This window comes from Aythya marila (assembly GCF_965140915.1).
Source record: "Aythya marila genome assembly, chromosome: 2".
NCBI classification, from domain to species: Eukaryota; Metazoa; Chordata; class Aves; order Anseriformes; family Anatidae; genus Aythya; species Aythya marila.
The window spans coordinates 45568886-45627679 of NC_139043.1; the positions used below are offsets into that span (position 1 = coordinate 45568886).

The 58794-nt window shown below is 39.6% G+C and overlaps 1 protein-coding gene across 2 annotated transcripts; it reads left to right on the top strand.

The window, feature by feature from the left end:
- The first annotated feature begins 4633 nt into the window (after window positions 1–4633).
- DNAJC13 (DnaJ heat shock protein family (Hsp40) member C13) lies at window positions 4634–57929 on the top strand. 2 transcript variants are annotated; one of them, XM_082753522.1, is made up of 57 exons: window positions 4634–4783; window positions 11048–11128; window positions 15526–15601; window positions 16103–16252; window positions 16596–16637; window positions 17734–17934; window positions 19101–19307; window positions 19403–19498; window positions 19642–19733; window positions 20503–20669; window positions 20766–20845; window positions 20920–21089; window positions 21933–22032; window positions 22269–22376; window positions 22927–23082; window positions 23961–24017; window positions 25340–25461; window positions 26606–26681; window positions 27686–27781; window positions 27925–28068; window positions 29287–29301; window positions 29958–30040; window positions 31191–31344; window positions 33490–33593; window positions 33668–33827; window positions 34830–34892; window positions 35241–35342; window positions 35479–35583; window positions 36298–36500; window positions 36927–37011; window positions 37183–37337; window positions 37893–37938; window positions 38153–38307; window positions 38929–39130; window positions 39854–39969; window positions 40816–40894; window positions 41457–41592; window positions 42703–42887; window positions 43482–43556; window positions 43709–43828; window positions 44656–44835; window positions 45595–45762; window positions 46334–46447; window positions 46780–46896; window positions 47437–47614; window positions 48682–48773; window positions 49104–49203; window positions 49566–49640; window positions 49773–49885; window positions 50310–50479; window positions 50822–50864; window positions 51623–51796; window positions 52609–52788; window positions 53051–53191; window positions 53662–53805; window positions 54268–54367; window positions 57457–57929. In XM_082753522.1, the coding sequence occupies exons 2-57, from the start codon at window positions 11061–11063 to the stop codon at window positions 57552–57554; spliced, it is 6738 nt and encodes a 2245-aa protein (XP_082609648.1). In that variant the 5' UTR covers window positions 4634–4783; window positions 11048–11060; the 3' UTR covers window positions 57555–57929. The 2 variants fall into 2 exon arrangements, with proteins under 2 accessions (XP_082609648.1, XP_082609649.1); XM_082753523.1 differs by lacking the exon at window positions 29287–29301.
- The last annotated feature ends 865 nt before the right edge of the window (window positions 57930–58794 follow it).

The window sequence follows — 58794 nt, forward strand, 5'->3', positions numbered from 1 at the left end:
ATTCCCTACAGGAAGACTGCCACCAAATGCCAAGATTATAATGCAAAATCCAAGTGAACAACTTAGACAAACTGTACAGAAAAGCCACTACAAGTCCCCCAGATCCCACAGAAAAGCTTGGAAGAACCTGAAGAGAAAAGGCACCACCAATCCCCCAATAATCCATATCAAAATCCACAGGAATATTTTAGGGAAAAACATACAAAAAAAATGAACCCCAAAAGCTACAAAGCCAAAACCAAAAGAAATACTTAAAGAAACACACAATACTTAAAGAAAAGCCACAAGCAAGCCCCTTAAAATGCAAAGCAAAATCCAATAGAACAACTCAAAAAATATTACAGATTAGTAACCACCAAGCACCAAAAATAAAGATCAAATGCAAAAACCCAGGGAAGAATTTAAGAGATTTCCTGACAGAAAAAGCCACCACCAAATCCCCAAAATTCAAATGCATAATCTGAGGGAATAAATTACAGAAAGCCCGACAGAAAAGCCACCACAAGTCCATCAAGTTCCACTGCAAAATCCAGCAGAAGAGCATAGAATAAATCTCAAGAGAAAAGGCAACACAAATACCCCCAAAATTCAATGCCAAATCCAACAGAAAGACTTAAAGAAAAATCTACAGAATAGCAAACACAAATACCGCCCTCCCCCCCAAATCCTCTACAATATCCAATATTAAACAAAACCCTACAGATAACAAACACTAAACACCAAAAGAAACCAACGCAAATTTAAGGGAAGAATTCAGGGATACGCTATAGAAAAGCCAAAGCCAAACCCCAAATATCCAACACAAAATCCATGGGAATAACCAAGAGAAAAAAAAAAAAAAAAAGCCATCACCAAATATCACAAACTCCAAAGCCAAATTCAGGGGACCATCTTGGAAAAAAATCCTACAGAAAAGCTACCAACAAACCCCAAATATTCCACTGCAAAATCCAACAGAATAGCTTATAAAAAAAATCAAGACAAATCAACAAAGTTTCTCCACAATCCTACGTCTAATCCAACAAAAAGACTTAACACTAGAGAAACGCCACCACCAAGCACCAAAATAAATAAATCTAAAGTCCAAGGAAAGAATTTAGGAAGTTCCCTACAGAAAAACCACCAAACCCCCAACATTACAATGCAAAACCCAAGGGAATAGCTTACAAAAAAACATACAGAAAATCCACCACCAAACCACTAAAACACAGTGCAAAACCCAGCAGAAAAAAGTGAGAGAAAACTGTACAGAAAAGCCACCAATAAACCCCAAATTCTACTCCAAATCCATCAGAAAAATGGGCAGAAATCTGTACAGAAAAGCCACCAATACACAAGAATCCCATGAAAAACCCACCAGAAACACTAGGAGAAGACCCTCTAAGAAAGCCACCACCAAACACCCTAAATCCACTGCAAAATCTAAATGAAAGTATTAAAGAAAACCCTACAGACAGCTACCACTAGACACAAAAAAAAAAAGCAAGGGAAGAATTCAGTGATACCCTACAGAAAAACCACCGAATACCCCAAAAATGCAATGCCAAATCCAACAGAAAAACTTCAAGAAAACTCTACATAACAGCTACTACTAAACCCACTGCAAAATCCAAAAGCAAATCTTGGCAAAAACCCTCCAGAAAAGACAACACCAGACACACACACACAAAAAAAAAAAAAAAAAAAAAAAAGTGAAAAATGGAAAATCTAAGGGAACAATATAAAGAAATCCCTTAAGAAAAGCAACCACAAAAACCCAGAAAATCCAACCCTTAAGCAAACAAAACTTACAGAAAACCAAACCGCCAAAATACAAAGAATTTCACGGGATAATGTAAGAGAAATCCTGACATAAACCCCCAAAATCCAGTGCAAAATTGAACAGAAGAATGGAGAGAAAACCCTACAGAAAAGCCACCTCCAGTCCCACAAATTTCACTGCGAAGTCCAACCGAGAAACTGGGAGAAAACCTTACAGAAAAGCCACCACCAAACAAAATATTCAAGGCCAAACCCAACAGAGGAACTGACAGAAAACCCTGCAGACAACCCTACTTTAAAGCCCCAAAAGTCCATTGTAAATTCAAAGGGAAAAACTTTGGGGAAGGCTACAGAAAAGCCACAAAAACCCCAAAACCCACTGCAAAATCAAACAGAAGAACTGACAGATAACCATACCGAAAAACCAAAACCAACCCCCTCAAAATGCAATGCAAAATCCAACCAAAAACTAAGAATACACCCTACAAGAAAGACGCAACCAAACCCCAATAATCCCATGGAAAAATCCAAGGGAAAAATATAAGAGAATAACGTATGAAAAGGCCACCATCAAGTTCCCCAAATGCACTGCAAACTCCAACAGAAGATCTTAAAGAAAGCCATACTGAAAAAACACCTCCAAAACACACAGAATTCAAATGTGTATTCTGAGGGAATAATTTACACCAACCTAATGCTGAGCTCTTCTCACCTGCCAGTAGCCACTTCATACCCTACCTCATGAGAAGTGGGACACAGAGGGCTCCCTCATCACAAGGGCCCTCTGAGGAGGTCTGCAGCAACCCTTATCTATTCTAGTCATGTCCTTCTCCCCTCTGGCTTACATTATAAACACCAGAGGCATTTCTCATCCTTCTCCTCTATACTTTGTGTCACAATTTCTTAGCAGGAGAGCCCCAGAAGTGGACAATAAGGAAACTGCAGTCCCACTATGAAGGCTGACAGGAACCTTCTCCTACCAGAGCAGACACTGGCTTGTACACACACACCAAGACTTTCCCCAACCACATCTACACAAGATACACTCTGCTCTAGCACATGTGATCAGTGGTCATTATGAGAAGCATGAGATAACCTGCTCTTTCTGTAACAGGAAAAGAACAGGCTCCTAAGATTCAAAGTTATATAAAATAAATACCAAGACTCAGCACTTACCGTTAACTTCCACCACCAGGATCCTGATACAGGGTGACTTCCAATACCGCACGCAGCTGCCAGAGGACAGCTCTGCAAAGTGCTTATCCCACCTAGGTACCACACTGTGCTGAAACCCTGCAGTATTTTGTACCCTAAGCATCACCATTGACATTGTCATCAGCTCCTTGCTTTCATATTGGAGGTGTGGTTTCAGAAATGTCCATTCTCGCTTTAAAACAAGGTACAGGAAGAGTCTTGGAGCCAGAGTTCAACAGAAGGAATCCAAGCCATGCTCAAGCAAACAAAAATCAGACTAAAAGTTAAGCTCACAACCTTTCGGAGGACTGAATGTGATGAATTAATAGGAGGAGTTGCTGACTTCCTCAGACCTTCCAAGGACAGCTAAGGGAAAAGCACTAGCTAGTTGCAACAGTCAAATAAAATGGGTTCATCTCCCACAAGAAAGGTGAATCAACAGCACTCTTTCCCCCAGAGCACTTTGTGTTAGAGAAGGGAGGAGATGCTCTAGCCTCTGGCACCTGGAGCTCGTAAAGCCTTATCCACCTGGGAGCAGAACCAGGCCTTAAAAAAGCCCCCAGAAAAAAGGTGCAGGGAAGGGGTGTGTGTGTGTGGCTTGGCTTCCTTGCTTATCAAGTTGGAGCCTCTAACAGCAAAATAAGAAGTACAGGGGCATAGCAGTACTCCCTCTGCTTTCCTCTCTCTGTGTGCTGCTTGGCTTTCTTAGTTGAAGCAAAGCTAGTAGGTACAACAAATTGCCTAATGTGACTTGGCTACCTGTGAGCTCTGGGGTACCAGGAGAAGACAAGTCCTTCTCAAAATGCTAGAAACAATGTGCCAGAAGGGAGGGATGGGTTAGGAACTTTCTAAGGAGACTTCAGTGAGGAGCACCCCATTTCTCTGCCCTAGAAGCCAACAGCATCCCACAACTGCTGCCTTAGGGGGACTTCAAAAGTGTCATCAAGCTGAGCACAGAGGCAAAGGGTTCAACACTCAGACAAACATACAAGGAAGTGTAGGGATGTGCAGTTGCAAGAAGTGTGTTATGAGGCAGAGCATCTTGCTACAGTGAGAAAGAAAAGCTAGGAGAGGCAGGGGAGCGCTGGCTGCCCCACTTCTGCCCCCGTGGGCAGCGATGGAGGCTGGAGCTGAGGGTGCTTGCTTCTCCCGTGTGCCTGGTGACAGGATGAGGGGGAATGGGCTAAAGTTGCTCCAGGGGAGGCTTAGGTGGGATATTAGGAAGAACTTCTTTACTGAAAGGGTTGTTGGGCATTGGAATGGGCTGCCCAGGGAAGTGGTGGAGTCACCATCTCTGGAGATCTTTAAAAGACGTTTAGATGTAGAGCTCAGGGATATGGTTTAGTGGAGGACTGGTTAGTGTTAGGTCAAAGGTTGGGCTCGGTGATCTCGGAGGTCTCTTCCAAGCTAGCTGAGTCTGTGATTCTGGGAAAGCGCGAACACAGCCCCATCTAACGGGCTCTTGGAAACGCTCCGTGCTCTCAGGGCGAGCCCTCAGGAGCCGGGCACTTGTGACAGCCGCCTCCCCCTGCTCCTGGCCGAGCAGGGCAGGGCTGGGGCAGGACGGAGCAAGAGGAGGAGGAGGAGGAGGAGGAGGAGGAGGAGGAGGAGCGGGCTCCATCAGCTGACCGCGTCCCGTGACGGGCCCCGGACTGACGGCGGCTGCGCCGGGAGGGCGGTCTCGGCGCCGGAGCTAAGATGGCGGCCTCCAGAGCCAGGCTCTGAGCGGGGCGGAGCGGAGCGGCTGCCGGGGCAGGGCGAGGGCTCGGCCCTTCACCCCTTCTCGCTGTCAAGCGCGGTGCTGGGGCAGCGCAGGCTCCCCGGCCAGGTAAATCCTAGCGGCGGGGGACGGGAGGGCGAGAAGAAGAAGAAGGAGGAGGAGGAGGAGGAGGAGGCGGCCGCCCTCCCTCCCTCCCTCCCTCCCTCTTTCCCCAGCCCCGGGCGGGGCCGTTGGGGCTGTGTGGGGCGGGGGAGGGGCAGCGAAGCCCCCTTGCCCCCCGTGAGGTGAGGAGCGGGGGTGCCCGCTGCTAAACGCGTCTGTTCCCGTGCCTTGGAGCAGGAGGAGGGAGGCTGAGCGTCCCTCCAGCCTCAGCCCGGCGATTCCTTGCCCCTCCGGTCCTGAGGCAGCTCCTGTAGCCGCGGGGCAGGTGTGTGCTCTCGCCTGGCTGAGCGCCGCTGTGGCCATGAAGGAGCCAGCCCTGCTCTTTCTTTCCACGGCCTCGGATCGAAGCGTTGTCGGTGTGAAACGCCCTGGAAAAAAGCATTTGCGAAGAGTGGGAGAGATCCGGAGGAGGCTTGCTTTTACAGAAATGAGATTTGTTTATCTTTCGAGCGGTAATAGTGTGCCTGCAGAGCACGAGCAGGATTAAATGTCCGTCTTGGGAAATCAGCTCTTCACGGTCTTAATTTTCTCTCAGTTCTTGAATTTCTTCCCTGGGTTGCTTTTCATTTACTTGTTCCTTTCTAAAATTTGGAACGAGTAGCCATACGAGATGGCTTTCTGTCTGCAGCTTTCAGGGCAGGTTCTGCTGTCAGGTGCTCCATGGCCAGCCCCGCGCTGGGGGGTGAGCTCAGCGCTGGGGAGATGTTGTCTCAGTGCCACAGTTCCAGCTTTTGTTTTGGTTTTGGTTTGTTTTCAGCTTCGTGATGTCGAGCTGTGGGAATGTTTCAGCGTGCTTCTTGGGAAAACGTAGGCAGATAAGTTTATTTGGAGTCTTCCCGTGAATGCAGCTACTCTCTGCTCTGTAACTGCTTTTGAAGTTAAGGTCATCTGAGATATATTTTACCTTTTCTTCTTTCCTTTTCCTCACAGAATAGATTGGTGGCGGTGTCTGAGAAGATAAAATTTGAGTAGACGGTTGCTTTGTTTCCTCTTAGTTTGTGCTGATTAAGAAATACTGCATTTCAGAAAATATTCAGTGTTTTAACCTTAAAGCCTTCATTTCAAAGAACTTTTGCTTCTGGCTGATTAAGAGCTGCCTCCTCAGGCTACTTGATTGTAGGGAGATTTATAGAGAAGGAGGAAGGCTGTCCAAGGGAGTGCTAGTTTCATCTTTGAACTCAGGTAGGAGTTGCTGTGGCTTAGTTCACAGTAACAAGCCCAGTATTATAAAAACAGCGCTTGGCTCTAGCCAGCTTCATTTTATAGATCTGCATCTTGGTCCAGTTCCTGACTGATATGGGCTGTCAAGTGCCAGAACACTTAATGGAAAAGAATCAGTAATTTCTGGCTATTACTGGCAGTTCTTCCACTTGAAACAAATTTCTGAGTGCTTGGAGACTCAGAGCTGAGTGTCTGTCCCCTTGTTGCATAGACTTTCCAGGAACTTTACCTTGCATTTTAGCCTTGCTGGAATAAATTTCTAAAATGATTTCATATGTATTACTTGCTCCTCTGGGTGTCATGTGATATTCATCACGGTTTCCAAACTCTCAGTTGTCCTGAGGGACTGAATCATTGCACTACTAGGTCTCAAGCGGTATGCTGGAGACTGGTTTTAAAGGTCAGATCTGTCTCAGAGTGAGCTAGTAACTTTTCTTTTAACCTGCATTTAGAGCTCAGTAAATGAAGCTTACTGACCCAATAAAACAATTCTTCGGCTGGCATTCAGCTGTGCTTTGATGTGTTGAATATTCAACTGTTCCACTTTTCAGTTTGCTTCTGAAAAGAGTGTTCTCAAGTCAAAAAATAAAAAATAAATAAATAAACCTTCATGATTATCCAGCCTTACTAATGATACTTAACATAGAACTGTATTCGGAAGAGATATGGCAAGGTGGCTGAACTGTGACTGAAAGGAACGCTTCTTTAAAATCCATCAGTGAGTAAACGCTTCTTCTCATACTCACCTGTTTGGCTCCTGGATCAGGTCAGTTCATTGATTCATCAGAAAGCCAGTATAGACAGAAAAGAGAAAACATGTAAGGAATAATCTGCTTACTCCCAAGGGAGTGGGAGCAGTCAGCTGGCGGATGGCCACCAGTGTTAGCACTGTTGTTTCTGGTAGTAGCACGGCTGGCATTCTCAGCCTGCTTGCATCCAGGATTAGCAAAGGCAGCGATGCTGCTGTGACTGTGGCAGACTGTGCTAATTATCTGTTAAGGATTTGTGTGGGTCTCATGTCCTTCTTATCTCGCAAGGAGGGCTGTGAGGCCCTGCGCAAGAGATGAACAAATCTCGGTTTTCAAAGCTAATTATGCTGTAGTACTTTAAGAGCAGAGTCTTTATAAGGGAAGAGTTTAATGTTTCTTCGAGAATCCGGCCGAAAGTGAAACTGCCAGTTAGCTGTCTAGGTTTAATCTACCTCTTTCACTGCTACGTTGGCTAAAACATTTCAGTGCAGAAGAACTGCATAAGTAATGCCTCCGAAATCTTCAGCAGATGTGTAAATGACAGGAGTTTGATGCTGGAACGTCTAGCTAAAAAATGTGTGTGTAGAACCACAGATAGACAGAACCTCATTCTGTCTCAGTGCCTTGCTTTTGCTTCTGTCCAATTGGTCCCTGTTTTTTATCCTCTTAGCATGTCTTCTCTCTCTCAGGCAAGTCACACTTGAGCTTTATGTATAATCTTATCAACGCTTCTACCCTCCAAGCATGATGGTGTAATAGAATAATCTTGTTTGAGGGCCCTGCAGTGCTACCTTAGCATTGGTGTTAAACCTTCATTTAGGAGAGAAATGGAAGTTTCCTAATAGCGTAGGGATAATGTAGCCAGGAAGAAAGCCAGCTGAATTCTGTACTAAACTTTGAACCCATGGCCAAACTCCTGACTTTATGCTTAAGCATCCCTTAGTTCGAGTAATTACAGCTATGCCTATCGCTTTGATGCCTGCAAAGTTACAGCTTCATTTCTAGCTCTGAAAGTATTTGTTTGAGATTGACTCGTCTTCTGTTTCCTGAAATAGACTCCGGTTTCCCAGATGGTAATTCTGTCTGAAGGATGTGAAATGCTGGAGAAGTGAAAACTACATGCAAGTTGAACGCAGCTTGTGTAATGCACCTATTCATGTAGCTTAAACTCAGAGGCAGGGGTGTCCTGGCAGCAGTTCAGTCCCTTTAATTTTAAGGGTTGCTATTTGTGGTACGTGCAGAACATGAAGATGCAGTTTCAACTCTTCCCCAAAAGCTGTTCCACTGCTACTTAGAGTGCTAAAAGAACCAGAAAGAAAAATATTGCTGAACTTCTGTATCGTGTATTGTAATTTGCTTTTTGGCTAATCAGGTATTGGGGGAATGAATTCGCTAGGCTCAGAAATGAAGTTCCAAGTAATGGATTACATTTTTCCTACAGGAACCTCAGGTTGTTTTGGCTATATCCCGCGTTCAACCTGCTCTCTTCCTTAAACAGATGAGCCATGTTTTTAAAATACTATTTTCAAAGTTATTATTGCCTTTAGTCCAGTAGGAATAGAACTGAACTAAGCATTTCATATTAAATTGAGAGCTACGTGTATGGGATAGCCGATAGCTGTGCTACAGTATGTTCAAAACAACTTTTGAATTTTTGATTTTTCTATTATTGGATGCCACAGGCACTAAATAATTAAAATTGGCGACTTAGTGTCTTGGATGCTGTTTAAAGTGAAATGCAGCATTCACTTTTAGAAAGTTGACTTGACAGAAAAATGGGATTATTTTAGATGCAGGGGGAAGAGGTGAAGATAACAGTAAGAATATTCTTCTTTTGGTGATTTAATATGGATAAGCGGGTTTCTATCACTTACACTGTCAATATGGCTAATCTTTATTCATAAAAACCTGATGTGCTTTGCAAAGGTAGTGGTTGTGCTATTTCAGGTACTAAAATCACCGTGTGTGACTAAAGGCAGGTAACTTTTGTGTTTCATGCATCTAAAAGGCTGACATTAAACTTGCCCTTACTGTGGAACCGTAGACAACTGCAAAATAACTGCTGAACTTTAACACAGCAGCTCAGAACACTAGGCTGTTGTTAGCCTTGTTCTCTGTTAAACAGCAGGAAAATATCTCAATTAATTCTTGTGCACTAAATCTTGGCATATTTTGCCTTTCTGCAGGGGAAAAAAAAAAAGGCTCCAATTGCTGTCCAGTAGCACAGTGAGTAAAGCCTCAAAGCTTAATGATTTTAATATTTTTAGTCTTAAAAAGTCAGGTGGATTTCTCACTTCCAGTACATGTACAATACTTCATGTATCGGTACCCTGAGTCTAGTTAGATGCTGGTGGCAGAATGAATAGAAGCTGCTGGTAGGAACTCACAAATGAGTTTTTCTCAGAGCAGAATAAAAGCTAGATGTTTGCCCTGCAAGTGTGGTAACACCTCTCCCTACTGTAAAGCAGGTGGTGTTCAGGTCTGGGAGACAACAGAGCCGTTTCAAGTAGGCTGGTGCTGGGAAAACTGTGGAGTTTACAGATAAATAGAATTTACAATCCCATGCTCAGTGGAGTTTTAAGTTTATATTCTACTTGCTGATACACCAGTCAGTGTCAAGAAAACAGGTTGAAAAGGGAGGTATGAAGCTTGTGGCTGGCACTTCCTTCTGAAAGCTAACAATAAAAACACAAGTGCTGTGTCTAAAGGATGCCATGATACAGCACGCTCTGTGTAGTTTGGACTAAGTGTACTGTTTTGATGCTATTCATGGAAAAAAATAATACAGCATAGTTCTTAAAACAGGAACAGTGCTGCTGAACGAACATCTTAACTTCTCCTGAAGCAGTGTTTAGAGAATTTAGCTTGCTATAGGTCAATTGGGTATTAACTCTGGAGAATTTGACTCAGATTGAGTCACTGAAATATGTGAATGCTGCTTTTGTCTCTTCCCAGGGGCAATACCACAAGTTCTCTTCACTAGCTGGTGGTGATGGTGCTGACTCTTCACCTGAGGGAAGGAATTTGCACGTTCATTTCAGTCAGGCTATCCATTCTTCACGTTCATGACTCCATAACTGCTACAGCCTTTGCTCAGAAAGAAAACAGCCTTAAGTTGTAGAGAGTAGAAATGAGCAGTGACCTAATGTTGCAGGTCAGCCATCTCAAAATGAGGAAGCTTCGTTTTGCTGAGCAAGTAGAATCATTTGAGTGCGGAAAGGTAGCTGGATTTGTACTCTGTTTCCTGCAGTACCATGACTGGGATTGAGTTACTTCAGCGTTGCTTCAAGCAAGCAACGGATGTGAATTCTTGCCTTTTTCTACAGTGTGATGTTTTGAGGATGCTGCTGTAGTAGTACCAGTCAGAGCAATCGAGCAGGGAATCGTGTTTTGACATGTTCAAAAATAAAACTAATGCTGTAGCAGTAAACTGAGAGTAATGATTTCTCTCTGAAGTGCCTGGCATGTGTAATAAAAGCAAAGTGAAGTAAAAGGAAGCCTGACTTCCCAAGTGTATGGCGTGCAGGAGTTGCAATCATAGAATGTGTTTAGCAGCTCCTAAAGTAATGATACAGTTAAGCAGTTGTAGGCAAGTTTCACCAAATTCCTCTGTGTTCAGGGAGTAGGCATTTATGTGTGAAATAAGCATGTCAAGATGTTAGTGGTGGAATTGCTTAAACTTTTACAGGACAGAAAGGGTACTTGGCTCTTTAATCACACTGTTTGGCTAATAAGTTTCTCAACTTCAAATTCCATTTCAGACTGGAAAATACACTGTTTTTTTTTTTTTTTTTTTTCCTCCAAGTTTCTCCTTACTGTTTAAAAAATGACAATAGAAATCTGGCTTAGTTTAGTTACAGATGTAAGATACTTTACTGGAATCATCTTGGTATTTAAGAACTGCCAGGAATTGAATGTTCTGGAGATGGCATAAAATGTGATTGAGTGTGCAAAAGTACAGGAAAAGTGTGGTTGTAATAAGGTAGCAAATGTCAGGGAGCAACTTATTGTGCCCTTATGCTGTTTAAAAAGCAACTGGTATAACAAGATCGAGGGGAAGCAATCCCTGTTCAACTCATCAAGCACTTAATTGATGTATTGTTTGCTAACAAGCATTCTTAATATCTATGTGGAATTGACAGAGCAGCAACTTGAGTGTCTTAAAGCACATTGATGACTAGTGAACTTTGGTTGTAAACGAAAATTGTGAGCATAAACAGGATGTCTTTCTTGTTTCCAGGTCTTTGCACAAAATGAATATAATAAGAGAAAACAGAGATCTTGCTTGTTTCTACACAACAAAACATTCATGGAGGGGAAAGTAAGTAATTTAACCTTTTTTTTTTTTTTTTTTTTCTACTAATGTTGTGTGTGATATTTCTCCTCTTTGTTATTGGATTTATCTATGTAGTTCCTGTATTCATAGGTAAAAACTGAACTAAAGGCTCCTGTTAACTCTGAACTGGCTGTATCTCAGCAGAATCAATCTGGATTTTAAATGTTGAGTCTCAGCCTGCCTTTGCACATGTTCCCATACTTCAGTGTAATACTTAACATGTTGTGTAATAGATTATCTGTTAAACTGCTAACTGAGACTATTTGAAGACTTCTGTTGCTAGAAATACACTTCATCCCAGTTGGGGGTCTCTTAGATCTAAAAATGAGTCTTCAGTGGTGCTTCTGTCTAAAAATGCTAAGGAACCTCTTAATAAAACTGCCCATTAAGCTCTCGTCTGGTTGCTGTTATACAATGTTTGGAGTCAGCTGTTAAGTGTACTTTTTGAAGCTGCAGAGGGATTTCTTTGGTATCCTTGCCCACCGTCCTTCTTGTGTACATAGTAGCTCTGTGGAACATCGAGATTTTCTGCTTGTTACCTGAACATCAGCCAGAGGAGGTATATTGTCTGCACCTCGAAAGGACAAGTTCTGTTTTGTTCTAATACCTGAGTGATGTCTGAATCTGTTTGGCCAGCTAGTTGAAAACGTTTTTTTTTAATTCTTGTGGGTTTCACCCAGCGGATAGCTAGACACCACGCAGTCATTTGCTTGTTCCCCCCACAGCAAGATGGGGGAGAGAATCAACAAAGGTAAAAGTGTGAGAAATTCTTGGTTTACTAAGACAGTTTAACAAGCAGGGGGAAGAAGAAAAAGTGATGCAGAACGCAACTGTTTACTGCCAGGCAACCAAGGCCCAGCCAGTCCCCAGGCAATGGCAGCACCCCTGGCCATCTCCCTTCAGTTTTATTGTTGAGCATGGTATCATGGTATGGGATAGGTATCCGTTTGGTCAGTTTGGGGCAGCTGTCCTGATTCTGTCCCATCCCAGGTTTTTGTGTGCTCTGGGCGTACTTGCTGGCAGGGCAGCATGAGAAGCAGAACAGCCTTGACTCAGTGTAAGCACCCTTCAGCAACAAACAAAACACTGGGGTGTTATCAATGTTATTTTCATCCTAAATCCAAAACACAGCACCATACCAGCTACAGCGTAGAAAACTAGCTCTATCCCAGCTGAAACCAGGGCGTAGCTTCTCATGATAATACTTCCTGAATTCTTCCTAAGAAAGAGCAGGAATATTGGGAAGAAGGATGGGATTGCATTGTGGCAGCTGCAAATCTTTCTCAATTGAGCTTTGAAGAATGGTGACATTGCTTCAGTGTCTAATCAGAGCTCTCTACCTTTCTGAAGCAAAAGCTAAAGTCCTGGATAGTCCAAAGTTCACAGTGGACTGAGCGGCTCTCTCAGGGTGAAATCTTTCTTCTTTCAAGACAGATCCTTGAGAGTGATTTGTAATAAATACTTATATTTACCTTGCTAGAATTCTGGTACTTGTGTAAATCAAGTCTTACCTGAGATCCACACGCTTGGATCCCTGTGGGAGTAAACTGTTCTCCTTTATTAACAACAAAACATTGTGTTGGGGTAGAACATTAGAATTTCTCCCTCTTAATCTTTTCATCCCTGCAGCAGAAAAGATATGGTCTTTTCCCATGACACTTCTGTGCATATCTGTAAATTTGGCATGCGTACAAATCAAGCCATTTAGTGTAAGAGCACACAGTGCTCAAAGTAGGGCTCTTGCGCAGTGCCTTCCATTAAAGATCCTGCTCCTACATGATGCAAGCTATTGAAGTTACAGTAAGATGATCTCAAACCTTGGTAGTGTCCTCGTAAGGAAGAAAACTCACTGCCCTTTCTTTTTTTTTTTTTTTTTTCTTACACATAACGAAAGGGGAAGAATTATCTAGTGAGTAGTTGCTGCTTGTTATGTTGCAGTAGCAGCTTGTATTTGAATGCTTAAATCCACTCTTCATAGTTGCAGACGTGGAATACTACTGTTCTGAGCACTGAAGTCACACAGTTCTCACAATGTTAACATCTCCTTTTATGCAATCTGTAACTAATTTTTGAGAAGTACTTTACTGCTCTGTATAGTGTCATCCATTGATAACATGGAAAAGAAAGAAAGCAGTAATTTAATACGTAGTGCTGAATGGGCCTGAATCACTGAGTATTCACAGGGTTTGGCACTTTGAATGGGAGCTGTTTGCATGGCAGTTGGAATATTTTCTAGCAGTACAGATGATGATGCTTGAGTTGATCTGTTGTTAGTGGTATGAAATAACTTATCAATCAGGATGAAGCTACCTTACGTAAATATAACTTCTGACTTCAACAGTGCTTCTGTGAAAGTAGTGAATAGGCAATAGTTAATAGGAAGAAAGGATATTTGCTTCAAAATGTTATTCTTAAAACAGCCTTGCTCTAGGCTGCACTGCAGAGTAGTTAGAGGGAATTAATGATGAAATCTTCCAAGCCTGGAGGTATAAATACCGGGTATTTTTATGTATTAATATTTATAGGTGAAGGTCTGGTCAAGGAGTGAGTTTAGGCTTTGTGTAGGAACTGACTTCTAAGTTGCCTCTGGTCAGGCAACAAGAATGAGCTCTTCTGAATTTCTCTAGGGAGAGGAAGTAAATGATAAATGGACAAATCTGTTTGTTTGTCACAGCACATGTTAGGAATGCTGGATAATAAATATGCTTCCTACATCTTGAAATATAGGCATGAGCCTGAGGGGGTGGGGAGGGAAGGAAGAAGCTGTCATGTTTGTTAGCTGGTCTTCAGACACATGCGATCACCTCAGATCTGTCTTCTGCCGCAAAGCACTGTGAAGCACTTAAGTTTAAGTGAGCAAATAAAACCTTAAACAGCGCTTTATTGCTTGTGATAAGTTTTTAAGAAGAGCATAAACAAGCTTTATTTGCAAATCCTGTAATAGACAGAAAACCTAAATTGTGCAACAAAAGCAGGAACAGTCAGATTTAGAGGATTTGATTGTATTTGAAGAACTGGAACATTCATTGACAGACTGAATATAGTAGAGTTATTAGCCAGGGTAACTTCAAATGTTCTGCTTCATCGCTATGACTTCTTTTGACCTGCTTCTTAAATGGTATCATAACATCCTAAATAAGAAAAATTCAACTATATGGGAAAACAAGTGGGTTTTTCAAATAGATAAATCTTTAAGGTGGCTGTTCAATACTTCAGGTTTTCTAAGCTTTGAACAAAATAAGCATTTGCTTGAATTGCTAGATGAACTCCTTTAGGCCAGCAGTGATTTGAACTCGCCAGTTTATTTGAAATAAAATTGCTGAAAATGGTAGGGAGTGAGGTTTGTGAGATGGACTGTGTCAAGCAGATACACTTGACCTTGCTAATATGAGAAAAGGAAGGATAGGTCAATTAACAGATCTTCAGAGCTACTCCTTCATTAACTGCAGTAATTTATCTGAAGGTCATGCAAGCTATTGCTTTTTTTGCAGCCCTAGTAGAAATCCTTAGCCTGATCTTATGCAGAAGTGATGGCTTGTGCTACAGACCTGGCAAGCAAGAGAGAAGAGGGGACTGTAGCACAAGAACACTGGGAAAGAGAGAAGAAAGGATCTGCTCCTCGATGCAGTGTCTAGTATGGCATAGATCCAGAGTAGTTAGCTGTTTCATTGATCCTACTCTGTTCTGGGTAAACCTCAGTTTACCAAGAACTAAATTAGCTGCTTTGATTCAATTTTAATATGGACAGCTAGCCAAAGTATTGTTATTTGGTTCAAGAAAGGTATCCATGCTCAGGTCCTGTTTCTTTGATCAGAGAACAGTTAATGGAATCAGCTCTGGTTTGGCTTGGCTTTCTCCATAGGACTACTTCTAGACAGAGCTATCCTAAAAGAAGTTTGTACGATCAGCAAAGCATTAGTAATAATTTGTTTCAAATTCTGATAACTTACGTTGCAAAACTTTGTTTCAGAAATTTGAAAGTAGTCTCTATATAAAGAGTTGGTTAAGGATGCCTTGCAGATCATGTCTAGGGAATGAAACCATGGTAAAGCTTCCCTTTTGGGTTTATATATACAAACTACTTGGCTTTAGCTCATGCTTCTTGTTTCTGATGTGCCTGAAATGCAAATGACTGTCTTGCTACAGCTGTTCTTTATGCACTATGACAGTCAATCATTAATGTGCTTGTACACTGATGTACAGTGACTAGCTGCGTATTGAGCTCTAGCTGCAGTGATCAGGAAATACGTTGAGTAGTGTTTAACTTGTATATCCCCTTTCTGGGTATATAGAACAGAATATCTTAGCATATTTTAAGGGTAAACCGAACTAACAATTTTACTTGATTTCTGGGTAAACTAACACACCCCTTTATATTCTAGGTATAAGAGAGTCTTTTCAGTCGGAACCCATGCCATCACTACATACAATCCCAACACTCTAGAAGTTACAAATCAGGTAAATACCCTTTTTGAACGTGGCTATTCAGAATTGATTTCTGGCTTCTGTTCGCTATTCAGAGCGAATGACGTCAGACTAGGTAGCTTCTAGTAGCCAAGAATGCCAAGATCTGAGTAGAACCAGAAGATACAGCAGCTTCTACAAAAACAAGCATAACAGAAAACTCTTGTTCCCTTCACTGAATCTACAAATAACCAACAGTTTTTGTACATTTAGGCAATTTGTCTTTATTAGGTGGTTAGTAATAGCTTGCTTTTTGATGTGCTGTTCTGAATGAACTGGGGTAAAGTTGATCACTGTAAGGCTTGGTCCCTCAAGGGAGGCGGGACACTTACTTACTTTGTAGAGTATCAAATAGGAATCTAAAGCTGTTGTGTAGCGTGCCAGCTCTTGTCTCATTACAGCAACTTTCTTGGTTATTATAGGTGTTAAGGGGTTTTGAGTAGAGATGTAGCTTTAAAATGACTGATTTTAATCTAATTACTTTCAATTGTCTAGTGGCCTTATGGAGACATCTGTAGTATTTCTCCTGTTGGAAAAGGACAAGGAACAGAATTCAGTCTAACTTTTCGCAAAGGAAGTGGAAAAAAGTCTGAAACCCTGAAGTTTTCCACAGAGCACAGAACAGAACTCCTTACAGAGGCACTAGTAAGTTTTTTTTGTCTTCAAACAAGCAATAAGTACTTCAAAATCATAAAGACTTGTAGTATACTATGCTTTCTTTCCTTACATTAAAAAGTAGAGAAGCAAGTTATCTTTTGAGCTCTTGTGTTGATCTAGTGTCTGCTGCAGCAACTGGTGTGTGTGATTCTCAGGTATTAAGTAAAGGTAAAAATACTGGATATATTAAACAAGCGAAATGGTGAGTCTTCAGTGAGGCTTAGTTCAAGTCACTTAAAACAGTGCTAGCCTATATTTAGATTTTCTGGATAGATGGGGCTATGATGTTTGTATTCATTCATGTTGGTTTTTTTGTTTTTTTTTTAAACAGAGGTTCAGGACAGACTTCTCGGAAGGAAAAATCACAGGACGGGTAAGTATCTGCCTTGTCTGGATCATGTACTATTTAATGAAATGATCTGAAGACTTCTACAGTGTTAAGTTATGTCTTAAGTTGAGTAGTGCTATGTGTGCTATTAACTCCTCTAAATTTGGATCTGAATTGTCTTTGAGAGAATTTGGAATTTCTTCAAAAGCAAGAATCCCATGAATGGTAGAGTACTTGAGTTCTCTTCACTTGCCCTTAGCTTCTTGCTGGTACATGTAATGAATATTATTCCTGAAATAAAGAGCTTTGCCACATGGAGCTCTTACTTGGAGGAAAGAAAGACATTAAGCTACGATTCACTATTCAATGTTTACAGTTTCCAGCATTTTACTTTTGAACTGCAAGTAGTTTTCTGCATAACATCTTGAATGCTTGGTGTGAGAACATTGTTTCGTGGGAGGATTTCTTTAGGTTAGATTAAAGACAAGACTGCTATTTAATGAATCTCAGTAATGTGGTAATAAGCAAGGCAGTACACAGAGCTGGACCTTGTACTTGTTTTTTACAAGCACAAGATACTTGAAGTGATATCTTCTGTAACTTGCATTGCACAGTAAATCCTCAGTGATGAGCAGATTAACTTTGCTGGAATATGGAGGTTCTTTTTGTCTTACTGCAGTTCACAAAGGACCTTAATTTTGCTGGCTTTAGTAAATCTCTATTTGTAATGGAGTATGAAGATAAAAAGCTTGCACTATAGTAGTAAGGTTTCCTTCAATGAATCTTAACTGGCTGAGTAACAGTGTCTTGTGCAACAGATATTTCTTTATATCTAACCACAGATGCACGTAGTCTGTGACTAGGCTGCTTTCTGGAGTAAAAGAAACTTGCTTCTTGGAATCCCTGTCTTGGAATTGCTGTCTTCCTTTCAAAATGTGGTGTTTAATTGTTGAGTATTGTGACTTCCTTGCCAGTAGGTAGCTACTTTCCTTTGATTCGTAGTGTTACCAATGTAGATAAGAGCACTGAGGGAAGTGGTATGACTTCTTGAACTTTACACCCATGCTGCCTACTAGATTGGAAAAGAATTGCTGTGTAGTAGAGGCATGTGCATGATGTCTAAAAGTAGCTCTCACTGCAGAGGTACAACTGTTACAAACATCACTGGAGTGATACGAGGAAACCTGTGATTCTAGAAGTGACTCCCGGAGGTGTGGACCAAATTGATCCTGCAACAAATAAAGTCCTGTGCTCCTATGACTATAGAAACATTGAAGGCTTTGTTGATATTGCTGGCTATCAGGGAGGCTTCTGTATCCTCTATGGAGGATTTAGTAGATTGGTAAGTATTAAAATATCTTGGGGTGGTGTTGGGATGTTTATAGCTGCATATTTGGTAATGAAACTTCAGTGTAATTTGAGCATAAAGTACGTGCACCTTCAGGATGCAGCTGTGGGTGCTTGGCTTGCAGGCAGGTTTTAAATCCTCTTTCTCATACTAATGAGAAACGAGTTAAAACATTTGAGAACAGTGTGTGCTTTTTCTAATTGCATGTAAAACTATGAAGTATAAAATATACTGTTTATATTTGGGTAGCAAACATACATTGAGCGTGGACATGGGATTTGCTGACAGTTCACAAAGTTATGAAAGTAGTAGGCAGTTATTACTAACCTAAGCAATGGAGAGAGATTACTCAGATTAATCAGTAGTGATGCTGTCTTTCTAGGTTTTGAGCTGATACTCAGCAACTTTGCTTGGGAAATGCTTGCTGCAGTGCAGTGTTGGTTTAAAAATTTTAAAAGGGTTTCTGTGTGCAAGCAGCTTAAATTGGTAACTTAAATATAGCTACTTCAGTCACTACAAGCAAACTGTGAGTAACTTCTCTAGTGTTTCCCTTGCTCTTGCACTGTGGCATGCTTTTCTCTGGCATAAAACTGTCAACATATGACATCCTTTAGAGCTGACCTAACCTCACCTAGCAAGGCTGGATAGCAGCCCTACAGATAACCACAGTGTGGTAGCCACATGAGCTCCCTCTGGTTCCTCATTCCTGCCAGGCTCTTCAGATTTAGTGCAGTCTTGTGGCTTTTTTTTTTTTTAAATGTTTAGAAACAGAAGTGCTGAGGTACTAACAGGCCAACTCCTGTTCTTATCCCTGCCATCAGAGAGGTTCCAAAGAGTGTTTATCAATATGGTGATAGGCGCTTTATATAGATAAAGGGCAGGCAGGTCATGCAGCCTTTACTTACTGGCATGCTAATATGTAGGAGGGAATCCTTTAGGAATTTTTTGAAAGGAAAATGTAAATCAGCTAATAGCCATTCTCATGTGTAATAAATACATTTTCTTTTTATACTGTGGATTTTGTAAAGGCAAGTCCAGCTTGCCCAACTGCTGGGAAGATTCTGTAATGTTAGGCAGGTGTATAAGGGAGGATTATTTCAGGAACCATGATTACTTGAGCTATGCCACATATTTCACTTGTCTCCTATCAAAATTTGCAGCACCTGTTTGCATCTGAGCAGAGGGAGGAAATTATCAAAAGTGCAATAGAGCATGCTGGCAACTTCATAGGCATCTCTCTGAGGATAAGGAAAGAATCCTTAGAATTTGAGCAATACTTGAATCTTCGCTTTGGAAAATACAGCAATGATGAATCCGTAACGTCTTTAGCAGAGTTCGTTGTTCAGAAAATAACACCTAGACACTTGGTAAGGATATCACACCTAACTTACTTAGTTCCTCTGAAGCGCTAGAAATTCTCTTTTCTAACATGCCTTTCCCTTTTCTAACATTTTTTCTTAAGGAACCTGTGAAAAGAATACTAGCTCTTACAGAAGCTTGCTTAGTTGAACGGGATCCAGCTACCTATAACATCGCAACTTTGAAACCTTTAGGCGAGGTAAGAGGCGAGCTTTTTTTTAAAAAAAGCTCTTCAAGCAGAAGCTCTAATAATAAGAATTTGATGTACATAAGATGGCCTTAGTTTATGGAGTAGAAAAATAACGTGGCTCTGTGAATGTGATCCTTATCTCTTCTTTTTAGGTATTTGCAATAGTATGTGACTGTGAAAATCCTCAGCTTTTTACCATTGAATTTATCAAAGGACAAATTCGGAAATACTCTTCAACGGAAAGGTAACTGGAACTCCTGGCGGTCGTGAGTTCAAATGAAAGTTGCCATTGTTGTGCTTCTAGTCTCAGCTTCCATAAACGGTGACCCTTGGAGGTGTTAACTTAAAGCCTTGCTATTCTAGTGGTCTGCCACTTACAAATCCAAGATGTGTTACAGCATCCAAATCTCTCCCCTTTATATTTACCTAAATTTAAAGTAAATCAGTCCTGAAGTTTTCTGATGACCACATAAAGGTGTTGGACAGTTAAATACAGCTTGTTTCTTCTAAGCAATCTTGCTCTATGTATGTTCTTGGTTAGGCTGTATAAATGAGAAACTGAAAGAAAGCATGGTGTAAGGAGTGTTGAAATGTGAAGGCTGCCAAGCCTTTGAGCTGTCCGTTTGACATGGTCTTAGTTGATTCTATTTAAAATGACCAACAGAATAGCCATCCTGCACTGTGGTTCTAATGCAGTGTAGTCCTGCTGAGGGAGGTTTTGCAGAAAGCACAGGGAAGAATTGACTTGTAACACGTGTAACACACAGATAATCTGGAATTGATCCTTTAAGTGAAAGGCTGCAGCTGTCTACATACTGTGTAAAACAGCTCTGTCCTTACAGTGAATAAAGGAACACTTGAAAATTAGATTTCTTCCAGAGGGGTAGCTGTTAGTCTTGGTAGAGATTGAGTATTGCTGCTGTTCATCTTGTGCTTGACTTCTTTTTTTGACTTTGTTCTTTGGCACCATTTTTTGATCAAAATTTTTTTGGCGTGTCTTTTTCCCAACCCAGAGATTCTCTCCTAGCTAGCTTGCTGGATGGAGTGAGAGCCTCTGGTAACAGAGATGTGTGTGTGAAAATGACCTCCACGCACAAAGGACAGCGTTGGGGATTGCTCAGTATGCCTGTCGATGAAGAAGTAGAGAGCCTTCATCTCAGGTTTTTGGCTGCTCCTCCAAGTAAGCTAATGCTTATTACAGGGTTTTATAGTGTTCTTTTAAACATCCAAATGCTTAGTCAGATGCTGTGTACTTAACTTTTATGTCTTCTTCCAGATGGGAACTTCGCAGATGCTGTGTTCAGGTTCAATGCTAACATTTCCTACAGCGGAGTACTACATGCAGTTACACAAGATGTAAGAATAAATCCCCTACTCACCCTCTGAAGATGTTGTTAACACACAAATATTAACTCATATTTCTTAACCAGGGTCTGTTCTCGGAAAACAAGGAGAAACTCATTAATAATGCCATAACAGCATTGCTCTCACAAGAAGGAGATGCTGCAGCATCTAATGCAGAGCTTGAAAGCCAATTCCAAGCAGTAAGAAGATTAGTGGCTTCAAAAGCAGGCTTCCTTGCCTTTACTCAGCTTCCAAAGTAAGTGAGAAGTCTCTTGAGCTCAGAAGCAGTAGGTGAAAACAATTCTTGAGCTTTTTATAGCTGATCTTTAAAACTGAGAATTTGGCCTAAGAAACACTTCTGAAAGGCTCTGTACAGCATTGCATCCAGTAGTATGAGCCTGTCATCAGGCTTTATTATATTTTAAGTATCCCAAGTTATCATCGGTATGTAAATGTGATGTTTTTCTTAACTATCCTCTCCCTTAAGAGTCAAATGCAGTTTAAAGATTTGTTTCCTAGTCAAAATATTTCTAAAATGCACCTTCAAGTGTCCTTGAAGTAGTCAGTTCCACAGTTCTTAAAGTATGTTGATTCCATTACTATCTTCAGTTCAACACAAGATAAAACTTGATGTGAGAAAGCTGAGTTGTACTCCTACAGTAAGTACAGGCTTCTGGGAGCTTGTCTGAACTGGCTAGCATAGGGAAACAGGACAAACTGCTCAACGTTCTTCTGCGTATGAAATTCTTCAGAACCAGTTTTGACTTTAGATGATGGGGCAGCTGAAAAGTAACATACATAGTCTGAGACCTTTATAGAGTTCCGTGTGTTTTTTGTGCAGGGTTCTGCACTACCACTGTCCTGTAACTGCACAAATATGCTTGGTTTTCGTGAATGTGCTCTCAGCATATTGTTAACGATGAAGTCTAACGCTAATGTGTTCTGCCAGAGAGTATCAAAGTTTTGTGAACTTCAGGGTTCTTGTTTGCCAAATGCAGTGGGAACAGGCCACTCTTCTATTACTGGACTTTTGTATTAAAACTAAGATCTCTTTTCTCTAAAACTGGTGGTTTTGCTTTTTTTTCCCCCCTTTCAAAAGGTTTCGAGAACGATTAGGAATGAAGGTTGTGAAAGCCCTCAAAAGGAACAATGATGGAGTAACCCATGCATCTATTGACATGCTTTGTGCTCTTATGTGTGTAAGTATTAAATTGTAGAAATGTGTGAACTGCAGACTAAAAGATGCAGAAATATGGACTGCACTTCAACTTGCAATGTACTCAAATATAAAATAACTTGTGCTACAGTGGTTTCCTGGTGAACTTGAAGCTGCTGTAGTATGAGTTTTTCTGGATTTAATGTGTGGCTTTAGGACTACAGCTGTTAAGAATTGAGGGTTGAAATGTGACTGTATTGTGAATACTTTTTTTTGTAGCCCATGCATGATGACTATGACTTGCGACAGGAGCAGCTGAACAAAGCTTCCCTTCTTTTTTCAAAGAAGTTTCTAGAAAACCTACTAGAGAAATTCAATTCCCATGTGGTAAGTCAGATTTTGAAAGATAGCTTTCATAAGTGTTTTTCCAAATTAATGCCAAAGCACTTTGAACATATTTAACTAATTGTCTTAGTCTCTGGAATCAAAATACAGAAAATATAGCTGTTTAACACTGAAACTTGTTCTAGATTGCTTTGGGTCTGGGCAGGTTAGAAATACAGCTGTCTATCATGAAGAAATTAGGTGTGTCATTAAACATGCAGACATAGTTAAAAGGAACATCCAATTTCCATATATAGCAGAGAGTAGCATGAACTGGTACGTAAGGGCTTAAAACTAGAAAAACAAAAAGCAATATGCTGATGTATGTGGCCATAAGTCTCTGGTGCGCTCTTGGAGCCAATACTGCATCGTTAGTCTGAGTCATAAGGCAGTGCTTTGGTATATTTTGAACTTGTATTTTCAGTTGTCAATTATTTCATGCTGTGACAAGGAGGAGCACCTTCAGCATCATGAGTGCTGAGTAAAATTTGCATGAATACTCTAGTTGGGGGAGAAACACTTTCTGTATAGCGTGTTTGTCTTCTAATTTCAGGATCATGGGACAGGTGCCCTAGTAATTAGTTCACTTCTGGACTTCCTGACATTTGCCCTATGTGCTCCATATAGTGAGACTACTGAAGGGCAGCAGTTTGACATGTTGTTAGAAATGGTGGCATCTAATGGAAGAACGCTATTTAAGCTCTTTCAGGTGAGACTTCAACTGTTATTTTTTCTTTTGATGTGCAAAATGACCAGTAACAGGATTGAAGTAATTCTTAACATAGATAATCTACTGATCTCAATTTCTTAGAGGGAACTCTAGTGTTAACGGCTTATAATGCCAAATATATATTATCAGAGGCCTTAAGTAGTCAGTGCATTGTAGTTTTTCTTGTTCTACTGAAGGATGAGTTTGCTTATTGTTTATCTGGCTAATGGACTTAATTCTTTTCCACCTTAATAAATTTTTTGGCCTGTTGCTTTAGCTTCAAGTTGGCTTGAGATGGTAATCCTGTAGTGAATGATATGCTGAATCATTGTAAAATAGAGAATCTAAGATGTTTTGGAAACACTTTAACATACAAGTTAAGTATTAAATCAGATTCAGCAGATGCACAGATCTTGCTCTCTGGAGAACCTGTCAGCTTAGTCTCTCTCTGAGTAACAGAGTTGGTTACAAGACTAACTCCACAGAATTTTCACAGGATTTTTTGCTAAAACACCTGCGCTTTCTTTTGGTTTAACCACCTCTACCCACACCCCAAAAGAAGTTTAAAGGAAAAAAATCAACCAAACACAAACAAAACAGCTAGCATGCTCTTCTACTTCTTGGTGTTGGCCTGTCACAGCTTCCCCAGCACTATTACAGCTTCTCTGGTACATTGTGCTGTTAGGTGCCAGGAAGCTCATCTAATAGTTGCATGAGAGATTCTTGTTTAAAAGTATAGGATAGGAGCACTTACTGGAACACGGGGCTAGCTTTCACAAAACTTTGATTAATTTTTGCCTGTAGTTGGAGTTAGAATGCATCGTACAGATCTGATCTTCAAATTTTACACCTCACTTTTTGTCAACTTTCTATTGTAGCACCCTTCCATGGCAATTGTGAAAGGAGCAGGTTTGGTGATGAAGGCAATAATAGAGGTGAGATTTCAGCAGTGTTACTTGGGATAGCATAATAAGTATGTATCAACTATTTTAGAAGTGTAATGTCAATATTGTCTTACCAGCAGTAGCTACTTCTGTTACATTAGTTTCTCTGGGGGGGAGGGAAGGTGAGGAACAGAACACTAGCTTAATTGTGAGTGTTTTAATATAGCAACTTGCTTTGTTTTGCACTTGAGGGTTTGGAAGGCATGTGAGTTGAGATGTTAGGTAGCGCCTTGCATGTTTTCATACTGCAGTCGAGGTTTGGCTGTTAATGTTGTATGTAGCTCAGTCACATACTTCAGAACCACTAGACTTGTCCTGCATGTGAAAAGAATCTCTCAAGGAGAAGAAGCCATGTTTCTTGGGACTTTACTGATACACTGCCAGTTGGAATGGGATTGGGATTTGCAGACAGCAGTGTTGCAGAGCAAGCTAGTGATGTCAGTTTCTGTTCTTGTTCTTCCTGCTTCAGTAAAGGATTTCGCTTTGATAGTTTCCATACCAGAGCTACATCATGATGCATGGGCCAAGTCCATACTTCTGGAGGGCTGCTCGTGATCATTGTAGGGTGACCTTGCTAACTGACTCTAGACACTTCCAGTGTTGAAATTCAGGTCTTAAGTTAGTGCCTCATTGTGTCACAATGGCTTATGCATCTGAATTGTACCTAGTGCTTTCTTGGAATGGAAGTGAATGAACACTTGAAATAGAGGTGCTATAAACCTGCAAGTTTCCACTCATATGTCAGATAATGTTAGCTAAAAGTTACTGTGCTGTCTACTATGACTCCTATTATTTGAACCATTGGATTTGGCTCAGTAAAAATGCAATGAAAGTTTGTTTTTAATTATTGATTGCAACCAACATATCTTGGACGAGTGACTCTTCTCCATGTCACTGTCTAAACCAAAGAGCACCAGTTATTATTTTTAGAAGTAGTTCCTATTGACCAAACTCAGGCAATAAACAATTACTTGTGGTTGTCATTTTTCAATCCTAACTTGCAATTGTAGTGTGGAAGTATTATAAATGTATGACCAATATCCTGATTGATGATGATGTGTAATGCATCTTACCCTATCAAGTTACTGTCCCCATAGATAATGACTACCAATTATCTAGTCCTTGGCTTTACTACAACTCCGATCACTTGCTGTTGAGAACTTGCAGTTAAAGCCCATTGTATTGTGGCTTCTGGCTTTTGGATATTAATTGACATAGCTGATGGTCTAGAAGGTCTCGGAACTGTAAGACTAAGATAAAAGCAGCTTAACTAAGATTCTTTCTCTAGTAATCATCTTGCCCTGTTTCCAAAGGAAGGAGACAAAGAGATTGCTACCAAAATGCAAGATCTTGCCCTCAGTGAAGGTGCCTTACCTCGTCACTTGCACACTGCTATGTTTACAATAAGCACAGATCAGAGGATGCTTACAAATAGGTATGTCAGTCTTGCTTGATATATTATGTTTAAAAAGTGTAAGTAATGGCTCAGTTAATACTGGAAATACTGGGAGCTCAGGGAAGAAAATTTGTAGTTCTTTAGGATGGTATCTTCTTCAGCAGCAGGTGTGTTTAAGTGGAGAAAACTTCATCTGAGACTGTAGCCAAAAGGGGAGTTGGCTCACAAAAGGCTCAAGTTGTTATTTCCTTGAAAATATTCAGAGAAAGAAAAAGCAAGTAGAATGTCTGGAACTTGCAAAAAGGCTCAATTTTATGATGTAACTGCATAAATCTTGGTGTGCACACCTCAGACATCTTGCATGCAGTTAGGGTCACCCATCTCATCTGAGAGAAGTCTAATTGTACAGAAATCATTCTATGGGCTCAACAGTGAGTAGAACTGGTGAGCTCTAAGGCTGGGCCTGAGGGCATGCTGAAGAGGATATGAGTAATGATTCAATTAATTCCCCCAATATAAGGTTATCGAGGCTATAGCTACACCGTCCTGAAGTGCTAAAGGATTTGCTAAAGCAACGTAACCAGTGAAACTTGGTGCCACTGTGTCATTCAGAAGAGAGCTAGCATGAAACCTTCCATCATACTAGTTCTGTTTGAAGCTACTTATGACTTGTTTTTAAGTGACGCTTTGGTTCAACACGTTAGAACCCCAGTGATGACTGTTGGCAGAAAGTGTTAGTTGGCGTAAAGGCAGGCTCCCAAAAGAGGCTTTCCTAACCAATAACTGGTATTAAGGTCTTCAAGTAGAGCAGTCAAGAGTCTAGAAAGCCATCAAGTTCTTAACCCTAGCTGTAACTTAAGATTAACTGGATAAACATACACTTCTAAATTAAATATTTAGTTTCTGCTCTATTGCTCAAGTGTTCTTTTGAGGTCTAGATCAACAAGCATGTGCTGCTACTGTTCCACTAACTTCACTAGAACGTTTTAAAGGCAACACTTTATGCTCAGCATGCTTTATACCTGAACTGGAACAATATATTGCTTTGTGCTCTTACACACTGAAGACCACAAAACTCTTGCTCATCTTCATTTCACCAGCATGGTAAGGGTTTAAACTCGGTGGTTTATAAAGCTGTATAAAATACTGACTTGTGGTTTGTTCATTTCAATGGCTTTTTCAGGCAGTTAAGTAGACATTTGGTTGGCCTCTGGACAGCTGAGAACAAAACTGCAATGAACCTGTTGAAACGTATTTTGGTGAGTAAAAATGGGATGTGAACTGGGGAAAGAGTGAAATCTGACTTCCTGCAGTACTAGAAAACTTGGGCTAGGCTATATAGTGGAAAGCATCCCCTTTCCCCTCCAAAGTGTGGAAGTCTAACCTGCAAGATCAGAAGTCTGGCATCTGCTGTTTAAAGGATATTGATGGCTAGTACAAAATATCTTAGGTTCTTAGAGTTCTACGACTCTCCAGTCACTCTTAAAAAGAGCGTACAACACAAAACTTAACATGTCTTTCTTTATTGAAAGAACAAAAATGCAGAAAACAAGGTAAACAGTCTTTAATGCTTGGTTCCCAAAAGAGTTAAGAAACAGTTTTCTTTTTATGCTTGCAGACATGTCCAACTTGGTTGCTTATAATGCTGTTAAATCTACATACTTGATGTTTCCTGTGTTCTTTCAGTCTTAGAGCTTTTTCTGAAAAGTTCTTCTAAGTTGCTTTAGTGAAAATAGGTTTTCAAATAGTGTTGTAAGGAATTACTAAATATAGAAAAATGCCACTTAAAATTCAAAGTTGCAGTTCCTCAATTCTTGGCAGAGCAGGCTGTCCTGATTTTAGCCACTGATTTCTAGAAGGCTTAGTCAAATAAGACTACTTTTCTCTAATGTCATGTATAGCACTCAGCCCCATTATGTAAACACTAGTGTTAGTATTCATTCCCTTCTATACTGCTGTAGGGTCAACTCTTCTCTTCCTGCAGCAATTTGTTTCATTAAGTGCTCCTTTAAGGAATGGGATATAGGCAAAAGAGCTCCACTGTACCAAAGCTTAATTATGTGCCTCTCTTTAATGGTTCTGCTAAGGATGTTGGTATTTCAGTAATACAAGCAAAAAGCTGCTGCAGCTTCACTTCCTTGAGAGTAGAATATTCTTTCCGTTTTGAAACTGGCCAATTCAAAGGAAATACCTTGTTGCCTAATGTAATGGTTTCTGTTCTGTTAGTCACAGCTGTGTTCACGCTGCTTTTCATTGTTTTTAGCCACCAGGTTTGCTGGCATACCTTGACAGTGCTGATCCTGTTCCTGAAAAAGATGCTGATAGGATGCATGTGAGAGATAACTTAAAAATTGCAACTGTAAGTAAACATAGCTGTCTTGCCTCCTCCATTCTGTACGTATACAGTCTTGGAGACTTTCAGTACAGATCAGTGTAATACTTGAATTTCTGTATCAAACATGTCGATAGACCTGCAACTAACCAGTGGGGTTTCTTCTGCAGGATCAGTATGGCAAGTTTAATAAAGTGCCGGAGTGGCAGCGGCTAGCAGGAAAAGCTGCAAAGGAAGTTGAAAAATTTGCCAAAGAGAAGGTGGATCTAGTCTTGATGCACTGGAGAGATAGAATGGGCATAGCTCAAAAAGAGGCAAGTATTTTAAGCTCTCTGTTAACAACTTGACTAAACATGGAGAGAAACTGACAACTCCACTGAAATCAGAAGAAGATTCACAGTAATAGAGGTGTGGGGATGTGAGAAACTTCATTCTTTTGTTTAGATTTTCTACCTCTTACTGGTCTTCATCTGATTAGAGATAGGTTCTGGGGAGAATGTAGAGTAGGGCAAAGAGTACATTCAGCATGTGTTAAGTTTTAACTTGTTCTAGCTAACCTAACCAAATTTGAGTGCAGCTTGTTCATCTCTTCTATGACAATTGAATGGGAGAATAGGAAGTTCCTGGAAATCTGGCAAAAACAGCCTTTAAACCACATTTGGAAGAAACTATAGATATTCTTTGCATGTGAAATGATGCCCGTTGTATGTGGTGGTATTTAGTTCTAGAACCTACCTGAAGCTCAGTATTATCTTGAATAGTGGGCTTTCCAGCAATACAAATTTTTGATCAGTCATAATGCCCTTAAGGTTGACAAAGCAGCACAGCAAGTCAAGTATTTCAGTGCTTAAATTACAAAAGATTATGCATAAAATCAAGGTTGAGATGGAGGTGATAAGTGACTTTTGATCTGAGATAAGGGGACACTGTCTCCTTTTTTTATTTTGTCATGTTCTGTTTGACAAGCATTGAATGGTGAAGTGCATTTCTTAACTTTCTTTAGTGTCATGACTAAACTTATTCTTATATTTGGGAAATAGGAGGAATCTATTTCTTCTTTATATGTAAAGAAGGATGAAAAGAGAATGTGAAGTATTGATCACACCACTCTTTATACTTGATCTGGTGCAACAATAAGCTTGAATTTGGGAAAACCTTAACTTGGTAAAATATTGCTCAAGTTTGATGCACTCTGTGGTGCAGAATTGATAGTTACTCTCTGAAATAATGGTGAACTAGATTCAAAGCAAAGTTTTAATGTGAAAATATGGAAAATGGTGATAGAAGGATGAATTGCGCTTGAGGATGTTTTGCAGTATTAGTGCTTGCAACATCATTTTAAACATCTCATCTCTATACTTTAAATGATTGCTTTTTCAGTACAGGGTTCTGAGCTGTTTAATTTCACACTAAATGTATGTTAGCGTAGCTTGGAAAGGGTAGTAGGTGAGGTTATGACCACTTTAAGTTCAATGGCTGTGGCTTGTTAAATGTTCCTTTTCTCTTTTCTTCCAATTTGCTTTTACAATCAGGACAGAAACAATATGGTGAGTTTGTATATTTCAGCCATGTCTGTGGATTATGTTGCTCACTTTTGCTTGCATGTAGAGTATAACATTGATTTTAAAGCTTGAGCAAACTAGGGAACCTTTCAGTGGCCAAGTCAGGCTTGTGACATGTTTCTGTGACTTGTTCCAGTTACTTTCACTCCAAGAGCAAGCAGTCTCTGTGTGGTTTTTCCCTCTGTTGGCTTTGGAACTGCTGGTCTTATTGTGGATGCCAGTCTTAAAGCTCTGCTTGCTTTTTTTAGCTCAGTGCTAAAAGTACTGTTGTCTTGCATGATTGGTTTATGTGAAATTGGTATCTTGAAGTATATTCAATATTGGCTTATCCTGGTTATCCTGGCAATCTTGCTAGCACAGAGTGCTTGTGGTGATGGGAACTAAGCTTCTCTCAGGGAGGGATAACTTGTTTTTAAAGGAACGACTTGTTAAACAGCTGAAAGTTTCTCTGGCATGATTTAACTTGTTGTAAATAACACTTGTGAAAGTCTGTTGCTGCTGCTTACTAGATAGAGACCTTGTTAATGAGGCTTAACCTAAAGTATAGCTTTTCAAGGAATAAGAAATCCAAGCTTTTTATTTTAAAGGGAAAGAGGGGATTCTTTTTTACTATTAATTTCTTAAATTTGTCTTTTTTGCAGAACATTATTCAAAAGCCAGTGATATTAAGGAAACGACGGCAAAGAATAAAAATAGAAGCAAACTGGGATCTCTTCTATTACAGGTAAAATACTAAGATTAATATGGTGGAGTCCAATGTTATCAGCTGGATGTTCTTGTTAATATCTGAATTCCTGTAGATTGTTTCCAGTTGATGCCTGCTTTGAAATGGTGTAAGTGCTTTATGACAGGAAGTTATGAAACTGTAAACCATGTAAAGATTTTTTGTTTAGAAAAGGGGAGGGGAATTTGGAAAGCTTCTCAAACATTATCAAGATAAATCTTTTTTTTCTGTGTGTCAAAAAGTGAGCGACAAGCTGCAAATGCAGATCTGCGTGATGTAGAAGAGTAAAGCAAAGTAGCACTGAAAAGCACTGTATTGTATTAGTGCATCAAGTTGTGAGTTACTTGATACCTTTTAACTTGGATTGGAATAAAAATGAGTTCAAGGCTAAAGGAGAAAGCATTTGTATATACTGTATTTTAAGTAGTGCCCCAAGTCCTAAATGCGGCTTGCTTACCTGTGAGTTCTTACAGCTGTCAAAGTTGAAAAAGGAGGGACTTCTACTTGGAAAAAAGGGAATATCACTTCTATCCGGCTAGGAGAGGAATGTTTTAATAACCCTTGACTGTTCAGCGGGCTTAAGTGGTGCTTAATGTTTCTAAAGGTGAAATTATGTAGCCTGTCGCTACACAAATATTGCATAAAAGGAAGATTTGTATGCTCTTAAACCTCAAATGTTAAAGTGCTGCTCTCAGCCAGTCTCTGGGTCCAAATGCTGGTTTGTAACTGTCACTGAGTAATGTCCACTGACTGTCTTGTGATGTTTGAGAACTTTTCTTCTGACACGAACTACTGTTTTTGTTCAAAACATACGCTAGGTATGTGCCTGTCTGCTCTCTTGGGTTGTTGTTTACCTCTAGCCCTTACTGCCTTACAGTGAATAGCTTGCAAGTCTCCCATTTGTCAGCAGTATGCAGATAACTGAGCCAAAAGAGATGACAACAGGCATGCTTTGTTCTGTGCTAACCTCCATAATAATGAAAACACCATACAAGCAAAAAAAGCATAGTTCTTCTAATTAGAGACCACTACTTGGGGCTTTCTAATAATAAAGTTCGATAATGCCAGCCTTCTCTAGCTTGCTAGCTGAGTCTTACCTGGCTTTCAGATGATGTTTGAAGGTTTTAAACTGTGTAACTTTTTTTTCTAGATTTCTTCAGGACCATACTAGATCAAACTTAATTTGGAACTTCAAAACACGGGAAGAACTGAGAGATACTCTTGAGTCTGAGATGAGAGCATTTAATATTGACAGAGAACTTGGTAGTGCTAGTGTTATCTCATGGAACCATCAGGAGTTTGAGGTAAATAACGCTCTGTGTTAGAACTTGCATATGTAAAATCTGGCTACTTAAAATGTCACTTCTATGCCTCTAGCTACATGAGTGAATCTTGTGTTGACGATCCCTGACTGCAGGCTACAATTCCCCTGGTTATGGAATAAACTGCTAGGCCTTAAGGCTATGGACAGGTGTTATTGCCCAGTGTCACTTAGCAAGACTGAAACCTCTTCAGCCTGACAAATAATGCTTTAGAAAAACCTTTATACTCATACAAGAGGAACAGAGACAAGCTGGTATTACGCTGTTGTCAAGTTAAGTCATGGGTGTTCTTGAGTGTGCTTAATGAGACTTGTTTTGGGTAGCTTCACAATTCACTCTTTGATAGCAAGTTTCTGGTCTTTATTTCCACCATGTCTGTGCGATCCTAGGGACATTCAATACTGATCTGTCAAACCATCAAGTGGTTATGTGGTTAAAACTATGTCCCTCTGTAGATTATAGATTGAGGATTACTATTTTTTGTGTTCTAGAAACAGCAGTACTTAAAGTCAAAATGGTATTGCAGGCTGAAGGAATTGATGCGTTCCTAATTGGCTTTCTCAAAACAAATTGAAAGAATTTTTCCAGCAGCATGCTAATAAAAATTCCCATACTCTAGTTTCCAGTACTGTTATGGTTCCCCAGGGATTTGTGCATTTAATGTGTAATGCTAGAGCAAAACAAGACTGTACTTGAATTCAAATTCAAAGATATTCTTAGATACTGTCGGTGCCCGCCTTGTCACAGTACAATTTTATTTTTAAAGCAGAGGAGTACTAGTGAAACGAGTAAACTGCTGCTTTTGAGCAATTCTCAAATAGGCGATTCTTTTAGATCTGCTAGAGTAGCCATTGTAATTAGAGGAAGAACTACTTTACCTATTCCTTTTATCCCTATCACACAATTGCAGACTTGATGAAGTGAACAGCTAAGTCTGGGTTTGGACTGGTGGTTTTGGAACTGATGTTTCAGTCTTAAAAGCTTCCTTCAGTTATGGGTCAGATGCAGGGCTTCCAGGCTCGGTGTCTGCTGTCTCAGCTCCATCTCTGTACTTCAGAGGTGCTACCTGGGGCAGAATCAAAAGTGCAGATTTGAAACTTACTCTAAAGCAGGCTTTCCATCTGCACTTCATGCTCCCCTGTGGCTTGTGCTACTGGAACGTATCACTTAGCATTCCTGTAGTTAGAACCCAAAATGCTTTGGGACTGGCTTGATGGGGGCTTCTGTAACTTGGTCTTTGAACAGCTGCTCTCTGAGGCTTGCTTTTAAGTATTTTTAAGTGAAAACTGTGCTGTCAGGCTATGCTATAAGTACTTCTGCTATTTATTGTTGACAAGGGCTTCTCGACCAGCTGTGAAACATGTCACTTTGCCAAGGGGGATGGTGGTTTGAGGTTGCTCTGGAAGGTTACTAGTTGGGAGGACTTCTTTGTATCGGGTGCTATGGTCAGATCTGTAGATCACTATCTTAAGGCCACATAAAGTTGTCTGCAAACGATAGATAGGAACAACTACTGTAGAGAGGTGGCTTTTGTGGTATGTTAGAGGTACCTCTGAATGAGGTGCTTGCCAAATGTTTAAAACCATTAAACACTGAGGCATGTGGCTAGGTTTAATGTAGTTGTTACGAAGCTAATTACGGTTCTTATTATGCAATTTCACTTCAGCCTCTTGCTGTGCATACTGTTGCCTCTAGACTTTAATTACCTAGAACAATATCAAGTATTGCTAGTAATTAAGTCATGCTGGTGTTTCATACTTGTAGTAACACTGAGTGAAATGTTACAGTGAAATAACTACTCATTAAAACTTGAGTCATTGAACGCATCGTGTATTATCCATGCTTAGTTACTAAAAATAGATACAAGTTACTTAGAGGCTGGAAGCTGGAACTTGAATAATGTCAGATACTTCTGTTCTGGGACGCAATGATAGCTTACAGCATCGTTTTTTCTCAGATGTGTACTTTAACTGCAGACTTGTGAAGGATTTCAGCCTTCCTCAGACTATTGAAAGGGCTGCTAACCTTGACAAGGATATTGATGCAAGCAAATGCAGTAATGTTTATGCAAGCAAAAACTTCACAGTAAACATTGTTTTTCCTTATGTAACCTGTTTTATGTTATAGGTAAAATATGAGTGCCTTTCTGAGGAGATAAAAATAGGGGATTATTACCTAAGGTTGCTACTGGAAGAAGATGAAACTGAAGAGAGTGGAGCAATCAAAAAATCGTGAGCCATTACTAAAGTCTTATCTCACTCACAAGGTCTCTGTTGTCTTTGCTAAAATCTCATCTCTTCCTTAGATATGAATTCTTCAATGAGCTCTACCATCGCTTCTTACTTACCCCAAAAGTGAATATGAAATGCTTATGTCTGCAAGCATTGGCTATTGTTTATGGAAGATGTCATGAAGAAATAGGACCATTTTCTGATACCAAGTATATTGTTGGGATGTTAGAACGGGTAAGAGTTATTTAAAGGAACTTGATACAGTAGTTAATGTATGGCTGGTCCAACATATGTTCAGATCCTTCAAGTTGCTGTGAAACTCAAGTTTCAGTTTTACAGAATAAGAAATTGCAGCATGAATACTTTTTTCACGCTGTCGTGAAGTGTTCCTGGTATCTCCCCTTGACTCACTTGAAGTATAATTAACAAGCCATTGATCTTAGAAGTATTTCAAAGTAGAATTTCAATGTGTGTTTTGTTAGCCTAGTTTTCTTAGGCTGAGCAAGAATAAAGCATATAGGATCTTGGTGTGGTATTAATCTTGTTCTTGCTTTTGAAAAATGCAGAAACATTAAGCTTTTTAAGAGGATGACCTTGTTCCAGGTCATATTTGGGGAGACTCCATTCAGGAGCTGTAGAAACAGCCCCAGACTTAAACAGTATCCTTAGATGGACACAGTGTGGATCTTTTTGGTGACTGCTTTGGCTATTCAGTGTGTCTGAATCATGTTTCCCAACTCATACAGATTGTAAAAATGCATTTCCTTGCCATCTGAAGAAGGGAGTTCTTTGCTCGCGTCAGTGTGGGTTTTAGATGTGGCTGTTGTAAGTGGAACTGAGCCAATACAGTCTGTTATTTTGCCTTGAGTCTTACCACAGATGTAACATCAAAGACCTGTTCTCTCTGCAGGCTGAAAGCAGTCCCTTTTTCCCTGTGTTTGTGTTAACAGGCTCACTGGGGAATCCTAACGCTATTCTGTTAGAATAAATTATTTTAGCAAACTGTGGGTCTGAGTGTTGGACCCAGAGCAACAAAGGGGATGGTAGAGGGGAACACGATCTTTCTACTTAAGTGTCAGAAAGCTGCATGTGAAACCGGACACTTAATAGTCAGCTGGTTTATTCTGGGCATGAAGAAAAGTAAAAGGGGTCTTTGTGGCGCAACTGTATTGATTCTTGAAGGTAATTTCTGATATATGCTATCAAATACTAATTTGTTCTCTTATGCTGCAATAGTGCACTGATAGGCTTGAGCGGGACAGACTGATACTGTTTCTCAACAAGCTGATCCTTAATAAGGTAAGGTGCACACATACACGTGACAGTAGTTTATGGGTCTTTCAAACGTATAAAATGTTCTGAACTCGTCTTTCGGGGTTAACTTAAGCAAAAATTCCAGCCTTGATGCAGGCTTTAAAGCAATGTGTGATACAGCTCTTTTGGGGTATTGTAGCTGGTATTGGCAAGAAAGCTGAAGGAAGTGTGTAGATAAATGTAGATATGTATTCTGGTGGTTGCACCATCCTAGGCTCTTTAGCTAAAGCTTTGACTTCTCAGAGTCAACTCTTACTAGAATAAAATCGTTCAATATTTGTAACAACTCTTACCTGGAAAATAGTTTTATTAACTCACTTCATACATTAACAGAAAAATGTGAAGGACCTTATGGATTCAAATGGAATTCGAATCCTTGTGGATCTGCTCACACTGGCACACCTTCACACAAGCAGAGCTACAGTCCCTCTGCAGGTATACGTGGCCTTTGTTTCATACTATTCATACATTGATTTTCAAGAATTGTCTTCTTAGCAAAGCAATGTCCTTACATTTCCTGTGGAAATGTAATAGCAGCACTGAAGCTAATCCTATAAATATCAACTTCTAGAGCAATGTGATTGAGGCAGCGCCTGATATGAAGAGGGAGAGTGAGAAAGAATGGTACTTTGGCAATGCTGACAAAGAAAGGAGTGGTCCTTACAGCTTTCAAGAGGTACCTGTCTGCTTCTAACTTGACCTTGATGGAAGATACTTCCATCTTGATGTTTATTTGGTGTTGTGCCAAGACCCAGGTCTGATAAAAGGTATAGAGAAGATGGGACCAAAGATCTAATCTTGAAGCAAATACTGTGTGTAGCAGTTATTACAACAATTGCCTGTTGTAGCACAGAGCTTCTGATGCTTAAATTCTTAATTCCTCTTAGAGCACAAATCTGTTTTCTGTGGTCTAAACTCTTCTCAGTACTGCAGTTGCTGCACGTGTCAAATGGCTTTTCTAACGAAGTTATAGGTCATTCTCCTGTTATATACACAGCCTTTTTGGATGAGTGGAGAGAGAAAACTGGGACAGAAGTTCAAAAAAATCAATTAAATGTTTTTCCTGTCTGTTGAAATGCTCCAGAAAAGCCTTGACCAGTGCCATTAAACTAACAGTCACTCTGATACCTCAGTAACTCTTGCCAACAGCGTCTGAAAGGTTAAATGCCTTTGGTAATGCTGTCTGCCCCCTTGTGGCCCAGTTTTGCCATGCTCAATCTGTCAACAATCTGTAAACATACTTCATGTTTACCAACTGGTTCTGTTAGAATTGCATGGAACTATGGTAACGTCTGCAATGTGGCAGTTAGAAGCTTGTGTTGATTGTGAATGTTGAGGAGCAAACTTGATTCTGAGTGCTTGAATCAACTAACCTCTAATTCTGCAACAGATGCAGGAACTATGGGACAGTGGAAAGCTGACTTCAAAAACACGTTGCTGGGCTCAAGGTATGGACGGCTGGCGACCATTACAAGTCATCCCTCAGCTGAAGTGGTGCTTGCTTGCCAGTGGCCAGGCTGTGCTGAATGAGACTGACCTTGCTACGCTTATACTCAACATGCTCATCACAATGTGTGGATATTTTCCCAGCAGGTAAACACTAATTTTCAGCAGAGGTGGCTAACTTTCTCGTGCAGATGTAGAAATGCAACTTCTATCTTGAAGCTTTTCTTAGAACCCGAGTAGTACCCTGTATTAAAGATCATTTTTGCAATAGTAATTAATCCTGTGGGTTAATGGTTTGTAAATGAGACAATACTAACATTGTGATAGGAACTGCAAGGACACATGCACAAGCTCGGTGCGTTCCTAATGCACAGCAACACAGTCTTATTCCTACAGACAGGTTCTTGTTTAAAGAAGCTTTTCCAAGTTAATGCATGGTATTAAACCACACTTAAAGTCTGATTATTTTTTTTAAAAGCACTGAATCTGATCTTAGTAGATTGCTTAAGTTGCTTGTTCTTGAAAGAGAAAAGGCATGTTTCTGCTTGCTCCTGTACCAATTTATTTTTTTAGGGATCAAGACAATGCTATTATAAGACCTTTGCCTAGAGTGAAAAGGCTGCTGTCAGATAGTACTTGCCTTCCTCATATCACTCAGGTAAGCAGCTCTAAAAAACACATTGAAATGAGTAAAAGTCTGACCTTGAACTTAAATGAGATTTTTAAGTTGACTTCCTTATCCCAATACTGAATTCATTAAAACTGGGATTTTGGTAGGTAACTTAGGCTATTTAAGCAGCTAATAGTAAATGCTTGTGTTTTATTTCAGCTGCTACTGACTTTTGATCCTATCCTTGTGGAAAAAGTCGCTATATTGTTGTTTCACATCATGCAAGATAACCCTCAGTTACCTCGTTTCTATTTGAGTGGAGTATTCTTCTTTATCATGATGTACACGGGTTCCAATGTACTTCCTATTGCAAGGTGAGGAAAAAGGATGAAAATGGTCCTTGACTTCTCATGCTCAGAAGGAGTGCTGCTCTAAATGCTCCTGGAAGTATGTGTGTTTTGTTAGAATCACCACGAGACTGCAGGCAAACACCCTCTAAAAGAGTTACCTCAACATTGTCAAGTCAGCAGCTAATGAAATGAGTTGCTTGTGACCCTGACAAGGAGGGAAGGGTCATCTTGTTTCATCCATGAAATGATGTAGGGCAGGATTTGTAGGGAAAGGCTATCAGCTTCTTTATGTGATGTAGAGGAAACAAACTTTCAGGAACAAGACTCAAACTGAAACAGTGAACGTAAGGCAATACTTACACATGGAAGAACTTAATTTGGTGGGGTTCCCAAGGAATTCATGGTCTTGGTTCAGAGATTCATTCAGTGGTTGCTGTTACTCTTTTCATCTCAAAGTTAATGCATGAGAGTTGCCAGCTGGAGTTTGTTGGTCTGTTTATCTTTCAAAGGTTTCAGATCTGTTTTTAACTGATACTTTTTTAACTTTGTATACTTAAATAACTACTGTTTCTCTTCTAGGTTTTTGAAATACACACATACAAAACAAGGTTTCAAGTCTGAAGAAGTGAGTAGATCATGAAAATAACTGCCTGTTTTTCCAAATAGTTTTGTAAACCACCTGTTTGCTTTAACAGTACTTCATGCTTATTCTTAGTTCTTAAGAATCAGAATTTAAGAACTGTAAGGGAAAAGGGGGGAGGGTCTTCGAGATCTTAAGTTGGTTGGAAAGGCTGAAAATCCAATTAACTTTGAGATGGCAATGTCATCTTTTTCCATAGACAAAAAGTCAAGATATAGTTCAAAGAAGTATACTTGGACATATTCTTCCTGAAGCAATGGTGTGTTACTTAGAAAATTATGAGCCAGAAAAATTTTCTGAGATATTCCTTGGGGAATTTGACACTCCAGAAGCAATTTGGAGCAATGAAATGAGGTAATTTTTTTTTTCTGTCAGAGAGAAATCTGAAAAAGTATATCTGCTGAAGAGGTCTTAGCTTTAGCATTTCTACAGAAGGTCTAAAATACGTGTTTTCCGTGTTTCCACTGCTTTTTTTCCATTTGCCCTCTGCAAGAGCAATATGCTGCAGTGTCCTCTGCTTCTATCAAAAATTACAGGTGTGGAAACTGGCAGAGAGAATGGGATTATTTCACTGAATGCCGAAAAGCCTCTTACATATGCCTGTGTCATACTTGACCAAGTTCCTTTCATGAATGGAGAATTCACTACTTATGTAGACTGTTTTGTACTTACTGTACTTGTTTGCCAGTATCACCAGTCTAGGAGATGCACCTCTAACATTACAGTATGCTTTTAGGGTCTTCCAAAAAGTAAAGAAGTATTGAGGGAGGGCAAAACGTCATCTCCATTTATTTTAAAATAAACGGAACTTTCTAGGCATTAAAATGTCTTCATGACAGAATAGGGCCTTTGTCTCTTCTGTAAATTGTCAGGCTACTCGGGGAAAATGTTTGTGGCAGATATCAGTGAACACACTTATATGCTTTTTTGAGGACTCTGCTTGCCAAGTGTCAAACCAAACTTTGTGACTTTCAGGCGTCTTATGATAGAAAAGATTGCTGCTCATCTCGCTGACTTCACCCCTCGTCTTCAAAGCAATACAAGGGCCCTCTACCAATACTGTCCTATCCCAGTTATCAACTATCCGCAACTGGAAAATGAACTATTCTGTAATATTTATTACCTGAAGCATCTTTGTGATACGCTCAGATTTCCAGACTGGCCAATTAAAGATCCAGTAAGTAAGAAGAATTTCAGAATTTGCTCAGCTGTTGTTCTTTCAGAGTCCTAACAACTTAATGAAATCAAGTGCTGGTTTGTTACAAATAACTAATTAAACGTATTTGCTTACAAACTGAAAGACAGAATTAACTTTTTTTTTTTTTTTATGTCAAAGCAAAATAGTCTTCGTGCCATGTAGCAGCCACTGGTTAAGTATTTCTTCATGTACTGACTTAAAGTACGCAAACTTTATGTAGTGTTTCAATGAGCCTTAAATGTTTTTTAGTTCTTATTTCTGTGCTGCACAGGAAACTGAGCAACTTGATATCAATACATTAACTGAACTGGTAAGATCTTGGTACAGTTCAGTGGTCTTAGATCTGTCTGATTGTCTAATCAACTTCATTTATTCATGCAGCTTTGCAGTTTTTGTAATATGGAAGTGTAAATTGCCCTACACTCAAGCGTTTTTACCTTTTCTAATGTGACTTACAAAAATATTTTAAATTTGAGGCAGTCTTAATCTTGAATAAAACATAGTGCTGCAGTGAAGCCAAGTCTTGATTCTTACCTGACTGAAGTGGGAGCAATAACTACTATGAGTAAGAGGATTAGTTAAAACGTCTTTGAATTTAGGGTGATGGGTGATAAGGGTACCTTAATAAAGCAGCACTTCATTGTAGAAGATGACGTGCTACAGCCAGTATAAATGAAACACTAATAAACTGTAATTATTTAGGTCAAACTGTTGAAAGATACCCTAGAAGCTTGGAAGAAGGAAGTAGAAAAGAAGCCACCTACCATGTCAATAGATGATGCTTATGAGGTTCTTAACCTTCCCAAAGGACAAGGACAGTAAGTTGCTTTCAGTATATCAAGTGGTATGTAACTGCAGTTACATAATGTCTGTACACTGAAACTGAATTTCCTTATCTCAGTACTCACAACCAATTAGTGGTACCAGTTGTGTCTAGCACCTACTTTCACGGCAGAAGAGTGCTTTCTTCTAAGAAGAAACAAAGCTTGAAAATTCAGCTCTGGTGTTTCTTTGAGAGAATAATTGTAAAGTATTAAGATGAACTGAAACCGGGAAAAATGCTTTGAGCTCTCAGCATTCACTAGGCTGCTCTACAGGATAAATATTAGACTAACTCCTAATGAGCAAAGAAGAGGGCAGCACTTGAATATGTTCAAAGTAGAACTCAGTTTCTCTAATCTTCCTTCCTTCCACCTGCCAGATCTTGTCCTTTTATTAATGATAGCAGTGGGATTTTTCCCTTCCTATCTTGCCACTTGTTTCTGACATCAGGCGTCTAGAAGAGAACTGACACTATTTTATAGTTATGCTTCAAGAGCAGTGCACTTACTACAAATCGTGAGCTCATGTGTCTGGACTACTAATTGTTACTATTTATTTTTATTAGCTCTAAATTTAGACCCTTAATTCAAGGGTGACTTTGAGTTCCTTTTGGTTAGTATATCTCAGCAAGAGATATTAATATTAGTTTCTATTTTGTGGCTGTGTGAGTACCTCCATTCAGTTAATGGAGCAGGATTCTCAAATTAAAATACAAGAGCTTTGTAGTTTTCACTTAATTGCAATCAGTACTGTTCATAGTTCTGTCAGAATTCAGGCTTTTTTTTGTTTGTTTGTTTGTTTTTTTGGTGTTACTCAGTGTAATGGGACTTGTTCTCTCATAGGCATGATGAAAGCAAGATCAGGAAAGCCTATTTCAGGCTCGCCCAAAAATACCACCCAGACAAGAATCCAGAAGGCAGGGTATGTACAAAATATCTGTGGTCTTAAAAAGATGGGGACAAATTCAGCTGTTGCTTGTGTTAAGAGTTCTTAAATTTTCTCTCACTTAGGAGTTAAGTGAGTGTGAAAACTTATGTCCTAGGTGAATCCTAGAGTATAAAATTACTTATCTGCAGTAGTATTCAACTGATGTCACTCAAAGAATTATAGGATTTCCACAGTAAAATCTAATGTAATCAGACCAGAAAACATCTCAGAAAGCATCTAGTTTAAACAGTTACTCAGGATGTAAATAAGCTAAGTGTTCCCTTTCAAAGATGGACTGAATCCTCTGCCATTCTTAAAATCAAACTTTATTTTCTCGTCATAGAAGAATTGATTTAGTTTTAGTCTCTTTCCTATGGTGGAGTTCAGAAAAGAAAACTGATCTGTAAACCGGTATTCTTATTTTGAGGTTATTCAGTATTTTCTAAAGTTTAATAAGGCAATAAATCTAGCACTATGATTAATACTTTATTTTACCTGTGTATAAACAAATCCTGCAGACTTGTAGTAATTTGGAAGTTGTTATCTTTATTTGCAGGATATGTTTGAAAAAGTTAATAAAGCATATGAGTTTCTATGCACAAAGTCTGCCAAAGTGGTAGATGGGCCAGATCCTGAAAACATCATCTTGATCTTGAAAACTCAAAGCATCCTCTTCAACAGGCATAAGGAAGGTAGGCATGTTATCTCAGAAGGATATTTTAAATGTCTTTAGTGGCCATTGCTGTCAACTTTAATCTCCTGTTTTGTTTAGTCTGTGTTCTATTGATCTGGTTTCTGGCTTGCCACAGCATTATGAAGCTATGGTAGGGGGCTTTTTCCATGAAATAAAATCCGTAATAGAGCTTAATGCAAAAAGCTTAAATAGTTTTTTTGAATTTTTCTGCGCCTACACCAATAAGTTTGAATCTTCCTGCATACATAACTGAGACTGACTTTTGTCTCTTCAGAATAGACCTCACTAGTGTTTGTTCACCTAGATGAGAGATTCAGAGTATATCTGAGACTTGTCTCACTTAGTGAACCACACAAAAGTGTAATCTTGCAGAAATTCTGACTAGTGTTAGACCCCTAGGTGGGTGTGCTGTAACACTACTTCTTCCACAGCCCAAGTGAGAAAGGGGGGGGGGTAAAGTACACTAATCCTAGATTCTAGCTAGACCCTCACTGGCAGCTGGCACGTCCGAGCGATGCAAAGCCAGAAGTGTTCTGCTGCATAAGTGTGTTACAGTATGTTAAAATGAAAACCTCATATGCAATCATAGCTTTGTCAGTTGTGTGGAGGCACTGATGTTAGAGTAGACTTAATTAGGTTTGCTCACAGTCATCGGTCTTTATCCCTGCTGAACACTCCAGGAATGAAAATCATAATTGAAAACACAATTGCTCTGTTATACTAATAGGTCCTTACAGGTTCACTGTTAAACACTGGCCTAAAACTGTAGCTGACAAAGCTGTACAGATGTTTCTCCAGGGGCAGACACTGTCTGGAAGGCTATTAGCTTGGGGGCTTTGTGAGCTGTAGATAAGTTATTTTAATCATGAAAAAGCTTTTCTTGTGAGTCTGCCCCTGACCTTTTGTCAGCTTCTAGTATGAACAGTCTGATGTGACAAGCAGTCAAATTGTGTGGACTACTCTATATTGCTGTAGTTATCCTAGGTGTTGGCTGTCTTTGATTCCTAGTCTTGGAATGCTGATATATGTTCCACTGATAATTATATGGTGTTTTTAATCGTGTAGACTTTGCATAGATGCAAACTTTGAGACTTTTTTTCTTTTTCAGAGTTGAAACCTTACAAGTATGCAGGCTATCCTATGCTGATTAAGACTATCACCATTGAAACATCAGATGACCTCTTGTTTTCCAAAGAATCTCCACTGTTGCCTGCTGCCACAGAACTTGCTTTTCATACTGTCAATTGTTCAGCATTAAATGCAGAAGAACTGAGAAGAGAAAATGGAATTGAGGTAGGTTGAAATAAATTTATTGAAGGGGATTCCTGAAGTCTTAACTCTTGCACAGATGAAAATTCTAGATCCCTTTACTGCATAGGACATCAGATGCATTTAGGAATCACTCTTGGTTGTCTTTTGAAGTGTTAGTCCATTTCTACTTTCTCTTTCAGTTAGAGAAAGTCTCTTGCAGTTAGATGCAGTTAGAGAAGTCTCTTGCACAGTATATTCCTTTCCTGATCTAGGCTTCTAGTTGGCTTATCTACAGTTCAACAGAAATGATTACTTCTCTACCAAATTCTGTTGAAAGCTTCTCTATTCTGTATGTGAAAGAATAAACATGAACAAGTCACTCAGCTGAAGGGTTTTTCATTGCGCATATTAGTTCACATATGTAAATGCTGTTGACTGTCATGAAGCACTAAATACTAGCACCAGCACTCACAAGGAATTTTGCCCTGCAAAGCGTTTGAGCAAGCAACAGATTATTTTGTCAAACAGGGCTTCTCTTCAGCCATTATAAATGGGTTTACCAGCTAATGTTTTATTTCTGACTTACTTTATTAGTTTTTGTCGTGACTGAACATGCACATCATCCAATCCTCACAGGTATTGCAAGAAGCATTTAACCGTTGTGTGGCAGTCCTGACTCGTTCTAGTAAACCAGATGATATGTCTGTACAGGTAAGTTGTGGCAACTCTGGTTTATATCAACCTTGTGAGAAGTTGTATGTATATGTAAAGTTTAAAAAAAAAAAAAAAAAAAAGTAAACATACATATATTTATACATTTTGCTTTCATTTGGTACCAATAAAATACTGTTTTTTTTTAATAGGTGTGTGGACATGTTAGTAAATGTTACAGTGTGGCAGCTCAGTTTGAGGAGTGCAGAGAGAAGATTACAGAAATGCCTAACATCATTAAGGATCTCTGTAGGTTACTGTATTATGGCAAGGTAAGAGCTCTTACTTTTCCTAAATGAATATTTAACTATTAAACGTTTAGGGTAATGTTCTGGTTTTAGGGGAAATAAGACAGTTGCAGAAAAATGATCAATCACTTCTGTAAGATCCCAGTTAATCATTGTGGGATATAGAACTCTTGTTCTTAATGCTTGTATCTGAATCCATTTAGTGCTTAAAATGCACTTGCTTTTAAGGTTCATGTATTTTTGACTCCTAATTGAATTATGCCTAGCTGAATTGTTTAATTCATTAAAATAGAAGGTAAAGATACTAGTTTTAAATGTAGATTCCTAAATCAGCAAAATATCTTGAGAACAGAAGTTTTTGAGCTGTGTAGCTCTTACAACTTAAGTCATGTTATATGAATACTTAATTTTGTGTGAATTAATAATGGCAAGCTCATCTCCAACTTTTCTTGTTGGGTAAGTGAAAATAAGAATTTAAACCAGACCCTAATACTTGACTTTAGATGCATACCTATTCTGTAGTCCCTGCAGAACGCATCACCATAAAACACTCATCTTGGAATCTCTGCCACCTTCTTAAATTGTTTATCCATCATTTCATCAACACTCCATTCTAGTCTTAAGAAATAACTATTCAAAGACTCTTCTACTGAAGGGTTGACTAATTAGACATGTTTCTTGTCTACCAGCTATCTGTCTTTGAGTGCCGATGTTTTGTTCGCTTATTTCCATGCTGCTTAGACAATACTGCAGAATTTAAAAAGTTTTGTCTTTAAATCTTTGTTTGGTAAGGCAGCCAGTTGGCTTTTGTTTGTTACAAGTACTGAAGTAAACTTTTTTTCCTCCCACAGAATATACCACGAGTAGCTTCTTTGGGAGTAGAGTGTGTTAGCTCCTTTGCCTTAGATTATTGGCTGCAAACACATTTATTCCAAGCTGGAGTTCTCTGGTACTTGCTGGGTTACCTCTTCAACTATGACTATACACTGGAAGAGAGCGGTATTCAGAAAAGTGAAGATTCTAATCACCAGGTAATGTTAACAAGGTGCAGGCTTTCAGACACGGGTTGTTGCTTGCCATCTCTTACTGACAAAAACTAGGCATACTCAAATACTTTCTAGCATCATGGAGTTAAATGAACAAATATTAAAGCCAAAAAAACTGGTTTCTAATAGACTTTAGTCAGCAGAAAAAAGGTAAACTTGTGCTATGAGAATTTCTCTGGAGGCTCCACTGAAAGGTTGTCTAGTGATACCATGAATTTACTTAAAATACCTCCTTTAGCACTGCATTATCACTTTGGCCTATAGATGTGTAAGTGGCTTCGCACTATTTTCCTTAAGAAGTGATCCTCTAAGTAGGACGCTTCTTTCTCAGTTACTGGATGAGATGACCTTTAAACAGTATTTTAGTTACTAAATCTTGTACTGCTGTTAAGAAAGGCTTATACTGGAATTTGGCTGCTGGCAGGAACCATTTTCTGATCAGAAGCTATTACCCTAAATGGCTTCCATAGCTTTCAGCTTATCCTAGTGACCCATTTTTTCCTACGCTGGTTATGTCTGTCTATATTTGTTAAGCCTGCAACAGCGATCATGTCTTGCTGTTCACCTAGTAGCTTTTAGTGCTTTATTAGACATCAGTGCATAATTAGCAATGCAGGTAAATAGGCAACACCAGTTCTTTTCATTTTGGTGTGGAAGTGTTGGGCAAATCTCTGTAGCTATTGATTCTTCTTCAGCTAGTTCTAGTTCTCTTGTAACTGTTCTTGTATTTTTTTTTTTTTTCAGGAGGTAGCAAATAGCCTTGCTAAACTTAGTCTGTTAGCACTGAGTCGTCTTGGAGGGTATCTTTCTGAAGAACAAGCTACACCTGAAAACCCAGCCATCAGGAAAAGCTTGGCTGGAATGTTGACACCCTATATTGCAAGGAAACTTGCTGTGGTCAGTGCTACTGAGGTAAGCATCTGTTGGTCAAAACCTTGTCTATTGAGTTATGGAAGGAGTAACTAGTCACTTCTGACTTAAAGCACAGAGCTCTCTTAACACTAGCATTGTACAGAGAACAACAGAGCAGTTTTCCTCTGCAGTTGAAGTAATGTCAACAAAAACTGCTTTGCTTTCAAACTCAGCGGACAGGATCAACAGCTTGTTAAAAAGATTCCCAAAACAAATATGGGAGCAAAGAAATTGAGTTAGGTGTGTTGATGGCTTAAGGATTATAATGATGGAGAGTGAAGTCTAAACTTTTTAAAAGTGCTGAGGAAGTTACCTACAATAGGGATGCTGCTCACTGCCAAAAATAGGAGAATCTGAACTGTAGATTGAAGCAGAATAAAATAATAATAATTTTTAAAAAGTAACTTAAATGTACTGCTTTTCTGATATGTGGAAGGCTTGACACTTGAGACCTGCTTATGAAACTAGTTACTGAGATAGGATTAATTTATATCATGAAACGCTAATTAAAACATTATTTTGGATTATTATGCAGAGTAAGCTTAGACCACGTAAATTCGTTTTTTCCTAGACTCTGAAGATGCTTAACAGTAACACAGAGAACCCCTACTTGATCTGGAACAACGGGACAAGAGCTGAATTACTTGAATTCTTGGAATCTCAACAAGAAAGCATGATTAAGAGAGTAAGATGCTTCCTACTTCAAAAATCAACAACTTAAACAAAAATTAATAGTGGGATTTAAAGCTATTTCATGTTTTGGTGCATCCTCTTGTCATACAGTTAATGCAGATGTCCATTGTTTACTCCTAAATGATTTTCTTCATTCAGTATTCAAAAAAAAAAACAACTGGGCTTGGTCATTACTAGTTGTAATGTTTCAATGTGTTTAGGGGTCCTGATTTTTTGCTAAAGCTGTCTTCTGTTAGTATTGTCTAATTAGCCAGGTTATCACTTTATATTTTCTACATGATTATTTGCTGTCTGAGCTTGTGCTGCTTGTCTATTTGTTTAAAGGGTGATTGTGACAAGAGTTATGGATCTGACTTTGTCTTTAGTGACCATGCAAAGGAACTTATTGTGGGAGAGATTTTTGTTAGAGTCTACAATGAAGTCCCTACCTTCCAACTAGAGGTGAGAGATCTAGCTAAAACTTTTCTGTTGAACTTAAAAACTAGTCAACTAGTATCTGAAATGTTACTCTTTGTCAGCACAAACAGAATGGAGAGAATAATAAATCTTATGGAAGTTATGTCCAATGTGATGAGCATGTATGTTATGGGAAGTCTCTTTTGGAGCAGAATAAACTTTAAAAGAATGAGTTTTTCATAAGATGTGCTGCTTTGGATGGCTTAATGCCTTTTTTCTACAAGCTTTCACTGCAGATACTCAGGTTGAATTGTTAGTTCCAGGAGGAAGTGATTCTGCCTAGTGGCATTGCTGTTCATCTATACTTATGAACAACTCTACATCTTAAAAGTGCTTTTCAAGTGGCTTTCGAAGGGTGTATTAACATATAAAAGGGGTTAATGTGGTTCAGATGCTATAGAGATGATGAAAAAATGCTTCCTGTTTGGAATGAACTATTAAATGTGGGGAAAGTGGTGTTGCTACACTCACTTCTAGTGTGAATACTATTGCATCACAACTTAAAATGCTCTCATCTCTTCAAAGCTTCCTAAAGCATTTGCTGCAAGCCTCTTGGATTACATAGGCTCACAAGCGCAGTACCTTCATACGTTAATGGCAATAACACAGACTGGAAAAGTAGAGTCCAATCAACACGGAGATCGGTTACGGAGAGTTGAAATGGCTCTGGAGGCCCTGAGAAATGTGATAAAACACAACCCAGGTAGGCTCAATAAGGCACTGATAGGCTTTCTTGAGGACAACTGCAAAAATAACACAGAACTTTTGAGCTCCTTTCTAGCTGGAAGATAGTTTTGCCAGCTAACAGACCTTAGTGGTGTTGATGGGCTATATATAGGCTTGTTTTTGTGCTGGAGAACATTATCAGTAGATGTATTTGTTTTGTGCAAAATCCAAGCTTTATCTGTCTTTGAAACACTGGCCTTTAACTTGAATTCAGGCCTGCAGTTGCTGGGGTGACTTAAATCTTTTAAATAAAAGTCTTTTAAATAACTTTCTGAAATAATTTTCTGTAATTGTTTGAGGAATCTTCAGCTGTTTTTGAAGTTCCTTGCATCAAAGAAAAAAGAAAAAAAACTTTTACATGAGTACTGCATAGCAGTAAACACCTGAAAACATGTCAGTGCTTTTGCTCCTCCTAAGTAGGAGGAGATGATGCTCTTTAGAGTGGGCAGCTAACACCAGCAAACACCCATGAGTGCAAATGCCAGTGTATAGACAGGAGAAGTCTGAGATGCTGTGATTTAAGATGTTCTTGTTGTAACAGCAACTCATATTAGTCATGGCTTCTTGTGATACCAGTTAGGGTTCTCTGTATTTGGCAACTGTAACCCTGAAGGCAACTGTTACTGTTATAGATAGTATCTGTCCTCCCAGCTGTAGGAATCCAAAACATCGTGCACTTGAAGCCAAGTGAAGTACTGGTGACCAACGATAAATAAAATAACTGAACTTCTTTAATTGTCTTGTAAGAATGCATGTTAGTTACATTAGTTAATTGATAATCCAAGAACTAGCTCAGTTTTTTTTGTCTTAGAGGAAGTACCCTTTTCTTTTGAAATACCATTGATCAAGACTTTGTGGAAGCTAGGTTAATATGCGGGGTTTAATTTAGTTCTGTTGTAGTTCCTGTTCTGCAGGAGCTGTTGCAATTACTGTGCCAGATTATACACATTACTGTCTTTATGTATAGTCAAATGTAGACTTGGGATGGCCTTCGGTGAGTGTTTTGGTTCATGTGAAGAGAATAACTTGCTTGATCTCTTGCAGGTTCTGAGTGTGAATGCATAGGTCACTTTAAGTTGATATTCTCCCTTCTGCGTGTTCATGGAGCTGGCCTGGTGCAGCAGTTGGCTCTGGAGGTAAAAACAAAACAATCAAACCCAAAACAAGCAACCAAAATGATGGGTGCCCTATGCAATTAGCATATAAACCAGATTGATTATGTTAGAGTAGTACCAAAAAAGTGTTGAGGATAGGGATCCTGGGTGTCAGGCAGCTCCCTTGGGGAACAACTGATAGCTTTTCACTTGTCCTTGTCCCCCTCTTCCCCAAGGTAAGTCAAGTTCATGGCAGTGAGCACTGTAAGTGCAGTTACATTGGCTACTAAGTTGCTTCATCATACACTAAATTCTCCTAGTGATGTCTGAAAATCTAGAATGTAATCGCGTCTTGTTTCTGACCTTTTACAGGTAGTGAACATAGTGACAAGTAACCAAGAATGTGTTAACAACATTGCTGAAGCAATGGTTCTTGCAAACTTACTGGCACTCCTGCATTCCTTACCTTCGAGTATGTACTGTATAATTCTTGAAGTCTTGCAAGGCAAAGTGTTCTGATTCAAAAGCTTGTTAGAGTGCAGTTGACTGAACTCCTCACTATTAACTGTTAAAACAGTACTCCCAGTGGGGATGATTACAAAAGTCATTTTAAGTAACCTGTTTATCTTAAATGTGTGAGCTGAAGCATTTAAATTGCAGATATTCAAATTGCATTTGAATTGCATAGTATTTCATTGACTAATTGTTTTCAGGAACTGAGTAGTAATTAATAAGTTTCTGTAATAGAATGAATGTATGATTGATGTTCGTTGTTAGTTTATCTTTGAGTTAAACTATATGGTAGTTCTTAATACTACTTATCTATCTTGACAGGTCGGCAACTGGTCCTTGAAACTTTGTATGCTTTGACATCAAGCACAAAAATAATTAAAGAGGCCATGGCAAAAGGTGGAGTAGTAAATTGAAAGCTATTTTTTCTGTAACAGTAGACTCAAAATATGATGGTCAAATCAGTGAATTTTATACTACTTGTGACCAGAAAAAAAAAACAACTGAATGCTTCCCTATCTCTTTGTACAGGTGCTTTAATCTACTTACTGGACATGTTCTGCAACTCAACTCATCCACAGGTCCGAGCCCAAACAGCGGAGCTTTTTGCCAAAATGACTGCAGATAAGCTCGTGGGTCCAAAGGTAAGAATCTGAACTGCTCTTGTTGGAACTCTTGTCTCGACAGCAACAGCCTTTCTCTAAAGACTGAACAATACCAACAGTTCTGTGATTTAAACATTCATGTGAAGAGGAAAGTAGTTTTTTTCAAAAAAAGCAGTTAATTTTTTTAAAATTTCTGAGCAGATTCCTACAAGTGTTTTATCTGTTGTAACTATTGCAAGCAGTTTGGTTCCAGGTTCCAATTTGTACTGACTTTGTCATTAGGGACCCCAATTTCAAATCTGTCTCTAGCTGTGACCATCTAAAATGATAATACTGGGTGTATTTTATTACTATCCAGATAACTAGACTTCCTGAGGTTCTCAACCTTTTTTTCAGTAAGGGTCTTTTTTGTTTGTTTAGGTGTTACACAATTCTAAATGTCAATACTGTTCATCCTTTCTAGGTTAGGATTACACTAATGAAGTTTTTACCTGGCGTCTTCATGGATGCTATGAGAGACAACCCTGAAGCTGCTGTTCATATCTTTGAGGGAACTCATGAAAATCCTGAGTTAATTTGGAATGACAACTCCAGGGAGAAAGTATCAACGACAGTTCGAGAGATGATGCTTGAGTATGTGGAGACCTGCTGCCTAAGCATTTCCTCAGAGATGCTCCTTTAGTGAACCAGTGTTATTAGGGAAAAACTATCACAGGGCTCTGTCTGTAAAATGTAGAATCTTTGCAATCCAGACTTCAGTAAAAAGGAAATGTTCCCTGTGGTATACTGTAGGTGTAACTCAGTGGTTTATGCATCTAGATAAGTGTTTACTGCCACAACATATAGCAGCAGGAGAATGGGGTTTTAAGCTACGGGAAATACTTCACAAATGGAGGGAGACTGATGTGGTGTCACAGTAGGGAAAGACTGCTGCTGCTTCTGCTCCTTAAACTATCTTTTTTCTTTTTTTTAAAGGCACTTTAAACTTCAGAGGGACAACCCTGACACTAACTGGAAGGTAAAAGTTATTGTTTCTGTTTGAGATGCTCCCAGGGAGAATACAAGACAGCTGATAACACATGCCTGTTTAACTTTCTCTTGATGTGCTTTCTTCATACTACTCAGTGTACCAACAGGAATTCAGTGCTGTGATAACTGTTGTGATTTTAGTTTTCATTATTCCTTATGCTATGAAATCAGACACTTAGCAGTGTTTTTTTTGCCAATACTTCAAGTTCTCTGATAGTTTGGGTCATTCTAAAAAGTCAGTGACCAAGGAAAGTACTGGCTTGCTGGAAAAAAGCTTGTCACTTATTACATAGCTACAGTAAACTATTTACCAACCAACAGGTTAGTAAATGTTCAGAAATGTTAGTAAGACACTGCATCTCAGATATGATTGTCCTGAACCAGTTCATCATGTCAGGTCAGTGATGTCTGTTCCACGATACCTTCATAAGGGTAGAAGAAAGGAGAGGCCTGTTTTATCAGCCATGTTACTGATACTTCTCTTTTGTTAATGTTTACACCAGTATAGCCATAGACACAGCAACTCATGTTCTTTGAAATAAAAGTCCACTGTAGCAGTATGACCTGCATGCTAATGTTCTTTCTACTCTTCTTACCTCATGTTTCTTCAAAATGAGATGCTTATTGGTCTTCCCACAGCTCCATTCTGAAGAATAGTTCAGTCCCACAGTTATGATGTTAGAATTACAGATCTTGCAAATATGCCTTGCTGAGTAATAACTCCCTGTTTTCTTTACAACTTAACAGCTGCCTGAAGACTTTGCTGTGGTGTATGGTGAGGCAGATGGTGAACTTTCGGTGGGGGGAGTCTTCTTAAGGATTTTTATTGCCCAGCCGGCCTGGGTTTTACGGAAACCAAGGGAATTTCTCATTGCACTGCTGGAAAAGTTTACTGAACTACTGGAGAAAAATAACCCCCATGTAAGTTGTAGTTTTTGCTCCGTTCTTTTAATTTGTTTAGAAGCCTCATGCTACTGGTCTTGTAGTATCTGATTAACTTCAGTTCTCACACTTTCTTCACAACACGAATGGTTTGTCTACTTTAAACATACCTACATGCTTTTACATAAGCAACTTCTAAATACAAGTCAGTGCTTCTAAAGCCTCAGAAGCCATAGAACTAGCTCTGGTAAGTCTTGAAGGTTGATGTTGCAGTAGTGACAAGACTTAAGAAATTGTTCTTAATTATTCGTTTCCTGACCAACCTAAGAAAATAGCTCTTGCTTTATGCATCCTAAACTTTCATGTCTTGACAACTCTAATGTCCTTCTCTAACACCGATTTCCCACTCCGATGGTGTAAGTTACATGACCTAAATACATTCCCACCTAAGAATTAGCTTAATACAGTAGAGCTAGTGTTCTGTAGTTTGAATGAGGATGTTAAACATTCGGTTAATAATATCATTAAGTTACTGACTTAATGTTGTCAGGCTTTTCCTGGGCACATCAGCACCTGCGGTGCTGTGTGCGCACAGGCTACAGCCAGACATTGGCTTCTCTAGATACTGAAAATGGTGCTTAATTTCTATGGAACCTGGGTTCCTGAGATTCAGTGAACGTCTACTGCTTTTGGAGCTGATTGCCTTCTCCTAAAGTTTAAGTTTCAAAGCAAAATCACATGATAAAAACATTAGGAACAAAATCTAATGCAGAACAAGAGAAGTGTTACCATTCTGGGGAATTGTTAGGCTTTACTGAGTTATATTTTCTGGTTTTGTTTTTTTCCTACAGGGGGAAACCTTAGAAACCATTACCACAGCAACTGTGTGCCTGTTCAGTGCTCAGCCTCAGCTAGCTGATCAAGTCCCTCCACTTGGGCATCTTCACAAGATCCTCCAAGCCATGAACCACAAGAACAACGCCATTCCGAAAAGTGCCATTCGTGTCATGCACATATTGTCTGACAATGAGGTACAGAATCATTTAAACAGTCCAGAACAGTGTAGTTGGAGTTCGTGGTGGTTAGTAATGCTTGTAGAAAGGAATTATGCTGACTGTAAATACCACGTACCAAATGAACAGGGACTTTAGTTGATGAATGGAGAATTGGTAGGTTAAAGGAACTGAGAAACATTGTTTCTTATGGGAATTTATGGTTGGCTGACCAGATCTGCCATAATCAAGCTTAGCATAAAATAAATCAAGTATTCTGGTTGTTTCTGTTTCTTCATAGCTTTGTGTTCGAGCAATGGCATCACTTGAGACCATTAGCCCTCTCATGAATGGAATGAAGAAGAGACCAGATGTCATTGGTGTAGCCTGTGAAGCACTTAATCGAATGTTTCAGAAGGAACAAAATGACTTAGTAGCTCAAGTAAGTAGTATGTGCTCGGTCTATAGAAACATGATGTTTGGCTATCTAATCTATTCATAGGAACAGAGGTACCATTCAACTTCAGTGTCTAGGAGGCTTTAAAAATACGCTTTTCATGTTGGAGAAGTTAGAAATCCCAAATGTAGATCTGGTCAGGGATGTTGCCTGAGCATTGAAGCCATAGGATAGTGTTGGCTTATGGCTGCTGAGAAAGCATAACATGAGAATGGCAGCTAAATCAACTGAAATTGTACATACATGTACACAGAGCTGAACTGCTGGACAGCAATCTTTGCTTTTGTTTGTGGTTATTTGGGTTACTCAGGAAAACTGCCTAGCTAAACATACTTCATACGAGCTGTTGTTACTTTTGGTTCGTGCTAATGATAGCAGTCCAAGAACATAAGACATCTGGAACACATGGAACTTACTAGTCTGTGTTAAGACAACTCTTTTGTGTATGGTTCTAGGCTTTGAAAGCGGATCTGGTCCCTTATCTTCTAAAGCTGCTTGAAGGTATTGGTCTTGAGAACCTGGAAAGCCCATCTGCGACAAAAGCTCAGATTGTTAAAACTCTGAAATCCATGTCTCGCAGCCTACAGTATGGAGAACAGGTAAGTGCTGAAAAGTGCTGAATTGAGCTTTGTACATACAGAATATCCAACTCTGAACATCCCTTGTTTAATCTTATTATGGCTGTCAAGCCTAGAATGTTAATATTGTGCAACTACAAAATTATGGCATGTTGGAACTTCTCGATCTGTTTCCTGTGGAGGAGTCACTGCTTCAATGTATGGTGAAGAGTACTAGGCAAAAAGGCCAATTCCAAGTGCCAGAAATGTTTTCGAAGTTTCCTTCAGCTAGGCTTTTACAGATAACTCTTCGGGACTTCTGTTAGAAATGTAAATTGCTTTTTTGTTTGTCCTGATTAATATTGTTGTAGACAACTGCAGCAACACTATGGATGTATGTGCTGTACTATTCCGTAATCCCTTCAGAAAGATTTGGTTCTAGAAAAGAAGTTTATTCCTCTAGAATATGGCAAGTCTTACTCTTAATCTCTTCCAATGCTATAGGTAAATGAAATTCTGTCCCGTTCTTCTGTGTGGAGTGCCTTCAAAGATCAGAAACATGACTTGTTCATTTCTGAGACACAAACAGCAGGATACCTCACAGGTCAGCAACCCTTTTCTATTTGTTTTGAATCATAGCAAACTGTTACTCGATTGTCAGACTTGACTCTGGGGATAGTGGTTATCCTTAGGATCTAGTGCTGTCATGTGGCCTGAACAGCAAATGCTGTAAAAATGTTAAACTTCTAAAAGTATTTGTCAAGGTTTTTTTTGTTTGTTTGTTTGTTTTTCCTTGTAAATAATGTATTTTTGTGAATAGTCTTTGCTGTATCTACTTAAAAAAAATATCAGAGCAGTGGAGTCTGGACACAGGCAAGTCTTGCACGTACGCTGTAGTGGTAGAGATTTATTGAGATCTACTGAACAAGAGTAACTTCTCACTTTGTTAGGTTCAGTGTACCTGAGTCCTACAGCAAATTGCTTTCTGAAGTTGGGGATGGGGAAGGTAAAACTCTTCAAAAATCAAACTTAGGCTTTGTCTGAAAGGCAGTGATACTTTAAGTAGTTGAACTACATTAATTGGGCCACGTGAATTACGCTGCTTTAGCACAAGGCACGTAGTGATGGTACCAGAGCAGTTTGAGTGCTAGCAGCCCTGGGTGTGAAGCCGTTTCCCAGTAAGGCTCAGTGCACTGGCAGAGCCATTCTCTGGTGGGAACGGCCTCGTGCCTGTACGTGCAGCTTACACTGGAACACACCTGGGGTGTGTTCTGGGTGAGCCCCCTGCGGGTGCCAGGACTGAAGTTGTGCCCCAGGGGTGCCACCACAGTCTCGCTTGCAGGGTGGAAGAGGGCTCTTGCTGTTTGTGCTGTACTTGATCACAGATTACTTGCTGAATCTGAAACTGTTCTGTATAACTGCATTATAGTTAATTTTTTCTAATGCAAAACCTGATTCAAACTTTTGAATCCTTACTAGTCAGCAGCTAAGCGAGTGCAAGAAATTACTTAATCTCTTAGTTTAGCTTCCCGACTATGGCTTTCGTTTTTTGTGACAAGTCAGTGTGAGCACTTCCATATGCTGCGTGGAACTTTCTCATTTAGTTTAATGTGGGAATCTTGATTGAGCTTTTGCGTGCAACTGAAATAGAGGTGTGTAAGTCAGATGGCTATGTAGACAGAAAAGTTCCTTGCATGATCCTGGCATGTATTTTGAGAAAATGAAGAAAAAGCTTCTAAAGTCTAGAACTTTACATTCTAGAGGCAGCTGCTTATTGTTTGGTGCACAGATACTTGTGGCAACACCTCCTGTGTCGTTCCACATAGGAAAAATACAGTGCTTCACCTCTGAACAGGAGTTTACTGATTACTGCTCTATAGCAATTTAGTGCCACTTTGGCAAAAACTCTTGATGCAGTTGGTGCTGACTTCTTTGGTATTTTGTAGGTATTATGGTTTAGAAATGTGCTGTAAACCCTGTCTGATTACTGGCAAAGAGCTGAAACTACATGCCAGAAACTGACAAGCTTGGGACTGGGGGCAACGTAGCTATCTAACTGCCTTAGGGACTGTGCTGCATTGAAATTGCTTCATGTTTAAGTGCTTGCAAATACAGAACGAAGATGCTGTTACAAAGTAACAAAAGTATAGGTGGAAAATGAACTGCAATTTTTTTAACCTGCCTTATATTCTGCCTTACCTTTTGCTTCAAATTGCTTTGCTATTTGCACTTCCCTTGAAACTTCCCTTGCTTATTTCTCTTCCCTCAGGTGTCTCTTCTCCTTCCCTTCTAACTGGCAGCAGTCCCCTTCACCTGAGAAGTGGGCTTTAGATCTGCTCTGCCAGGCAGCTTGCTAACTTCTGTGTAGCTCTCTAAAGCAGGTAGATACCATCTTGCAAAATGCACGCAGCCTTTGCTACCTTCCCAATAATGGATGCATGTCACCGAAGTGTAACAAATGTGTGTTCCCAGACTGCAAAACGCTGACAAACTTGCCTTCCTTCTGCACGCAGCAGAAAACTAAAATCTGAAGCAGGTGATACTGGCTGGCTCTACAGATGAACTAACTCCTGAAGCATTTCGGGAATAATTCATGATGAAAGAAAGGGACGAGAGCACTAGTGGAATTTTTGTACTAGGCCGTGTACAAGTGGGTCTGGCCCTTCAGATGCCACTGATGTGCTGTCAGAGAATCCCTTCCAAAGCCAGGGATTGCTGTGCCAAAGGCACTGCTTGCTTTGTTTCCTTGCTTGCAGTCATAGCACAGGACTGTTTGCACTGAGGTGAGGGAAACCACGCTCTGATGTTCTGGCTGCAGTGGGAGAAGGGAGGGTGGGGAATGAAGGGGGTGATAAATACAGGAGAAATTGGTGAAGATGACTTAATGGGAGAGCAAAGAAGCCAGCAGAACTTACCGTGTCAAAGATCAGCAGTGTAGGCTGAAGGTAAGATATCAAGTCAGTAACTTTATTGATGCAGGAACACGTCGAGGGTTGGCAGCTCTCTATGATCACTGATTTATAAGGATTGTTGCTGAAACACCTCATGCTGCAGCACTGAGTCCTTATTCCATTTGGTTCTAGTTTCTTTATGACTAAATGTTACCTCTAGGCTTTGAGGAGAGGATCCATGTCTGCAGCGCAAAGCTGAGTTTTTACGGAAGGGCACAAAGCCCGTAGACAAGCTTGAGGCAGCACAGTGAGCTTCCATTTTAAATACGTGGCAGGGAAATCCTTAGTGGTGAAAGCATAAATGTAGAGCCTGGTGGTGGCATTTCACCTGCAGCAGGTCCTCTCCTCGGTGCAGAAAGTGCCTCCTCTGTACTGCCACTTCGGTGGTGGAAAATGAGCTGGATAATGGGTGGATTTTTTTACGACTTGTTTGGCACGTCAGAGGAAAAATACTGAAGTCTGAGAATGGTCCACACAAGCTAACCCACTTAGTGACTAAAGGGACTAAGCTGCCTTAATTGCTGCTGGTCCTAGATTCCCATGAATTGTACAATCTAAATGAAAACTTAAATGCTTGGTTAGGTTGTTGGGTTGACTTGGATGATGTATTTGAGCTACCAGAGGAAATTAGAGTAGTTCAGTTGGAGGAGACCTACAAAAATCAATGAGCCTAAAATGAAGCTGTTAAGTCACTTTTTAGAAGCTAAACTAATCGCCAGTATTCTGTTTTTCTTCCCAAAAGGCCCCGGAGTTGCTGGCTACCTTACTGCAGGGACGACGTCATCTGTAATGCCCAACATACCACCCCCGGTAGACAACGAAGTGGGAGATGTCAGCTAAGGACTAGAAATTCGTGTGAAAGAGGCACAAAGGCAGACTGGCCAGTGATGAGGAACAGCGTTTTCCTCCAACACATTGAAGTGAACTTACTGCCTTTCCAAGTGTTTAATGACAGTGTTATTCCTTTTTCTATGACTGTTTTTTAGGAAAAAGTTGGTGATTCTAACTATCACACTGTAACATAAGAAAGCACTCTGTGGATCAGCTGAAATGGGTACGCAAGAATTTTTTTTCTTGCTGTACGTAAGCACATTTTGTTCCTTTATATTTGTTTACAAGACTGTGAATCAAACTTTCCTAGTTTTTATATTTTATGACTTAGCATGACTGGAGTTGAGCTACAGTCTAGAGGAATTGGGCTAAAATCACTTTGACCTCACCAACCAACCCCCACTAAAAGGGCATCCCTTCTGTTCCCAGTCTGACATGATCACTCCTCATTGAACTTGACTTCCAAAGGGTTTCTCCCCGCACCAGTTCACTGATGTCCTTAATCATTAACGTTATCTTCCTGAGATCAAACAGCGTTAGACACTTGTATGTATAACTGGCTTTACCAAATTGAAAAAGCTTCAGCAAAAAACTTAAGGTTGACATGTTATGTAAGAAATTAGTGTAATTGTGAAATGTTCTATACATTATCCAGTATATAAAAACTTTCTATATTGAGTGTACATTATACAGATCATTCATATGTACATAAAATTTTAAAATAAAGGGAATTAAGAGCCTTGTTAATGAGATAAAGTTGGTGTTCTTATGTAGCAGTTCTTTGAGCGTATGGGAAATGAGGGTGGCCAAAGACCTTAATTTGCACGTGGCTAAACGAGGTTCCTAGGACTTGTTGCTTGGAGAAATATGTTGTGCAGGCTCTGACACTCCAGAGCAGAGCTACTAAATGATGAATAGTGGTACAGAGTAGGTTGTCTTGTATTTGAAATTCACTTCAGCAACTGACTTGTTGACATCCTTAGTTTCCTGGGAAACGGTCATGGCAAGAAGAAACAAATACCAGTGGGAATACAGAAAAACGTTATCACTTGCTTGAAAGCTGTTATTTTGTAGGTGTAATGAACTGATACAAAGAAACTTATTTGCAGAAAGCTTCCTGTTGCAGGTACTTGGTAACTGTACCACCCTGACTTCGGCAGCTCTTACTGGAATGCCTTTCAGGTGAATGCTCACCTAGCTCTCCTCAGTCTTCAGGATGAAACTGGAGCAAGTTCTGACCTTACACCCT

What these genes read in the sequence shown, in the direction of transcription:
- DNAJC13 (XM_082753522.1), top strand. Translation starts at nt 11,061, where the DNA reads ATGAATATAATAAGAGAAAACAGAGATCTTGCTTGTTTCTACACAACA. An exon ending in GAGCTACAGTCCCTCTGCAG is followed by an intron (nt 35,343 to 35,478) that starts GTATACGTGGCC and finishes ATCAACTTCTAG; the next exon opens with AGCAATGTGATTGAGGCAGC. An exon ending in ACCCTGACACTAACTGGAAG is followed by an intron (nt 50,865 to 51,622) that starts GTAAAAGTTATT and finishes ACAACTTAACAG; the next exon opens with CTGCCTGAAGACTTTGCTGT.